This window comes from Primulina tabacum, chromosome 13 (assembly GCF_025594145.1).
Source record: "Primulina tabacum isolate GXHZ01 chromosome 13, ASM2559414v2, whole genome shotgun sequence".
NCBI lineage: Eukaryota > Viridiplantae > Streptophyta > Magnoliopsida > Lamiales > Gesneriaceae > Primulina > Primulina tabacum.
In genome coordinates, this window is record NC_134562.1 from 31,562,258 (window position 1) to 31,634,346 (window position 72,089).

Here is a 72,089-nt window from a genome sequence, read left to right on the forward strand (position 1 = left end):
TAAAAAACAAATCAATAAATATTCGAAATAACATAAATAATAATTATCTAGCTATTTTAGAGGAAAAAATATATATCAAATTTGTGTAATCCAGGCTTCAGATTATTTCTTTGTCAATTGACAACATAGCTAGCTCATTCAGTCTTTCGTGACATTATTGATCGAAGATAAGTGTTTATTAACTTCAACTTCAATAAGCTTCTTTCTACTTATGCAACTGTTACTAGAATATTTAACAAAATCTTATACATAATATAAGTATTTAAGAATAAATCATTCACTGTAGCATATTTAAAAAATGGTTGAAGTTCTATACAATATTTCGTCAAGATAGTTAAAGACTAATTTGTTAACTTCTCCAAAATCAACAAATACCCCAAAGTCTATTGATATTATTTAAATTGTTCAAACCGAATTTGAAGAAAAATTTAAGTTTGATCAATTACAAACAAAAAATAATCAGATTACTCTTCTTTTTATTTAATATTGGGCAAAAAAAAATTATTTTTCAACATGTCATCAAATTAAAATATATATGTTGGATTCTCTCAAGGACCGGACCTTGAGACGGTGGCCTTCTTGATCGATCTCATAAAAGTACGGCCCTGTGTGGTGGCAGCAGGTATGGTGGTGGTGTGGGCTGTGGGCAGCAGACTGTCGGTTGCAGAGTTGATGATCCAGCTCAGTGAAAGCCACTTCGGGCATCACGGTAATACGAGAAATGAGAATTGGTTTGAATAGAATGCTTATAGTTAGGCCAATGCATGCTGGGCTATATATTTGGGCTAGATCTAAAGCGTAGGCCCAATTAATTTGACCTCAAGCCCAATAATATAGATGGCCGAGAACAGATGCCCATTAATCATTCAAAATATTGAATTGGTTCGGATTCAACGAGCGGGTTTAGTTGATGGTAGTAGGAAGTGTTTGAGAAACTTCCCAAGCTTTGAACAAAAAGAGAGAGAGAAAGAACTCACAGGAAAACAACTCATCGCTCAACTTTCAAATACTTTTCAAAAGTTCAATAGTTTTAGTTCAAACGTTTTCTATCTTTTTAGTCCAGTTTCAAGCAACTTTCATTGTATTTTTTTAAATTTTTTTTTTCCATTTCTTTGTAAACATAATAATAATAGGAGTTTATTCTTCAATTTTCAGACTTATTTTCACCATTTTTTCGATTTTAACTATAAATTATATATAGTAGAATTTGGTTCCTACGCCGTTTGAATTCTTAAACATCAGATATTGCTTTTTCACTAAATTCAATGCATTTGCACCTGATACACACACTATCAAACTTCCAAGAAAAAAATAGGTTTAAGTTGGAGGTGTGTGTAGAGTGTAGTAGTGTGTCTACTTATATACATTTGTATTTAATTTATTTCGATGTTTTTCGACACATATTTTTTTCGATTGCACGGTTATACTTATTTGGACTTAAAAAAATTGTTTTAGATTTATATTTTCTTCCCACATATTGAATTATTATCTTCCTTTCTGACTTTAAATTTAAATTAGTAAATTTTAGTACCTTGGTTAGGCCCATGGAGAGGGGGGACAGTTGATCTAGTTTGAGAAATGACGTCAAAACTGCATAAACATCTTAAAAATTTCCGAGTTGTGACATATAAAATATCATACATGATATGTAAATATCATAAAAGACTGGTTATACGGCAACAAGCCCGATAAAATAAGGGCATAGAAACGAAGTTACACACAAACAACATTGCAATATATATAATCCATACATTTATTTATTCTTAGAATTTCAAGGAAATCCACATGATGCGAAGTGCTTGGAGGATCTATATATCTATATATATGGAGATCCTAGGCAAAGAAATGACCAAGTTGAGATATTGTAGATTGAGATTCATCGTCATTGTCATGTGATGGAGAATGTATGTGTCTTCCTTCATATGTAGTTATCACCATTCTTGGGTCGTCTGCTAATCGCTCCACACGCTTTTTTACACGGCAGTTATCTTGCGTACATCTATAGTAACTCCTGCATATAATTGAGGAAATTTGGCTATTCATGTATCTTTTTCTTCAAAAGTACAAAATATTAATGCACAATCAAAATAAGATAATAAACAACTTATTTTGAGAAAAAACAACAATTTTGGTGTTATATGTTTTTGTTTTGTAGTAATTTTAATCCTCTATATTATCTGATTTAAGTTTTAATCATGTATCTTTTAATTTTTTACAATTGTAGTCTTTTTTCATCTAAAATACTGAAGTTACACTTACACATCAATGTCATGTTGGTGTCACATAGGCGATACATAAGTGCCGTATCAACATTACATGGAAAAAGACTAAAATTGCAAAAATAACAAAGATAACGCAGACTAAGACTGAAGTTTGATAATATAAATGACCAAAATCGCAGATAATCATAAAAAATATGTAAGACTGATACTGAAGTTTTCTCATTTTTTTAAAGCTGCTTTAGCTAATTGATTTATATAAATTGAGACTCAAGAGGTACATTAAATCGATTATCTTCTAACATGGTAGGCCATTGTGGACAAATTATGTCTTCACTTGGCAAGGAAAGAAACATGAAATGAAATGAAATGACAATATAGGAGGATGGTGCAGTTGCAAACTGGCAATGGCTGGCTGGAATCATGACATATTTTTTTTAAAAAAAAAGAAGTAGCTTTTTTTTTTTCTAGGAGAGTGGGATCTCTTAATGAAAGAAATTAAGTTTAATAACTCTCACGCCATTTAGGGAAATAATTCTCTCAAAATTTCTTCGATCCTCAAGATTTTATATTCTACTATATATGGCCCTTCAATTTAAATAAATTATATGAATTAAATCAATCAATAAGTGCAAGGACATGTTCGTACATTGAAACAATATTTGGAACATGGATTTGAGAATTAAGGAGGGAATTTATAATTAATAATTTAACAATAAAAGTTCAATATACTTTTCGTCCAAAACAAAATCATGAAAGGGTATCTCCGTAGATCTTCATCCAGAAATAATGAAGGGGAGAAATGATCATCATTTCGTCTTTATTCACCATGATTTTTAATTTTAAAAAATATATATGCAGAATTGTAGGAGTTAAATCAGGCATTATATATGCATTGGAGTTCAATGCTAGCTAGTATAATTATTACAATTGTTAGTTGCTACAAAATTTGAAAGAGCAATTATGGTTTACTTTTGCTTTTCCATATATATATATATATATATATATATATATATATATATATATATTAATTGTTAATAATAGTAAACAAAAATAATAATAACCATGTGATTGGTGATGAGAGGATAATAATTGTAATCTTTGTAAGATGCATTAAATCACTCTATTCACACCAAATAAGAAAATTACATAACATGATAAGAAGGGTAGGAAGACATAAAAATAAAAATATAAATAAAAAACAAGTTTTTATTTTCAAAAAATAAGAACAACGAAGAAGAAAACTCTCCAACTCGATCGAAACTAGCAAATTAAGGTTACGATAATATAACGATGACGATGGTAATGAGAAATACTTAAGTTATAGTAAATCTTCAGGTAACATTTTGAATTTTGTATGTTTGACACTCATTTCCTTTGACATGTTATAATTTTACATTTGATAAAGAATGTATTGTCAAATACATAAAATATAGGGAAGTGAAAACAACCCATAAATCTACACATACATACAATAAATCTATATTTTTTTTATGATCTTTACTTTTATTGTTTTTGCTTGCTTGATATGTGTTAAGGAACTAACAAATTCTGGGTTTCTTTTTTTTTTCCTCCTCCTGAAACTACAAAATCTGAATTTCAAAATATGAAGAAACCGAACAGGAATTTAAGGATGAAGAAACACAAAGTAGGTTTAGACATACCTAGGATGTTGGGTGTTCTTGACCACTTTCTGTCCATATTTTCTCCACTTATAACCATCATCCAACACATCTATATCACTCATTGTTTTGAAGCAAAATCTTGGCTCTCTTACCTTTCTCCTTCCTTTGTAAATCTTCTTCATCTTGATTGGTGATACCCCCACGATCTGATGCTCATGATCTCCTACTAATTTCATGCTCATGCAATCACTCACTTCTCCCCATGCCCTGCGATATAATTAATACATCATCTCAAAATCAATTACTTAATGAATAAAATGAGAGGTCTCAAGTACTTAAATTAACTCCATTAATATTTAAAAATTGTTGTTGTTGTAATAGCTAGCTAATTAACACGTACACGGGATCTTGATCGATGATATTTCATAATAAAACATAAGGGAATTAATTATCATTTCTGTCAAAAATCAAAGATACATGTTTTCTCTTTTGATTTTAAATACAATAATCACCTAGCTATATTCATCTAATGATAAAATCACACACACACATATATATGTTTCTTTGCTTACCAATAATTTGCTGGTGATCTTTGCAAAGAAAGAAACTGTGATCCTGCAAAATTAGTTGTGAATTCATCATCCTTTTGCTTTATTGGTAGAGGTTGATCTGCAGCTTCAAGTGAAGGAAGAGGTGTGCTGAGACTTGTTGCGAGGGTTTTGAAGGGTTGATGATGATTTAGGGGGAACTCTAATGTAGTTGAGGTAAAGTTTGAGTGGGGATTAATAGGGAAAAACCCTGAAAGTTGTGATGAGATTATTACATGATCTTGTTCTTCAAATACAGTACTTTGGTTCAGCATGCTTGCCTGAGATTTTGCTGTAAGAAATTCAGATCAGGATTTGTTATTTTTTGTCGTGAGTTTTCTTTGGATTTGGGTTTGAAGAAATTGTGTTAAAAGGACTCTAAATTGAAATATACGCTTCTCTCTTGTATATATACAGCCAGTGGACTTCATTAAAGTGTAAAGGTTAGGGTTTCTATCAAATTTTTTGAGTGAAGATGAGTTTGTATAATACAGTACATATTTTGTTTCATTTTGCCCCACACACACATATATAGAATGAAGTTACTCTGCACACTTCGGTGGGCATCAGCCCACGTCCGCCTTTTTCAGACGTTCGACAGGATGTTCCCGCGAACATCACGAAGACATTTAAAGTAGTAGATTTCTTGAGACCCAGACGAGTATACGAGAGACGATCGATGTGACGTTTTCGCAAGATGTTCCCATAAATATCTCTGTAATTTTTTTTTAAAAAAAAATTATAAAAAAAGCAGACGGCTAACACACACGGTAGTGTGCAGGGTAACAACATTCTATCTATATATAAAAATATAAACGTGACGCACACACATATATAACATGGATTTTAGTGGTCTTGGTAACCGTGTGTGATCTTGGAAAAATGAGGTAAAAAGGAATATATATTATTGATTAATTATAAAGAATATTTGTTGGGAAAGGGACTAAATACCAAGAATACACTGGACATGTCATTTTCATCTTCCACTATTGTCTGCACATTTTACTTTGATCTTGGAAGTTTTTATATTTGAAGCAAAATAATGATACAAAGTACACACGAAATTCAGTCCAGGAGCTAGTTTTGACAAGGGTACTCACATATTGGACGGACACACTTTAGCTCTCGCAGTTCTCTTTTTAAAAGTTAAAATAATATCACCATTTTTCAGTGCATTAAAGTCTGTTTTTTTTTTTTTTTTTTGCAATTTATGTAACCGTAGCTTCAATCAATAAAATTAATTTGGAAAATATATTTTGTGAATTTTTAACCAAATTAAAACATAACATATAATAATGCCCTAGAAAGAATTTTGGATCGTACACAGTTCCCCTCATAGACTCACTTAATTTTATCAAGTCAATGGTGCAAGTGTAATGTATGGATGTCCTTGTTTCATTTATGGTGCTTTTTGAAATAGAAAATATGTATGTTTGTGCTTTTTTTTTTTTAATATAGAAATATGTTGGGTTCTTAATTTTTTAGTAGCTTGCTGATTGCAATATCAAGTTTCAAAAATATTAAATCAGAATTTGTCGGTGCAATAATTGTCCTTGTTGGGTAGAACAATCGAAACGTGGTGTTTGCGCTGCCGTATGATTTAAAAGATTTGAGTTGAACAGTTACCACCAGCTATAACTTTTGGCAAAACGGCAAGAATTCGATTCTACAATCGATATAAGAGCCAATGTCACGTGTTCGATTCTCATTGATTACAAGAAGTACAATTATTAGGAGAGAGATTGTTGGTTGCAATAATTGTACATGCTAGGTAGAGCGATCAAAACTTGGTGTTTGAGTTGTTGTACGGTTTAAAAGATTTGAGTTACATCATTTTCACCGTCTATTACTATTGGAAAACAATAAAAAATTAATTATATAGACACACTAAACGAGATTATATTTTGTCCAATGATAACTAACCAAGTTGCCCATGTTTTAGCTCGTACCAGAGTACGCGATTACTACTTAGGAACAACATTGAGTTTAAGGATGTGTTTCCTTTGTGTTAGAACGAAATTGTAAATATGGACACGCTGCTTTTGTGTTAATAGAATATGCTTGTTTAGCTCCCAAAAAAAAATGCGAGTTTATGTTGGATTTGAAGAAATATCGTGAAATCAATGAAAATATGTTTTTGGGAAAAATAAAAAATAATTTGATAATGTGTGGTCTCATTTCCAGAGCTGGAAAATATTTCCATGCACGCCTAAGATTTCTATTTAAAAATGTACTATATTTTAATTAAGTGGTTAATTTTATTCATTGAAATGACTAAATTGGGTGGCGTCGAAGATAATTTGAACCTAATCTGGCGTGGAAAATTCTCTCCTCCAAAAGTCAAAAAACATAAAGAATGGTGTGTCATTGAAAAAACAAAAGGAATGTCGTGTGTAGGGACTAAATTGTTAAAAATATTATTTATATATATATTTATTTGTTTCTGCAAATGGAACGATAACCTTGCACTCATAACTCATTGATGATCATATGTCATGAATACAGGAAATTTTTTTTTATATATATACAAAGTGACGGAGCCAGGAATCCGATTCTACCCGGGCTAGAATTTTAAACTCTAAAATCCTTAATATTTTAAATTAATCTACTTGGGCTAATATCAAATTTATCCAAAATTATACAAAAATTTACATATAAATTTTTTAAAAAAATTTTGGACCACCTGAGCTAAAGCCAGGGTGAAAAGCACACTAGCTCCGCCCCTATATATACATATATATACACACACACACACACACACACACACATATATATATATATATATTAACGTAATTTGCATATTTTTTAATTTTTAATCATATTATCTGATAATTCATGAAGTCAGTTTATTAATTTTTATTTTGTTTTCTATTTTAGTTTTTTTTAATCGGAGTGTTACATGAAAAAATATAAATTTCCCGATAAAAGGCAAATCATATTCCTCCATTTGATATATAGATAATATCTACGTACAACGAAATGAATTCGTTCCACAAAGTAAAACTAAATCTATGCCGTATTATTGAATAAGTACATTAATTCTCCAAGATTATATTTTCCACAAAAAAGAGTTTCATAAATACCAAAATGAAAACCAAATATTTAATTAAATTGAAGCGTCCGTACGTACATACGCAATTTCATCGTATATATACGGTACCTTTTTTGTTTTCAAAAAGGGTAGGTGCATGTGAATGTACGACTTCTTTTGTATCAATTTCTAGGGTTTCTTTTCTTTTTGTCCTAAAAACAAAAATTTGATATCAAATGGTAATGATGATAAATCTTGGTTGCATATCCTCATATATAATTATATATCCTCTCTCCATATATATATATATATATATATATATATTATATATTGGCGTATTTGACTTTTGGCAGGGACAAAAGCTTGTTGCCTTTCTACTCCTTTATTTAATCCACTAGTACCTACCATTTCCCAAGTTCCAAACAACCCTAATAATATTGTTATGATCTCTTCAATTACACACATTAATCTAGGAGGTTAACTTTATTTTGCAAAATTATTGGTGGGGGCCATAATTTTGTGCATGTCATCATTCATTTGATTCCATGACACTAGCCATTGATGAAGCAATCCTAGCTGGCTCATTTTTCTCATTCATCAACTATTCATTCTATTTTTATTCAACATTCCACTGCTCATGGTTATCCATCTATCTTTTGCATGTTAAATCTCAATAGACAAAATTATGTGTGATAAACTCGCTCAAGAAAGTATTGATATGATGAATCGTACTCTTGACCATTATTCAAATGCTCACATGCTACACCAACTCATACACCCCTTCAGGGACAATAACCATATATATAGTTTTGATATGGTGCACGCTCATTATGCACATTTATTTGAACACCGATGATGTGACATTCACCTATTAGATATGATGAAACATAGAAAATTATACATCCATTATAATAGTTGACTCGATCTATATTTGAGTTGAATAGTGATACTTATGGTGTAAGGAGTAATAATTTTTCACTAGTCGGATAGGATAAAGAGATTCGTTTCACAAAATTGACCCGTGAGATGAGCTCAATAAGAGTTGTTGTGTTTATCATCTGAGAGTAGTATATGTCTGTATGATGTCTTCGTTGGGGAAAAAAGATCTTAAATTATGAATTGAGTATAATTGTAAGGTTTCAATAAATAAAGTAAAATGTGAGTGAAAGTAGAAAGAAGTTTTTTTTTTTTTTGAAACAGATAGTAGAAAGAAGTTTGGTTAACGTTTGCATGATGTAATATATATATAACTTTTGCATCATATCGATGTAGATATATAATGTATGTGTATGTATAGTTTAGTGAAAGATGTAACATACATGAACAGTACTGTTGAATTGGCAAACAAGCATCATTTCTTTTTGTCTCTGGTCACCAAGCTGGCCATCATGCTTATGCTAGTTGAAGGATCTAGATTTTGTTCAGTATCTTTTTAAAAATTTACAAAGTCATTATATATATATGTCATAGGGCCCCTGTAACTTTCAAATTTCCGTATACATTTATTAGATCTTTAAAGATCAAATTTATGCACCTTATTTTACTCTCTTTGTATTTTGCACTCGAATTTATTTGAATAGTGAGTATTGTCGTAACTTGTCGTAAGCTTGTTTCTGGACATATTGTTTACCTATATTTGAGTTTGGTAGGAGTTTAAGCTTAATAAGTTTGTTCACCGAACTAAAGTGAGTCTGTATAAAGAGATGCGATGATCAAAAATTAATAGTGGAATCCTTTATACAAATGAATAAGGGTAGACATCGAAGCTTATTTTTCAAACCTCCTAAACAAATTTTTGTTCTTGATTTTTCATTGCATCTATTTTCTTTCTATCAAACTCTAGATGCCTCTCATAATATATTTTGTTCACTAAGTTCAACACACTTTTTCTGCACTATTTTATAACTTATTTGTTTTTTGAACATAGCCGTATCAAGAAACCACCTTGAGCTGATTTATTCCAGCTTGAGATGATTTTTCTCGAAAGAAATCTAATTTATCTAAAATATTTATTGATCATATTACTCTAAACACATTTCCGATCCTAACAGAATATAACCAATAATATGACCTCACACCTTAGAGGATAACATATAATATACTGATATCAGTAATTCATGGAGAAATTATAAGAAATTTCAGTGATATATGATTATGTTTTTCTTAAATGTTCTGCATGAAACACTTGTTTTATTATGTCAGAAAATTTTGAAAATTATACATCTATATGATTTATAAATTATGTTTTAATTTCGTGTTTGATAAGCCCCATTTGTTGAATAATTTCTGTAACATTGGTTGGAATGTTTTAAGGCTTAATGAATAGAAATTAAGTAAAAAAAGATAAAATCTCAAAAAATTATTCCATGCACTAGGGGAAACTTTAAGGCGCTAGGAAGGGGCGCCTCAGCAACCCATGTGTGGCATGAAAGACTGCGAGGAAGGGGCCTAGGTGCCTAAGAGACACTCTGTACCCAGGAGTTTTTCCAAGGATGAGGAGGAAATGCCTAGGTGCTCGCCACGATTGACAAAATGTTGCTATTTTTCATGATATTTTGCATCCAAATGGTGTTCCTTGATAGTTTTTGTCTAAATTTTGGATGAAGGGACACCCCTTTAATGAAACAACATGTCCATGTTGGTTGATATCCTTAAATACATTATTATATACAAAAAATACTTTTGCATCAGAATTTTCTGAATATCATTGCACTCATATTATTCTTTATATTTTTTTTCCAAAGAAAGTCTACTTTAATTTCTGGTCATTATTCTTGCAAATTACTGTGATGTATTTCCAAATGAGTTATTGTATCTTGGAGAAGAATTTCCATTAACCGAAGTACAAAGACGGGGCAAAATTCTTTATATGGATAAAAGGTTCCACATTTACCTCAACTCTCAATTTCTGCAGATTCATATGTCATTTTCAAGATTTTAGGTACCACCTACACAAACAACACTTACACGTTATCTTCTCTCCCCATATAAGAATAACTACGAATTAGATGAAGAATATAATCAATTTTGGGGTTGATGATGATACACTTTCATTGTTGGTGTATTTTAAATTCTATTAGACTTGTGTTATTTTAAGTTGTATGTTTTGACACTCTTATGTTATTATTTTTCATCTCAAAGATAACACTTTTTTTTATTAAATAAACTGATTTGGTTGAATATTGTGCTAGAATATAAATATGTGAGACTGTCTCATACGAGACTTACTCAAAATAATTGGGAACATTATCAAGATCCAAGTTATTTTCATTTTTGGTATACTAAGACATAATTAGGATCTTAAAACATCTAAATGTATGTCATTGTAAGTTTTTGGGCGTTGTGTTTTCTTAAAGCAATAATTAGTACTCCGAAATATATTATGTAAGGTTTGATACTAAATCATGATTCTCCCATCTCAACTTTGAGCAATTATTTTAAGTAAATGAACATTCCCGGAAATTTTTTACGAATTGAGGCATTTGTATAACAATTATACCGTCACATCTTAATTCTGACTTATGAAGGGCAAATATATTTATGAAATATGGTTTCTCCTTCTTTATTTGAGATTGAAAATTTTATTTAAGGGTGCATGAAAATGAAATAATTTCTTTCAATCGAGACTATTATATGATATCCATCTCTAATAGTGTGGGCTTATTAGTCATCGCAGGTACGGATCTATATCCATGATATGAGTGGATCTGGTCTATTCCTGCAAAGAAAAATAATAATTTGATATAAATTAAAATGTAATACTTTTGCTCAAAGCAGCATATATTACACAATATTTATTCGTAAAATAACTGACAAAAAAATGATATTTTGTAATGAAAAATAATATTTCAAACATACGTCAAATATTTTTTTACTCAAATCAGCATATATTAAGTAATATTTTTTATAACACAACTAACAAAAAAATGATATTTTTGCAATGAAAATAATAATTTGGACTGAAAAAAAGTAATGCGTTAATGGGTAGGGAAGATCTGTATCACAAAATTGCTTTGTGAGATGATATCATAGAAGTTTTAGGAGTAAGTCTCATGTGAAACAGTCAAAGATATATATTGTGTTACGATCGGTGGAGGTGTTTAGATAGAGGGGTGAATAAACACCTCACAATTTTTTCTTCGACTTAGCAGTAGAAAATAAATGACATTGAGATTGTTTATGAAAGTTCGAAGGAAAAATTTCTTCTACGTTTCCTCTTCATCTGTTTTCAGAATGATTCCCCGAAAAGAGATTGATATCTACAATAATTTGACACTAGCCACTTCATTAAAACTTACAACTGTCTAACTGAAAATCTTAACAATAACTTTTTACAACTTAATATCAATCTGCAGAGAATGACTCTTTCTATCAGTTACAAGAACTTACATAAAATACAACTTGAATTTGATACACTATGAGCAAGATTTCAAAACATATGATCTCTGAAATAGATCTGATAAAACTTTATGCGTGTAGTTGTAAATATAAGTAGAGCTTGCAAATATCATATATATTAATTAACATATTGTAAAGAGAGTGTATAAGGAGTTTACTGAATCTTGAGATGACATTTTATAGAGAATTTGTAATGTTCAAATTTGAACGACTATAATCAAATTTTACCAAGAACATCACTGAAATAGTACTAGATGTCACGTGTCATTCGTCTTATTTCAAAAATAATATGCAACAACAAATGCTTGGAACACTGATATAAACAACGACCACAATGTTTTTGTCATTTATACTGAAAACATTATGTGATACTTGAATTCGGTGATAAATATGTTTTTCACCATTTAAGGAAATAAATAAGAGATAATTCGGCTAAAAAATGATTCAGTAGGCAGTAGAGATATTCTGATAATTCAGTAAAGACTGCCATTCCTTAATTCGGTAGACCCTCAGTAATATAGAAAAGATCTTCTGAAATATGCACGAGGGGTATGTTGAAATTGCTTGTTTTTGGAAATTAATACTTTCGTATTTTTAAGACTTGAGGCATATCACCAAAACTTATAAATATTCAATGTATATTTGTGAGACGGGGCGTCCTGATCTTTATTTGCGAAGATTATTAATATTTTTTATATAAAAAATATTAATTTTTCATGGGTCAGGTTAGAAATTTGCCTCACAAAATTGATTCATGAAACTGTCTCATAAAAGTTTTTTTTTTCTTTTATATGTGTTAAAATATTGTTTGATAATCCAAGAGTAAGTGAAATAGATTACAAGATATTTTTGGGGGTTTATAGCATATTTCATATTTTATTTACACAAATAATCGATTTTACATAACATAATAGATTAGTGTGTGGTGAATCCAATTAACAATATATTCTTAAAGTCAAAAACTTGTGTGAGACGGTCTCACGAGTCGTATTTTGTGAGGCATATCTCTTATTTGAGTCATCCATGAAAAAGTATTACTTTTTATTGTGAATATCGGTAGGGTTGACCCGTCTCACAGATAAAGATTCGTGAGATCGTCTCACAAGAGACCTGCTTATTATTAAAAGGAAATTTTATTGTTTGGTGCGATAAATATTTTACCCAATTATGAGACATAATCAAAGTTTGATCTACCTCGTTCTCGGATGAAGACAAAGTTTACCACACTCCTCGTCCTCGAACAATATTTAATAACGTCAAAATATCAATTTTAGTCGTGTGAGTAAGTATCAATATGATATTTTAGTCATGAATATTTTGTTAAATCAATTATAATCTTATAACCATGTTTTGACGATACTTTTAATCCATTCTTGTTAAAATATTCATGCAATTAATTGATTAATTTCATTGTTCTTTTTAAATATTACGTGGTTAAACACGAGTGGATGTTACGAGATATTTTTAAACCACGTAGTTATAAAAAATTAACACGGTATACATTTATTTAATTACACAATTTATATTAAGAGGAGTAAATTCGACCATTTGAATATATTATATGAATATAATTGATTCAATAAAAGATATATAACTAAAAATGTCAAACGACAATACATACATAACCAAAATGAACATTTTGCTTTTTAATATCCATTAGTTATCGAATTTAGCTTGTGTTTAAGAACATTTATTTCTGTCATACGACGTGTAAAAAATTAAAGACACGCGATATATCTGCATGCATGCATGTTGGTTGATAGTACAAAAGATCAGTGTTTTTAAAAAATTCTGATATGGGAAATGTTGTGTATTGAAGAAACCATTCCTCGACATCGAAGACTACCGAAATATTGATTCTCTGCATCATCTTTGTAAAAGAATTCAAGCATTCTTTCAAGCTAAACATCAAGATGCTCTTAGTACATGTTGATACTTTTTTATTCGACCATTAAGGATCAATTTATTTAATTTTAGTTTCACTCCATCTTTAACATCTACGAGTTGATAAGAAAGAGTGAACTCTTGTGAACTATCAAAGCTTCTTTCTGGACAAATAGTTTGTTTTAAGTGAGATACTAGGAGTTTTATTCGTTAAAGTTTCACTGGTTTATATATAACTCATTGTATTAAATAAAATTTTCTAATGAAATCTTTCATGTTCGTGAAGAAAGGGAGACATTGAAGGTTGGCTTTTTTCTTAAAATAATATAAAAAGAAAATATATATATACAAATATAACAATTTGGTATCTTTTATAAATATATAACAATCTGGTACAGTCTGACACGGATTCTTATATTATACTTATGAATCCTTGTCAGATTGTACCGGATTCAACAATTTTTAAATTAAAATTTAAATATAATTTTTTATTTTGAAAAATAAAAGGAATCTTTTGAATCTGGTGTGACATAAATCTGTAGTGGTCCGTCCCGAATTCATCTTTTGTGTGTGTTATATAAATTGCGAAAATTAATTTGAAATAATCCACGTTGCTCTTTTGAAGAAGCAGCTTTGGAAAGCTTAATTCGTTGGATTGAGGAAGCAACGTTGGTTTTTTGTTGCTCTAATTTACGTGCATGCAAGCAATTATATATTTTTCTTATTATTAGAATAATTTTATTTTAAAATATTTGTTTTGTTTTTTTAAATATTTTGACATGTAATCCAGAATTACGAAGAAAATTGCTTTAATATTTATTTAAACAACAAACATCTTCTAAATTCTCACGGTTTCAACAATTTTTTTCTTTCTTAGTTTGTTTTTCTAATATATGTGTAAGGTATTTGTTATATTTTTTAATATTGAAATTATTTTGTTTTTGTACTATTTCTTATAACAATTTTCATTTATTTCAGGTTTTAATATTGTTCATTGATTTTATCACAAATTTCATACCGATTTAGATAATTTCAGTAATTAATTTTTCGTAATTGTATTATTTGTAATTATGGTGTAATAATAGTAATTGTTATATAAATAATAGTTGCATGTGTTAATATAATTATAATGTTGTTGGGTTGCATTATACTAATAATTATAATTCTGTTAAAAATTATATATTTAATAATAATCATGATATAACAACAATAATAGTAATAATAATTAGAAAACTAATAATAAACAGAAGTTTGTGATTTTTAAATTTTTTTTCAATATTATTATTTAAAAACAATTATATTATTTAAATATACAAAATTGTGAATTATTTCAAATTATTTTCCGCAATTTATAACACGGACAAAAGATGAAATCAAGATGAACCGCCGTATATTCATATTGCTCTATATTAAAAAAATTCTTTTTATTTTTTAAAATAAAAAATCATATTTAAATTTTAATTAAAAAATTGTTGAATCGTACCATCTGACACCGATTCTTATGAATACAGTACAGATTGTATTGGATTGTTATAGATTTGTAAATGCCAACAAATTACTGTATTTATATATATATTTTTTTCTTTTTATATTATTTAAAGAAAAAAGCCATTGAAGGTTTGTCTACTGATTTCTATAATAAAACCTTGTCTATTTTTTTTTACTGCTCTCATTTATCTTTTAATTATCGTTTATTGTCGGAATCTTGTTGTTTGGTCAACCAGTTGTGTATTGTTATCCAATGAGTCTAGCAGACTCTACTAGTTATTTCTCGTACTCGGTTGGATCGAAAATCAATTTTAGTTGTTAATCCAGCTGAAGTCATTTATATTATAAATCTATAAAATATTTATTCACGTTCTCGGAATACATTTTCAATTTTAACAAATGTCATATTACACTTAATCTCGTTTAAAATCTATTTAATCTAGTAAAACTTAATATTTGATCTTGCATTTTAGAATCTTGACCGTAATTGAATGGTGTCATGCGAAATGTTGCACAAGATTGTAGCAAAAATAAATGACAAAAACTTGTGTCATACGGTCTAACGGGTCGTATTTTGTGATACATATATCTTATTTGGGTCATCCATGAAAAATTATTACTTTTTATGTTAAGAGTATTATTTTTTATTGTGAATATCGGTAGAATTGACCCGTCTCACAGATAAAGATTCGTGAGACCGTCTCACAAGAGATCTACTCAAAATAAATTATACTTGGGAATTTGTTTGTAGTTTGAGCCCCAATCAGAAACAATGGAAAGTTTTAGGCCTTATCTAGAATATCAAAATTATTTAAATTAAGAATAAATGAATAAAATAAATTCAATGCGTCACACTCTTGTTTTCCGATTTCAGTATTCCCTTAATTCCAATTTCAATCGCACATATGTTGAAGCTGCCAATCGAATCGCAGAATCGATAATTGTCAGTTTGCAGTGTGATTACCGATTGAATTGATCACTTCAATCGTCGTGGCTTCTCAGGTTCAACCCCTAACTTCTGCACATGTACTAGTTGATTGCACTGTTTTATGTCTCTGTCATTCATTTCATTTGTCCGCCATGGTTGATCGAGCTGAATAGGAAGTTGGAAAAATGGTACAAGTTTTCACCAGTCTGTTCTGGCCTCTGGGTTTATTTGTTTCCGTGTTTTTTTTTTTTGGAATTTGGTTACAGCGTGAAAGGAGTGAAATTAGTGCTGCAACGAAGGATTTTATTTCTTTATTTGGGATTGTGCTGGAGATATATGTGTATTTAAATTGGAATAATTGGTGTTAAGCAGTTAGTTTTCTGATTCTCCTGTCTCAAGGTATGAGCTCCTTCAGCAATTGATTAATGGATTTCATTCAACAATCCTAACGTCTTGGAAGTTTTCTACGAATAAATCTCTGAACTATTATCTATATTTTTTTTTAATCTTCATGGTTTTTTTTTTTTTTTTTTTTTGCTTTTTATTATTGAATTGAATACTTTGAGGCTTTTTCCTGCAGGGGTCTATGGACATCGACTGTCCTCAGGACGGTGATGGCCCTGCTATACTGCAGTTACGGAAATGGGATTTTGATGAATTTCCATATAATCCTTCAAGTTTTAGAGAAGGTTTTATTTCTCCTGCAAGGAAGTCGTTATTGTTGCATTCAAACAATTTTGAAGCATTGTTGATTCCCTTGGTTAGAGGTGACTTTCTAAACTTCATCCCTTTTTCGTTATTTCACGACACCAAATTATGTATTAATTTATTTATGTAATTTTTCACGCAGATCAATCTGTGAATGACAAGGATCCTGAAATCATTTCTGTTGAAACTTCTCATAGTCCACCTGAATTGAATGTGCCTAGCTGTTCTGGTTCAGATGATTGTTGTTCTTCAGGAGTTACCTTTTCAAGATCTACTGATCATTCACATATATGCGATGTTGATTCTGTGGCCTGGGGCCTTTGTGTGGGTACGTGTGATCAGCATGAAGAATCTTCCTTTCAAGAGCTACTTTTTGTATGTGGGAATCGTGGGGTGGTTGTGCATGCTTTTCCTCAATTTTATAAATCTAGTGAAGTAGTGAAACCTGCACAAGGAGGTGATGTTGAACGAGGGATGTGGGTGGGGTGGGGACCACCGACAACCTTGTCTCCCTGTTTGAAGGTTCCAGAAGAGTCCAAGCTGCATTTTGATCCTCCTGAGGCAAGAACAAATGGTGTTTATACAGAATACGAGAAGGATAGGCCATCAGCAAGTGTTGCTCAAAAGACTTGGCTACGGACTTTACTGACTAGAGTTGAAACACGAACATCTGGTAGTGATGTGTGTACCAAGTTCCCGAACAGAGCATTATTTCCAGATAATGTAGTTGTTTCCTTTAGGATATTTGATCAGGAATCAAAGATCTTAGATTTCCTTTCTCCCGATGGTCACATATCTCCAGAGCAACTGAATGGGAATATGATTGGTGCGAACACTGCCCTCGATAAGACAGATACAGATCCAAGTTCGTCCTTGCCAACACTTGAGGATGACTGTGCATCTAATTCGAGAGGTGGAGGTGTAAGCAATCTGTATAAATGTGTCAAAATATTCTCTAGCAGTTCAAATCATTTAGTTGGGTTTGTCCTATCCATGATCAATCCTCCATCCTTTAATACTGATTCTGTTGAAGAAAATTGTATTTATATTAGGATTGTCGTTGGGAGGCTAGTGTACTGGGGAATACAGTGGGTTTGCTCAGTAAGGCTGGATAAATATTCTGAGAGGCACCCATTGGGTGAGTGGGTGGACTTCATTTTTTCTCTTAGATATCTTATCTGCCTGAGTAAATCTGGCCTGCTCTCTTTTTATGGTGCCACAAATGGTGTCTTTGTAGCATCTGTTGATATTGTAACTATTTGCAGATTTGATTGCTGTCCAAGTTTCCAGGAGCCAAAAAATAATGGTTCTGTTCCTAATGAAGGGCATGATGACTCAGACCCCTGCGTTGATAGTCTTTCTGGTAAAAGGAAGTTTAGGAGGCTCTTGATGTTTCCACATTCCTCAATGCTGGGTGTAATTGATGAAAGCGGTGTCACCTTTATGTTATGCACCGATAACCTTGTCCAAGTGAACCATCATTTGCTCGAAAATGTCATCCCTCATCAGGACTATTTTAACCTTGAACTTTTATTTGGTTGGGAAGTATGCGCAGCTGAAATTGGCTACCAAAGAGCTTTTGATGATATTTCAGCACGTCAAGACAAAAATCTGCTTCCAGGTCAAAGTAGAAGTTCTTACTTTGGTAATTTACGGAGTAACATTCTTTTGAAAAGTTTAGAAAGTAATATCATGTATCGGGGGAGTCAGAATGATCCATATATCCCCAATCGGAAGAAGTTTCTGGATTTTAATTCAGCATCTTACCTCAAAAGGAAAGTTATTCTACCCCCAGTTGGACACAATGAAGATGGTGTTATTTGTTGTTCTCCTTTCGGAATTACTCATCTAATTAAGAGAGATAATTGTGGGAAAAAATGGGGTCAAGTTGTGCATTCTAATCTACATTCAGACTTCATCGTGAATGATGAAATAAACTATAACAAGCCAGGTTGGGAAGCCTCTTCTGATGAATCTGTGGGATGCAATTTTAATGGATTTTTATATCTAGTGACGAAAGAGGGCCTTTCAGTTGTTCTTCCTTCAATTTCAGTTCCCTCAAATTTCTTCCCCATCGAAGCGTTTGGTTATAGGCTATCCAAGTGTACTAGTAACTTAAATAGTGGAGCTGGTAATCTTTTTGGAATTACTAGAATTACAAAACTCTGGTCACGTCGGAAATTGGAGGTCTTGGATAGAGTTCTTTTATACGAAGGGCCCGAAGTTGCTGAACAGTTGTGCCTCGAAAATGGTAAGAACCTGTATGGAAGCAATAATTTGCCCCCTCTGTCTTCTAACAAATGCTACTGTTTTTTTTTCTCGTGGTTGATCTGTAAATGTGTTCCATCCCTAATAGCAATATATTTTTCTCTCAAATCTTTCATCCTTTTTATTATTTTTTAATTTTTAATCTAAAACATTTGAGTCACATAAAAGTCACTTTTAATCTCTCATTTGATATTTCACATACTGGAATACTCCTATATTTACTGCCAGTCAATATATTTCTGTATTGGTCAGTGTGAAATTGATTCTTGAATGTTTGATTCTAACCCTTAATGTCATCATCTTCCTAGTTCCTCCCATTTATTTGAATCTTTGTTTTCTCGCTTTAATTCTTGGATCTTCATAGCATCTTGAATGTCGAAACATGGTTCATTTTACTTTTTAATTACTTCAAAAGCTCATCTTGATTTTCACGATCAGGAGACTTTGTGGAAGTCAGAAGTACTTAAGCATAAATTACATGACTTTGTGTGGTGTTTGAAATGACAAATCTATCCAAATATTTTACTGATCTCTTTACTTTGTTGGGCTTACTATTAATTGACCTGTATTTACATTAGTTTGATGAAGGTAACTAACACTTGACAAGAAATGGTTTTGTGATATTACAATGATGAATATTTTAAGACACTTATGGTTTTGTCGTGTTTTTGCTCCTCACTCAATGAAAGATTACTGCCATTTTGGGAATTGCTCTGCCTGCGACAGGAAGTTGATTCGTTGATATTCGAAGTCTCGTTATTTTTTTATTCCTGTACTTGCTTCTGATATTATTCTTCTGTTGAAACTGCTAAAGTTGCATGGATTTGTTCAGAAAGAGAAAATACAAAAGAAGGTTAGGATAATTTAACCGATGGCATTATAAACGTTTACAGGATGGGATTTGGAAATTTCTCGGATCCGGCGCTTGCAGTTGGCTTTAGACTTACTGAAATTCGATGAAATTGAGAAGTAAGATTTCTAAATTTTGCCGTGGCTTTGCTTGATTTTATGCCATAAAAAATGAGCTGGTCGATATGAAAAGTACTGAAAATTTAACCTGAATGGGTTGTGTTTTGCATTTTGTTTGAGAACCTGTGAAAAGTTAGAATTCAATATCGAATTATCTAAATTTTATTCTTCTCAATGGCCATTCAGATCCTTAGAAATGCTTATGGACGTCAACCTGGCAGCAGAAGGTATCTTGAGGTTGCTCTTTGCTGCTGTTTATCTTATTTTATCTAAAGCAAGCATCGATAACGAGGTTTTTGCAGCATCAAGGTATGACTAATTTGATGTTTATCCATTGACATTATTTTTAGATAAACACTTAACATTTGGCTGCTTACAATTTATGACCCTTGTTGGAGGCTTGTGAAAAGTATAATACATTTTTCCTGCTAAGTTTCCATTTATGTTTTGGTGGCCTCAAAGATTGTCATTGGATTAGATTGGCTGGTGGCATTAACTTGACTTCTGCATGTGGATATTGAAAAGCTTTAACCTCTCGTTTTCTTAATTACTATTTCTTAAATGATATGTCTCAAGAGTTGTTCTTTTCCAAATTATTTTTAAAAAATATAGTTACCTCCAACCACAGTATTTTCTGCTATTCCAATCATCGTAAATTAATCACTCAAAATCATGGTTTATCACCTGTTACAACCACCTTAAAAAGCTATTCACAAATCATCGTAAATTAATCACTCAAAATCATGGTTTATCACCTGTTACAGCCATCTTGAAAGCTATTCACACACAATTGCTTAAATGTATAAATAAAGCTCCCAAATTTTGAGATAAAAATTTCTACGCATTGTAACCCCAGATACAAACTAAAAAGTGTCTGCAAGAATCTTCAATGAGGCTAACATGCTCTGTGTTGTATGTTTTTCATTTTAGATGTGCCGATTGAATCTTAGGACGTTGGCATATCGAGACCCCAAAATGAAACTATTAATTGTGTATATGTGATGAAAACATCCATTTGTTACTGGAGAAACTATTTTTTGGAAAAAAATATCTTACTTTGGCAAAAGACTGAAATTAAAGGTCTTTAGCTTAATAAAACACATAGAAAATCTATACATAAATGAAAACTGAATTGGGTGCAAAAAAAAATGATTGGCCAATTAAGTATCTCGGGGTTCCGTTGGGAGGTAAACCTACGACTTTCGAGTTTTGGAAACCGGTCCTATCCAAAATGGCGAAAAAACCTTCAAGTTGGAAAAAGACGTTCTTATCAAGAGGGGGTCGACTTACGTTGATAAAATCGGTGTTAAGCGTGTTGTCTTCTTACTATATGTCTTTGTTTAGAGTGCCAAGTCAGGTGGCCAAAAATATGGAAAAATTGATGAGGGATTTCTTGTGGGATGGAGCGGACGGGGATACGGAGATAAGCATTGTCATGTTGTTGGATGGAGCAGGTTTGTAAACCCAAGGACAGGGGAGGACTGTGATTGAGGAATATTTGTTTGAGAAATAGAGCATTACTAAGGAAATGGTGGTGGAGAGGTACAAGGGAAAGGGAGACGTTGTGGAAAAATGTTGTAAAGAGCATTTATGGTCTTCAAGATAATGGGTGGGACTTGGGATTGGCCAGGAATGCGACGTTTAGAAGCCCTTGGAAATTTATTTCTCGTTCTTATCCGGCATTTCATCTTTTGAGTAGGACGATTTTAAGAGGGGGTAATATTATTCGGTTCTAGGAGGATGTTTGGGGGGGAGGGGGTACTTCGTTCAAAGAACGATTTCCGTCTTTGTTTAGGATTTGTACCGGGACTAATAAACCTATCCGTAGCTTTTTAGAGGTTGTCAATGTAGGAGTCAGTCAAACTTATCGATGGGACGTGCGTTTTAGAAGACATCTTAATGATATTGAGCTGGGGGAGTTTGCTACTTTAGTGGGAGTCCTAGATACAGTCAGGTTAGAGTTGGGAACAGAGGATTTCAGGGGTTGGTTGGGTGATTCATCGGGTTTGTTCTACATCCGATCTTTCTACGATTCTTTCTTCCTCATTAATAACTTCCCCGTTTTCTCATGTTATGATCATATATGGAAAGTACATATCCCGCAAAAAGTTCAAATTTTCTCGTGGATTTTGGCTTTGGGGAAACTCCCTACCTCAGACTTGGTGCAAAGAAGATGGCCAACCTGTGTTTTAAGTTCGCAATGGTGCACTTTATGCCAGAACCACGAGGAGAATCAGGATAATTTACTGGTACATTGTTCTTTCTCGAGAGGAATATGGACAAAGGTGATGCAAGAGCTGCGATTTTATTGGATCTTTCCGAGAAGGGCATGAGACATGTTCATTATTGAGCCCGGAATTCCAGCAGGGATAAGAGTAAAGAAATTCTGGTATCTGGTCATTCATTTCACTTTTTGGTCCATCTGGCTCGAGAGAAATAACAGAATATTCAACGACTTGTCTGCCTCCGTCGATGAAGTATGGGAGATGATCAAATTCAGGGTTGCAACATGGACAACGAAGCTCACAGACTTCAATCATTTTTCTATTTCAGATGTGGTTAGAGATTGGAAGTTTGTATTGTCTTGACGATAGTGTCGTGTTTACTTTCAATCCGCGGATTACTCATCCGCTTTCTCTGTTACACAATCATTATTATAATATTGAAGTATTCCTATCAAAAAAAAAACTTGAAGAATGTAGTATAAGGCTTTGGTTCTTTTGTCTTATATAATCACTTAATCATATATCCGAATGTCTGTATACCAAAGTGGATGAAATGCTGTAACAACACATCACTAGTATTGGTCTCGATTGAGCTAGGTGGATATCCTTCTTCTCTACTGCTCGTTGAACAAAAGCCAATATTTAGAGACTGTAGTCATAAGAATGTATGCCGTAGTTATCACCCAATATATAATTACATTTTTTTGGACTATGGCAATCTCAAAGTTTTTATCATTGCACGTATATGGGTGTGAAGATAAATTTTACCAGAATATTGCATCTCATAAATTGAGTAGAATTTTTTTTATAGAAACATATAAAAAACACACAAACAGCAGGCTTGTAAGACACTTATTAATACAACCCATCATTTTCGAGGAGTAAGAACATCACACCCCTTTGTAAATGTGTATTTTCAGTGTCGAACCTTGTTTTGATTGGAAATTGTTGGATAGCAACAAGTGTTCCCATTCTTCTATGAACCATTACTACCAGGTATCGTTTTTAGTACAAATTACAATGATGAACATTCAGGAACATGTGTTTGATCTCTATGGTTTCAAGTTCAAACAATTATTTGGAAGAGTATTATTGGGTAGCAATAATTTCCGGATGTTCATGTGGTACAAGAATCAGAATTTTGCTTTTACACTGTCGGATTGTTTTAAAAGCTTGAGTTAGAACATTACTGTTGCATATAGCTTTTTATACGTCGCCATGTTCTTGCACACTTCCGTAGGTGCCTTGTTGGATTCACATGCCCATCAAAGTTTTCAACATTTGAATCAATTGTAATATTTTCTTGGCTAGAGCACCCTCAGATTTCAGGAGTATGGATCCAATAGTATAGTAGTGCCACTATCTTTAGCTTTTCTTAGTGCTATATGTGGAATTTGTTATGGTGTATGAATCATTAAGCTTGCATAAGTGGATACAGTATAATGAATAATTGTGTCTTAGTTTGAGTAATATCCTTGTGAAGCAATCCTAAAAGAGAAGTAGAGCTAGTTGTGGTTATAAACATAGGATGTTTCATAAAGTAGATCTTTTTAGTTAATAATGCAAAACATATAGTTGTTAAATGAATGCATTGTGGAGCTTTATTTGTTCAAAGAATCTATAGAAGTTTCCATTTTACTCTTTCTTTGATTTATACAAAACCTTAGATATCACGTTATCCTTTTTATTGTGCTTAGTTTGTGTTTCATTATTGGTAAAGTTTGTCTTTCAATTTCTTTACCGCAAGCTGATTATATGTTGGTTTTCTTCTTCAAGCCATTAGATTACTGTAGATGCTATTTGTCAAAATATTGATTGACTCACATGTGTGTAACTTTACTTTTGGTAGTTATTTTTTTTCAATGGCTTGATCATTTTGAAGTCAGTGGGTTCCAATTAATGTGATGCAGGCTTCTAGCATTGGCCACAAGCTTTGCAACAAGGGCCATTCGTAAATATGGCCTATTGCAGCATGAGAAAGACCCTGTAAATCCAGGGTACGTTAGAGGTGGTGAAAGTCTCTCTCTTTCATTAGTCTTAACTGATAGAGAACTAGATGAAGATATATATTCAAGGAGGCTCAAGGAAATGGCAAATTTTTTGGTGGTTATCCGTAATCTGCAGAGGCTACTAGATTCCAAATTCAAAAGGCCAGGTCAAGGATTGGTAGGTTTCCAGATAATTTTTTGTAATTTTACAAGAAACATTGTCATGATTGTTAATGTATATATTTTAATTATTCTAGATGGATGTTGTGGGGTTGCCGAGTTTGGTTAATACAGATTTGACCGAGGATGAGTTCAAGATTCCAGTTGTTGCAGCAGATTCATTGTTATTGGATAAATCGGCCCAATATGAAACTGCACTTTCTGCTTCAGAAACAGACTTGAGCAAAGCTGATAATCTTGTTCTAATGCCTGTGGGTAAAGTTGCTGCCAATACTGTTTCAGATTTTCAAAACACTGATGGCGCAGTCATAAATTTTGAAGGAAGCACTCTTCAGTTTGAAAATCCTAGGGATATGATTGCTCGTTGGGAGATTGATAATTTAGACCTTAAAACTGTCGTCAAAGATGCTTTACTTTCTGGCCGCCTGCCATTGGCTGTGCTCAGATTGCATCTTCATCATTTGAATGATTCTGTACCTGGCACAGAATCTCATGATAACTTTAATGATATCCGCGTTGTTGGAAGAGCAATTGCATATGATTTATTTTTACAGGTTTGTTAATTCTGGTTCTCTAATAAAAAGAATTACTTATTCTTTTTTCTGAGTTATTCATAACTTTCTATGGATAGGATGAGATAGGGCTTGCAATAACAACATTGCAAAAACTTGGGGAGGATGTTGAGATTACACTCAAACAGCTTGTTTTTGGCACTGTTAGAAGATCTCTTCGTGTTCGAGTTGCTGAAGAGATGAAAAGATATGGATACCTTGGATCACAAGAGTTGAAAATATTGGAGTTGGTATCACATATTGAGGTATGTGAGATGGTTACAAATCATTTAATTTTTGAAAATTGCTAGGTTTATATCGATTTGAAGTTACTTTTTAGCTAATACGACAGTTTTTTCGCAAAAGAGGGTATATCCTTGCAGTAGCTTCTTTGGGACACTGACTAGCCGATGGAAAGAGCTCAAGAAAGCAGCTAATGAAGTTGCACCAGGGGAGATAAGTCTGCACCTATTGCATCCGCTCTATAACAATCTTATCATTTCGTGTGGTGAGATTGATGGAGTTGTTTTGGGTTTATGGACTAGTGTTGATGATCGGTCCATCAATTCAGAAGTTGATGGCGAAAATAATTATGGTGCTTATTGGTCTGGCGCTGTAGCATGGTCAGATGCCTGGGATAAAAGAGTTACTGATCGAGTAAGTCAGATGTGGTCTGATTCATGTTGTTAATATCACTGTTCACATCTCCGTAAAGGTTTGGGATAAATAACAAATTGAAATGTCTCCTTGTATTAAAGAGTCTCTCTAGCTAATGTTCATCGTCTAAATAATCGGTATATACTTGTTTGTGTATGCTAATTTCTATCATGTTTTTATCAACTCTGTGACAGATGACAAGATGCTACATATATTCCACAATTTAAAAGAAACCTTCTGTTCATGGATAACTTCTGAAGATTACGTATTATATTAGAATAGTTTGTAGGGTCCTAAAAGGAGCTTGTTGAGGTGTGTGGAAATATTGGTAATAGTTTGAAGCCACAATTGAATAATTATGTAGATCCATTTCAGTGTAGAAACCATTATATGGATTAATTGCTCGAAGGTTTTTATATTCAGTGATGGGAGTCAACCTGAGAAATTACGGGACAGAAAGCATACATACTTGCATTTGTATAGTTAGTGACATCAATATCTCATATCTTATGTCCGGCTTTAAAGTTTGTCCATTGAATGGCCACGTTTTCTTTCATGATCTTTACTTTCCACTTTGTTCCTATTATGTCCCTTAAAAAAAACAAATTAACATAATTTTTTCCAGAAGGAACTGTTATTAAACTTGTGATTTTTCTACTGAAAAGAATGCCATCTGAAGACATGTGGCCTTAGTTACATGCTGCCACCTTTTACCTCTAGTGGCTGTTTTCCCCTATGTTTTTGAACTTGCAATTTATTTATCATTTTCAACAATGGAAGCTATAAATCATAAAAAATTATGTTATTTTTTTGTTGTGATGGCATGAATACTGTTAGAGCCATGAATCCTGCTATTAAGATTAAAAGATTTAATGATTATGAAAAGTTAATGTGGTATATATCAAAATCGTAGAAAATGAAACGATACAAACTCCAGTTGTTCTTAGTTGATATATATTCACTCAAACATACTAATATATTTTTAAGATCATACTTTTGAATTCACTAGAGAGGAAAGTGGAATGTTAAAGATAATTATACATTAATACTGTGAAATGGTAATTGACCATACTCATCAATTTTCTGCCTCTAGCCACTCCAAACAAATGAAAAGTGACCACCAAAACACCTCATTTGCCAAAAGGACAAATTAAACAATTAGGTATGTTTATGATAATCTTCCAGTTACTTGCCTTCATAACAATATTATTCGTCATTGTGTCAAAAACCTATGATATTCTGTTTCAGAGGACAAGTGAAACAATTAGGTATGTTTATGATAATCTTCTAGTTACTTGCCTTCTTAACAATATTATTCTTCATTGTGTCAAAAACCTATGATATTCTGTTTCAGAGTCTAGTTTTGATGTGACAGGAATAGCTTAGATATGAATAGGGCCATGGGCTACTCTTGATTCTTGAAGATCGTGAGATTCAACTTTCAAGTATAGCAGTCCTTGAGAAAATGACTCAATTTTCCATTTCCCTTAAGAAAAGTTTCGAACTAATTGAGACCATTTTAGGTAGTTTCGACCATAAAGCCAATATGCGGGCTGAATAATATGCAACTCACATGTATTTCCTTTTCTCTTATGAAAAGGGCCTCGGCCTTGTACCCCGTTCGAACTCCAAATGGAATTATAGATTTTATTATGGTATCTCTCATTTTCTAAGAAAGATGGATTCGAACATGATGTGGATTATTTTATTTATTTGTCGGTTGTTTGTAAACCATTCGTAAACTATTTCTTACAAACTAAGAACACAAATATATTTTACTACCCTGCCAAACTTGCTCCTTTTATAAAACTCTTGAGGCAAATTTTTCGAGGAAAACTTTAACTTAGTTTTTCTTTTTTCTTCTTGTGCAGGTATTGCTGGACCAACCTCTTCTAATGGGTGTGAATGTATTGTGGGAATCACAACTTGAATACCATGCATGCCACAATGACTGGTCCGAAGTTTCTAAGCTACTAGAAGTAATTCCATCATATGCACTCTGCAGTGGAAGACTCAGCATTAGGTTGGATGGTATACATTCAGCTTCAGGCACTGAGAGTGGAGGGAGTGTTCTTGGATATCATAATTTTACAGACGTGGTTGAAGAGCTAGATTTTGTGTGTATGGATGTTCCAAGCATCCAGGTTTTCAGGTTTTCTGAGAGTACCATGTGCTCAGAGAGTTTGAGAATGCTTATGGAACTGCAACTCGCAAAAAGTTATATCTTTTTAAATGATTATTGGCATGGTACTGAAGACATTGTGCCTTTGCTGGCACGTTCGGGTTTTATATTTAAGGTACATGACAAGTCATTGCTGGAAGCCCCCACTGACTGCTCATCGGATAATCTGATAGTTATTGGTGATGTATCAGTTAATCCAGCTACAGTTCTAGCGTTTCATAAAGTTGTTATACACTTCTGCGCACAGTATAACTTGCTGAATTTTCTGGACATTTACCTTGACCATCACAACCTCGCAGTAGATCATGAATCTCTTTCCCTTTTACAGGATGCAGCTGTAAGTCAACTTATGATATTTTTAAAAAATTATTTACATGTTTCACGATTCAATCTTTATTTATTCTGAGACTTTTGATTAGGGTAATATGATGCTTATAAAATGTCTCATACCACATGTTTCTTCAGGGTGCTAATGAGTGGGCAAAGTGGTTGCTTTTGCTGAGGGTTAAGGGGAAGGAATATGATGGGTCATTTTCTAATGCCCGTGCAGTTGCTTTGCGCAATTTAGTTCCTGGGAGTAAACTTGGCATTCATGGGGTTGATGACACCATACATGTGGTTGATGACATCGCAGAAGGAGCTGGGGAAATGGCAGCTATAGCCACATTGATGTTTGCCCCTATTCCTCTTCAAGAATGCCTTACTAGTAGCAGTATTAACCGGCATTATAGCTCAGCTCAATGCACCTTGGAAAACCTTAGACCAGCCTTGCAACGTTTCCCTACATTGTGGATCAAAATCGTGGCAGCCTGTTTTGGACAAGAACCCAGTTGCGGCAGTTTGCCTATTAGGACGCAAGGTGAGTTGTTATACCTGCTACCCCATCTGTTATCCATATGTACTATTGAATCTTGCTCATATCTTATTTCTCTCATCAAGTTTTTTTTTTTTGGAGTACGGTATCAGGGTATTCTGATTTGTTTGAGTACTTGAAATGGCGGGAAGGTGTTTTCTCCTCTTCTGTACGAGATACTTCATTTCTACAGATGATCCCATGTTGGTTTCCAAAGTCTGTTCGGAGATTGATTCAGTTATTTGTGCAGGTTACTTCGAATATTGGATTGATTATATGTATTTCATGTTAAGAATTGTTTTCAATGTTTCGAAATCTAATATTTTTATGGTGTTTTGTTATAGAATTTGTTAAAGTATTTGTTTGTTATGTTAGTGTTAATATAAAAAACATTCTAAATGCTAGAAGATGTTGGTGTTAATAAAAAAAACATTCTATGTGCATTTCTAATGATCTCTATCACCCAAATGTTCCTTCTGTCTCAACAGGGGCCAATTGGCTGGCACACATTAGCTGACTCCGAGAATGGAGAACTTTCTATGCTGAGAGACATCTACTATGTTGTAAATTCCAGTGGCCATGCTCAGATTAGTGCGATGTCTTGGGAAGCTGCTGTCCAAAAACATATTGAGGAGGAACTCTATGTATCGTCTTTGGAGGTTTTGATCTACTTCAGCTCTTAAAATCCTTACTTATGCATGTAAAGAGCATTCTTAGATGCTGAAATTCTCCAAGTTGATTCTCGGAAAAAAATTAGGATTGCCCCCTCTTTCCATAAGAAAGCAGCAATCAGGAAGCTATGAATCCTGTTTCAGAAACTCACCCAACTTTATGACTCCCCTCCCCTCATAGCTCCTCGTGTTATATGATATTCTATTTTCTGCATTGACTTCAGGGAACTGGAGTCGGTCTTGAACACCATTTACATCGTGGGCATGCAATGGCCGCTTTGAATCACGTTCTCTCTGCAAGGGTCTACAAGTTGAAATCTGACAGTAAGGAGGAAGGAAAATATGGGCAGCTTAATGTCCAATCTGATGTGCAAATCCTGCTTGCACCTTTAACAAAGAGCGAGGAGTCTCTGCTCTCATCTGTAAGAACACAGTCTTTGAATCATAAAGATAGAAAATGGTTATAGATAAATGGCATCTAGAAAATCAAAATGCGTGCTTCCAGTAGTTCTTGCTTTGGTAGTGTGGTAGAGTGTGATACCTTGATTGGGTTCTGCAGCAGTGCATGAAAGCAATCTGCCTCAGAAAAGTCGCGTTCTTCTTTGATTGCAGATCATCTCTATGTTTCTTTATTCCTTTGCTGTGTCTGTATATGTTGCTGTGCATAGCTACCTCTGATTATGTGACAACCATTTTGTACCTCTGTATTTGCATGAAGCTAGGAACTGGGTTAGGATGATGTATTTTCAAAGTGGAATAAAACTCACATGTCATCAAGATTCAAGAACTGTACCCTTTTTGGGTTCAAATCTAGGTGTAAGACATTGAATTGTCACCGATATTGTTGTAAATTAGATACACTGATTATTATCAAAGGGTCTTTTACAAGAGCTCACCCTGAAATTCCCGTGCATATGGTACTGACAGTAGATATCAAAGTAAATTAATCATTCACTTCATGAGGGGGTCACCAAGGAGGTAGTATTGTCACCCGGGAATTACCGCACATTTTAATTGAGATGTTGGAATGCCATATATGGACCAGAATATTGAAACCTGTGGAAACCGTTGTTTGCAATGTGGTGTGAATGAATCGAGTATAGCTTAAACAGTTAAACTTCAATATACACAAAAACCTTGGAAAATCTAGAGGAAGAACCATATAAAGGTGAATTAATGAGAATTAGAAGCCAAATGTTGATATTGGACAGTTGAAGTGTAAAAGATGCAAACAAAGGACTAAAAATTATTTTGTCTGATAAATTAGACCTTGAGCACGAAATTTTTTTTTTGGATATGAAACTATACTTTATTAAAATAATAAACCGGATTACTAAGGATAGTAATCCTCGTTGCCTTGTTACAAAATGTAAATGTCCATTTCTAAAATAAGATTAGCAGCATACAAACTTCCAATCCCTAAGCAAATCAGAAATAAATAAATGACTGAACTTCGGCAATATTGTGGTCCAATTCGCAACCCTGAATTTGATTTTTTCTCATACGTCGTCCAAAGAGTCGGCGCAGTATGTGAATATTCTATTGTTTCTCTCCAACCATAGCGACCAAAAAATGCCGTGGACCACTAGAAACCAAAAACTCTTATTCCTTCTTCCGGTGTGGAACACTATCTCCATAATAAATAAGTCCCTGGCCTTTTTTGGAAAGGTCCATTTGAAACCCAACTCTTGTATAACTTTTGCCCAAATTCCCCTCGAAAATGAGCAGTGTAACAAAATATGGTCTTGACTCTCCTCCTGTTGCAGGCATAAACTGCACCATTGCGGGCTTAAAGCACAAGTAGACCACCAGTTTTTGCAATGAATATGGAGTTGGGAGTTTCCCCAACGCCACTATCCACGAGAAGACTTGAACCTTGTACGGGACCGCTATCTTCCAAATATTATAGTAGTACGAGAATGAAATAGATGCTGAAACGGGGTAGAGAAAAGCATAGAAAGATCGAACAGAAAAAACCCTGACGAATCCCCCAACCAAACCCTAAATCATCTGTCCCTCTCTCCAACCTAACCGTATCCAATACCCCTAAATGACCACTAAATTCATTTAGTTCTACCTCATTTAAAGCTCTTCTGAAACGCACATCCCAATGATAAATAGTATTAACTCCAGTATCTGTGTGATCTAAGAAAGAGCTAATTGGTTTATTAATGGAGTTGGAGATGTGAAACATAGATGGAAAACGCTCTTTGAATGACAAGACCCCTCCCGCCCAAATAACTTCCCAAAAACGAATTTTATTCCCCCATTTTAGCACTGCCCTAATCAACAGATGAAAAGTTGAGTAAGACCGAGAGATAAATTTCCATGGGCTTTTAAATGTTGTGTTCGTTGCCAACCTCAAGTCCCACCCGTTGTCCTGTAAACCATAAATACTCCTGATTACTCTTTTCCACAATGGTTCCTTTTCCACTGAGCATCTCCACTACCACTTCCCTAGAAGTGCCTTATTCGTCAAACAAATATTTCCCAACCCCGGTCCTCCCATCTCCTTTGGTCTGCATACTTGATTCCACCCAACTACATGGCAATGGGTCTCCACATCTGCTCCATCCCACAAGAAATCCCTCATCAATTTTTCCATCTTTTTTGCCACACTAACCGGCACTCTGAAAAGAGACATGTAGTAGGTCGGCATTGCACTTAACACAGTTTTAATCAACATAAGTCTACCTCCCTTCGAGAGAAAAGATTTCTTCCAACTTGCTAGTTTCTTGGACGTTTTGGATATTAGTGGTTCCCAAAAATCGAGAGACTTAGGATCACCTCCCAACGGAACCCCGAGATACTTAATCGGCCAATTCTCTCTTTTACATCCAATTGCTAGTGCCAAACCATCAACTTCCTCTTGTAAAACATTTAAACCCAAAACCACACTTTTTTCCAAATTGATTTTCAATCCTGATTCGAGGCTGAAGTTGTTGAGGATTTCCACTAGGGCCAGTACATGCGTATAGGACTGGACAAAAAACAAAGTGTCATCCGCGAACTGGATATGTGAAATTTCAATTTTGTCTCTCCCTACTTCCAATCCTCTTATTTCATTCACTATCTTGGCCCTATCGACCAATCGCCCCAATCCATTGATCACTAAATTAAAGAGGAAAGGAGATAGTGGATCTCCTTGTCGAATGCCTCTCTCCCCCTTGAATTTTCCCCGTGGTCTACCATTAATAAAAATCGAGAATGAGACATTCGAGACACATCCTTTCTTTTTTTTCTTTTGGTATTCCTCTACTATTTCATTCGCAATCAGGCAACAATCCATGATTTGTCTTCCTTTAATAAATGCACATTGATTCTCTGCAATTGTATCTCCGAACACTTTCTTCAATCTGTTTGCCAAAACTTTAACCACAATCTTATACAGACTCGTTGTCAAATTGATTGGTCGAAAATCCTTGACCTTAACTGCATCATCTTTCTTCGGGATTAGGCAAATGTAGGTTTCATTTGTAGTAGCATTAACAATGCTACCGTCAAAAAATTCAGCGAACACCTTCATTAAATCTTTTTTGATCGTATCCCAGCATTTTTGATAGAATGCCATTGTAAACCCATCCGGCCCTGGCACTTTGTTTCCATCACAGTCGAAAACAGCCTTTTTAATCTCATCCTCAGAAAATGGTTCCTCCAGCTCCTCAGCTTCTATCGTAGGTAAGGGACTCCACTCCAACCCTTCGAAACCCCCACCCTCCCCATCTGATTTCCTATAAAGATTTCTGTAGAAGCTTAAAATGTTCTCCTCAATCTGTTTCTATTCCGTAACCACAGACCCATATTCCATCTCCACCTTATCTATCATTAATTTGTTCCTACGATTATTGAGTAAAGCATGGAAAAATTTTGAATTCTGATCTCCTTCCCTCAACCATTTCACTTTTGCTTTTTGATTTGCCATCTGGAAACTTCTTTAGTGTTGTGATTGTTGATTTGATAGATTCAATTTGGATAATATTGGTTGATTTTAATAGAATCAATTAGGATAATATTTGATTTGATTAAGTTTAGTTAGACAAGATATTCTCCCATGTTTATTGGGATTTTATTTTGATATGATTTTGTGGTGTTTACGTAAGTATGCTCTACACTAGCCTTGTATATGCAGGAATAAACTGAATAAAGTTTTCTTTTATTTCTCTTGTCGTGCATTTATTTCTACATGGTATCAAAGACCGAGGATCGGTCATGAACTTCAAAGCAGCCATGGTTGGCACCGGATCAGCTTCTTCCGCTACAAGTGACGTTGATAAAACATTGGAGGGCGGATCTCAACCTCCTTCAAACATCTCCCTCTCCGATACCTCTCTTCAAATAGCGATTAACAGATTGAATGAGAGGTATTATCTTGAATGGGCACGATCTGTCCGTCTTGTAATCGATGACAAAGGCAAATTAGGTTACTTGAACCGAGGTGTGAAGCCTCCGCCCTCGACTGATGCAAAATATAAACAATGGTGATTTGAAAATTCCTTGGTCACAACATGGTTGATCGATGGTACCTGCCATCGGAAAACCGTTTATATTTCTTACGATAGCTAGAGAAGTGTGGGAGGCTATTCAAGAGACGGACTCTGATATGAGAGTATTGTGTTTCTTGCTAGCCTGGGTAAAGAACTGGACAAGGTTCGCGGCCGCGTACTTGGCCGCAACCTTCTTCCGAACATTCGGGAAGCATGGGGAAGAGGCTCGACTCCACGTGATGCTACCAAGGTCCAATGATTGCGATAGTTACAGAATGCTCTGCCATATTTAGCAAGAACAATAACCACTATGAGGACCGAAAGGGTGGGAAATCAAAACCTTTTTGCGAGAAGTGCAACAAACCATGACACACCATTGATACATATGGCAAATACACAGGAAACAAGCCCATCTAAAAAAAAGGTCATACAACAAAACCAACACCAATTCCAACGAGTATGGTAACAATAGTCACGCCTTTCAAACAAGCAATATTGACTGTGGACAACAAACATCTTCCTCAGAAAAGAACGTCTTCCTTTCACAAAGGATCAACTGGACCGCCTGTACTAATTGTTTCAAACTCGTTCGAATCCTTCCAATCCTTCCAGTTCACTAGCCCAAACATGTATCTCTTCTGTGGCAAACATAACTTCGATTCGAAATAGCTCGTAGATTCCGGATTCAGGTGCTAGGGATCATATGACGGGTTCGTCACAATTTTTTTCCTCCTATATTTTTTGCGCCGGGAATCAAAATGTAAAAATTGCTGATGGATCTTTTTCTCTTGTTGCCATGAAAGGAACTATTACCGTCTCTTCTTCTTTGGCACTTAAAAATGTGTTGCATGTTCTTTTCCAATCGTATAAGTCTTCATTTTTCTCCAAGTAGCAATCAACGTTGTTCACAATCTATTTTTCATGAAAGGATCAACCACATTGAAATCGACACACTTTATATAAGAGAAACTTGAAGGGCTTATTAGCGCGCCACTCGTTCCAAGTACACTGCAACTTGCAGTACATCCTAAATAAGGGACTATCAAGACAACTCTTTGAAGATCCAGTGAGAAAGTTGGCAATGATGAACATCTTTGCACCAACTTGAGGGGGGAGTGTTGATTTGATAGAATCAAGTAGGATAATATTTGATTTGATTACATTTAGTAAGACAAGATATTCTCCCAGATTTATTGGGATTTTATTTTGATATGATTTTGTGGTGTTTGTCCATTTAAGTGTATTCTATGCTAGCCCTGTATATGTATAAATAAACTGAATAAAGTTTTCTCTTATTCCTCGTCGTGCATTTATTTGTACAGTGATTTTTGAGCATGTCTCTTTAATTTTACATTCCGAACTTTTTTTTTGCTAAAAATTACTCTCTTATTATAAGTTCTGGGATCTAAATGAAGCTTCACTAATTTGGAGACTGTTCTGAAGTTATTAACAGGTTATGATTTCATCCCATCCTCAGTATCTTTCCTTTCTGATGTTAGGTGATACCTCTTGCCATTGCGCATTTTGATGACACTGTATTGGTGGCATCCTGCGGTTTTCTTTTGGAGCTCTGTGGTTTATCTGCTGATATTATGCGAATAGACGTTGCTGCTTTGAGAAGAATATCTTCTTTCTACAAGTCTGCTGAAAACAATCAATATAAACAATTATCACCGAAGGTTTCTGTTTTTTATCCGTCGTCTCTTGAGACTGATTTAACAGAAACTCTTGCGCGTGCGTTAGCTGATGATTATCTACGTGAGTGTTCTAGTAACATGACCCAGAAAGGTGACACAAACTATAGCACTTGCAATCAACCATCACGAGCACTCCTGCTTGTTCTGCAGCATTTGGAAAGAGCTAGTCTTCTGTTGGCAACCATCGGTATGACCTGTGGGTCTTGGTTGTCCAGTGGAAATGGAGATGGAGCTGATCTAAGGTCTCAGCAGAAGGCTTCAAGCCAACTCTGGAAATTGGTTAATGTGTTTTGTCGGATGCATAATATTCCATTGAGCACCAAATACCTTGCTGTATTAGCAAGAGATAATGATTGGGTACACTTTTTTCTTTTTGTTCTCTTTTTTTAATGCATGAGTACAGATTTTTGAAGTCTAAGAGGAATTTGTGTTTGTCCCCGGTTGCCAAATTAGGTTGGGTTTTTGTCAGAAGCTCAAGTTGGAAAATATCCCTTTGAAGCAGTAATCCAAGTGGTAAGCTTCAACCTCTTTCAAAATGAGTCATAAATTTTTTACCTGACGGTGGAGTACTTATTTCTTTGTTTTTAATTGATAACACTGAATTCCATTTCATATTTATGTTGTCTGCCTCGCCTCAGGCGTCGAAGGAGTTCAGTGACCCCCGATTAAAGATTCACCTATTAACAGTATTGAAGAGCATGCAGTCTAGGAAAAAACTTGCTTCTTTATCAAAACTGGATTCCGCAGGAAGGAGTGATACTTTCTTGCCAGATGAAAACCTTTACATACCTGTTGAATTATTTGGAATTATTGCAGAATGTGAAAAACAGGAAAAACCTGGGGATGCCCTTCTCCTGAAAGCAAAGAACTTGAGCTGGTCAATTTTGGCTATGATTGCATCTTGCTTTCCTGATGTTTCTCCATTGTCATGCCTAATAGTCTGGCTGGAAATAACTGCAGCAAGGTTCTGATTACCTCCTCAATCATCAACGTATTAATGAGAACTACTTATTCTTTTCAAGCTTTTTGCAAAAACTAGCCGTCGTATGTCAAGCAAATTTTTTTGTGATTTTCCTCTAAAACTACAGTTCTATGCCATTCATTTCGTTTCTTTCTTTTCCATTTTTTTTGGAATTAAAGGAAGAGTAAAATGGCAGTTTCCATCTTAGCAGGGAGACTTCAGCTATCAAAGTGAATGATATTGCCTCCCAAATCGCAAAAAATGTTGGAGCTGCGGTGGAGGCTACAAATTCCCTTCCGGCTAATTCTAGAACTATAACCTTTCATTATAATCGAAGAAACTCAAAACGCAGGCGTCTTGTGGAACCCATTCCAGTGAGTTCTTTGACTTTGGAGGCATCTACAGTTGCTGAAGATTTTGGTATGATCAACGATCAAAGTATTGTTGGTGAAGCAGAAACAGATAAACTGACAGATGGAGATACCAATTTTTCAAAGGACTCTGATGGTGTGGCAATATCCTTGTCCAGAATGGTCGCTGTGCTCTGCGAACAGCATCTGTTCCTTCCCTTGCTTCAAGCTTTTGAAATCTTTCTTCCGTCATGTTCTCTTTTACCTTTTATCCGTGCCCTTCAGGTTGTTTACTACTCTTTACGGTGTGTTGCAATTAATGAACAATTTGGATGATAGAATTATGCCTGTTGAGAAAAACAGTGTTGCTCATATTTGTTGTAACAATTTCTTGCTTGCTAATAATTGCCATGTTTGCTTTTTAAAAGGTAAGTTTGAATTTGCTTTAACTACCTGATCATTATCTGCTATTCCATATGAAAATTTCTTAATTGTAACCGGTATTAGTTTCACCCTTTCCATTATGAGAGTCAATGGTTGATGCATTGTCTTGCCTAGCCTATGATGTTATCAAACACTGAACCCTACTTGAAATTGAGTTATACGAGGCATATCATTTCTTTCCATAACCAGGTTTTAGAATAAGTTATTTGAAACAATTTTCTTTTATTCTTGTTTTTTTTGGGTCTTCAGTTATTCATTATTTTCAAGTGTTCGTCTGTACTGTTGAAGGTTAAATATTAATATGTCATGTGAATTGAGGAGAGGATGATAGGCTTAATTTCGGCTACCAGGCTGAGAAAGATATCGAAGATAAAAATTCGAAAACCCTTGTGTGTGTTTTTTTTCTGAAAAAGTTATTTTCTTTGGGCGATTTTAATTTTTCCAATTTATTTTTTCCTCATTTTTTTGATGGAGCAAAGTTTGTTAGTCCCTTGTATCATTTTAACTTGTTGACATCACTAATAGATTCTTTTCTCGATTAACTAGATTCCTTTCTCTTTCCAGGCCTTCTCGCAATTGCGTGTTGCGGAAGCTTCAGCACATCTTGGATCCTTTTCTACGAGAATTAAGGAAGAATCTCCTCATATACAACAATATCGTGAAAAAGAAGGGACAAGTGGAATTTCATGGATAAGTTCTACTGCTGTCAAAGCTGCTGATGCAATACTTTCGAGATGTTCATCTCCATATGAAAAGAGATGCTTGCTACAGCTCCTTTCTGCTACAGACTTTAGTGATGGAGGATCTGCTGCAACACGTTATGGAAGACTATACTGGAAAATTAATATGGCTGAACCTTCTCTGCGAAGTGATGATTTTCCATTATTAGGAAATGAAACACTAGACGATGCTTCACTTTTAGCAGCTTTAGAAAAGAATGGGTATTGGGAACAGGCACGCAGTTGGGCCAAACAGTTGGAGGCAAGTGGTGAATCACGTTGGAAATCTGCTGTCAATCATGTTACTGAGATGCAGGTAAATTATCTCCGATCTTCTATCTTCCGTAATTATTTGCCAAAATATCTTTAAATGTTTGTCATCCCTTTCATATTTAGAGGTGTTGTCTTTTTATTTATGCCACCATGAATTTTTATTTATGCCACCATGAAAGTATGTGGTGCTTTTGGAACCTGCACCATCAGTTTTTATTTACTTCATATATTCATTACATTAGGATTTTTATTTCCGAATGCTTGTTAAATCTTTTATAGTGCTCTCCTGTTATGTTTCAACTGAAGATATTATCATTTGTTTTGTTGAAAGATGGTCTAATCATGTGTAGATGCTTCTTTTTTAGATTATAATGCAACAACCTTCAAAAGAATTGATGATGAATAGATAGTTTCCCTACCCTCGTACACAGGAACATAATATGCATTAGTGTGGAAAAGATTTTCGATATATCACCCAGAGAGATGATGTTTGCACTTTGCACAAGCTTCATATGATTTTTGTTAACTGCAGATATGCAGCATGTTCATGATGTTAGAGAACTGAGAGTAAGGCAGCATCCGGGCATGACTATGGCCCTTAAAGATTGATTAAGAACCATTTATAATTTACGTCTAAAAAAATGGCAACACTGAGAGTTTTCACAAGAATATACCAAACAAATAGAAGATACCAAAACTCTTCTGCCAATTTTTCATGAAACAACCAATTACAGTAAGAGCATTACTTCTCCTAAATTATGTACCTATGAGGGAAAAAGAACAACCATGGCTCAAAAGTGAGAATTAGGTGCAATTAGGAAAATCATGCTTAAGTTGATAAATTGTTTTAGATGAGCTGTCGTACATATATTTCATCAGGAGTCAAATCAAACATTGTGTTAAGGAATAACTTAATGGTCATTTAAATGCATGTATCAATATCCGCAAGGATCTTTGCAGTCGTGTTTCTTTCTTATAAAGAGTTATATGTAGATAGAAATAGCAAAAAGTATAAGAAACAGTAGTATAGTGTGTTTTTAAGAGAATAATTTCTATAACAGGCAACTTTGAAAAATCGTAAACCATCATTGATTGTCACTCATCAAAATTTTAAAAAATCATCTTGTTTGGCTTAATTTTCAAATAAAAAGCAGTTGCTTACATGCTATTTCTTGTTGGATGTGGAATTTTAGGAATGAATACTGCTTCATTTGAAGTCTAGTCACTTAAGACATATTTCTGTTTATTTATGTGCATAGTTTACTTCTCACATATCCTAGCTTTGTAAGATATATATGCTACGTACCTGTTATCATCAGAGATCCAAAGTATCCTATACGACGAACAACACGATTGATTGTTACTTCTATAATGTGTTGAAGTTCTTTGTTGAAATTTTAAATTTAGATCTCAAGTATCAAATAGGATTGATTATCGAGAAATTAAGCACTGGCTGAACTATCCATTGCTTTGATTGTTTATACTTTATAGTCAAGGGTGGTTAAACTCATTTATTTTTATTCAAATTATTATTTAGCTAATTCATGCAGTATGGGCTTGTTGCTGCTCACGTTGCTATCTGGGGGTACTTTTGAGTCTGGACCTTGGATTATCTTCCACTCCAGTGACATGGTCGAGTTCGTGGGGTCATTCATTCACCTTCTTTTTCCTTAATCATCTAAATCTTTATTATAGCTTGATGACGTATGAGGGGGGATTTCATATTTTAGTCCTACTTGGAATCTTTGTTCTATTACTGAAGGACCTGGATTTTGTTACATTCACTCAATGTAGAAACTTGAGTAATGCTAAATGCTTATCAGTTATCATCTCAACTGTTTTTTGCATCCCTCGAACCTTTTGCATTTAGTCTTCCCCAAAAGGAGGAATAATGTGTACTTTACCATCACTAAAGTGCTCAGCATAATCAATTCTGCTTAATACAATGTTTTTTGTCGAAGATTGTTTAATTTTGAACCAAATTGTGTTGCATAGACAATGTAACTTGCAGCCTTGAGGTTATGTCGCGATTTCTGTGAAATAATCTGTGCTTCCCTTCTTGAGTCTGATTTGTGTTGTAATGTGTGCTTCTGTTCATGTCCAGGCTGAAGCCATGGTTTCAGAGTGGAAGGAATATCTTTGGGATGTCCCAGAGGAGAGGGTTGCTTTGTGGAGCCACTGCCAGACTCTTTTTATCAGATATTCCTTTCCAGCAATGCAGGTAAAACTATTCACTAAGAAAAAGATTAGGTAACAGCAGGCATCATAAAAGTGTTTTCTTGTATCTTTCATTCTGTGTTATATGCTTTTACAGGCTTTATCACTTTCAGCTTTTTTTTTCTTCTTATTTTCTTCACATGTTTTGTTTTTTTTTTTGGATAGAAGTTGTAGTGGGGTGGTGATGAGGCAGAGTAATGGACTGACAGTGCATCTATTTCCCCAATCTGTGGTGGTAACAACTATGACATTAGCTGAGTTGCTTTATGTTTTTCAGGCTGGGCTGTTCTTCCTTAAACATGCTGAGTCAGCAGAAAAAGATATTCCGGCAAAAGAACTTCTTGAATTACTGCTGCTAACTCTACAGTGGCTGAGTGGAATGATAACTTTATCGCATCCGTAAGATTTTTTTTTACAAGATTGTTGTTACACAAACTTGAATTCCAGTTTATGATCAAGGACTCAGATTGAATAATGTTCATTAGGTTTTATCCAATGCATCTTCTGCGTGAAATTGAGACTCGAGTGTGGCTCTTGGCTGTGGAATCAGAAGCTCAGGTGAAGAATGAGGGTGACTCCGCAGTAACCTACCCCACCTGTGAGGCTAGAACAGGCAAGGGTTCTAACTTGATAGATCGTACTGCAAGCATTATTACAAAAATGGACAATCATATAACTGCGCTGAGAAACAGAACTTCGGAGAAGAATGATCGTGAAAATAGTCAGCTACATATTAGAATTCCTCAAACTATGGACTCTAGCTTTTCAAGCATGACTGAAGGCAACACAAAAACAAAAAGAAGACCAAAAGGCTCTGGCTTATCAAGAAAGCCCTTATTTGATGCAGTGGACAGAAAGTTTGACTCTGAATCTACTCCACTGAACCTCAGATGTGACTCACAGTTGGATGACGAAAACTTTAAGATAGATGCATCAATATCAAGATGGGAGGAAAGAGTTGGACCTGCTGAGCTAGAAAGGGCAGTTCTTTCATTGCTAGATTTTGGGCAAACAAATGCTGCCAGACAACTGCAAAATAAACTGTCCCCAGACAAGGCACCAGCTGAGTTCTCACTTGTACATGCTGCTTTGAAGCTTGCCGCTCTTTCAACCCCTGGAAACAAAGTATCCATATCCACATTGGATGATCAAACTCGTGATATCATACAGTCATACAATCTGCAGAATGGTCATCGTGTGTTTGAGCCACTGAAGGTGCCACTTTTTTCTGTAATTATATGCACTGATGGATTTTTATGCTTATATTCAACATCATGTGAGCTATTAAGTTGTCTGTTCATGTATATCCAATGTTTATTTGACAATCTATTTCCACTAGAACTTTAATAAAATTACTTCCATAATTCTCCCATTCGATTGGTTCCTTTTTGGTCGATTCTGTCTGCTGTATTTTATTGCACGAATGTATGAGCTTGTACACAGTATTGGCTGATTGCCTGTGTCTGCTTTTGATAATTACCTTTTTTAGAAAGAATCACAATTCTACTCATGCATGTAGACTTCCAGATTGATAATTCAACTGTTGATTACTTTGTTGTTTGTTGTAGGTCTTGGAGAACTTAGCTGCAATTTTAATGGAAGGTAGTGGACAGGGTTTATGTAAGAGAATAATATCTGTTGTGAAGACTGCAAATGTGCTGGGGCTCTTATTTTCTGAGGCATTTGATAAACAACCAATTGAACTGCTTACAATTGCTTTCTCTCAAGGCACAGGATTCTTTTGACGAAGCCAATCTTTTAGTGAGGAGTCACTCCATCCCAGCTGCTAGTATAGCTCAAATTCTTGCAGAATCCTTTCTAAAGGTGACTACAAGTCTGATGCTTGAGTGTGTGTGTGTCTGACCTCTCAGTTGTGCAGCAAACAATTTTGGTTGAGTCGCACTTTCCTTCTTGGTCCATATCGAGCAGTTTATCATAAACATAGTTTGATTTCGAAAGTTTTTGAGATCTTTATGAGTTTTTACTTTTGTTCAATAATTTTCAGGGTCTATTGGCAGCACATCGTGGTGGGTATATGGAGTCTCAGAAGGAGGAAGGTCCTGCTCCACTTCTATGGAGGTTTTCAGACTTCTTGAAATGGGTTGAGCTTTGCCCTAGTGATTCAGAAATTGGTCATGCGTTAATGAGATTAGTTATCACCGGGCAAGAGATACCACATGCATGTGAGGTAATGTGGGTAATGTGGTTCTACTTGATGTGGATGGGTGCAGCCATAGGATCTTGCTTAAATTTTAATCAATGTGAATTATTAAATTATTTCGTGGTATTTTAATCTCATGTCGTTGGTTAACGTTCTTGTTTCTTTCATCTAAGACATCTTGATTCTCAAAAGGCCCCAGTTTCAACTTATATATGCTATTTGACTAGGTTTTTATTCACCTCTCTCACTTGGTTAACATATTACAGCCAATCTGACATTTTAACTAACTTCCCTGGGTGGCCATCTCGTTGCCTTTTAAGCGGCTAAATTACTTATTTGCCAAATTTTGATTCATAGGTTGAGCTTCTCATTCTCTCCCACCACTTTTACAAGTTGTCAGCATGCCTTGATGGAGTAGATGTTCTTGTGGCTCTAGCAGCAACCAGGGTGGAAGCTTATGTATGGGAGGGTGATTTCTCATGCCTAGCTCGCTTGATCACAGGAGTTGGAAATTTCCATGCACTCGATTTTATACTCGGAATTCTGATTGAAAATGGTCAACTGGATCTCCTCCTTCAAAAGTACTCAGCGGCTGCAGATGCAAATAGTGCCACTGCTGAAGCAGTTAGAGGATTTCGAATGGCTGTTCTGATATCCCTTAAGCAAATCAACCCGAGTGATCTTGATGCATTTGCCATGGTTTGAATTTGAACACATGCAATTTCCCACCCCCAATCCCCCTTGGCTCCCCAGCTGAAAATATTAATTGTTTAATCTCCCTGGAGAAGTGATAATCCAATTCCAGACCTTAAGTTTTAAAATTCTGAGAAAGATCGATTCTTTTTATGTTCTCTCATTAATTGAATCCCGTTCTCCTGTGCAGGTCTATAATCACTTTGACATGAAGCATGACACTGCAAGTCTTCTGGAGTTACGAGCTAAGCAATCTTCTCAGCAATGGTTTCTCCGTAATGACAAGGACCAAAATGAGGACCTCCTTGAATCCATGTGTTATTTCATCAAGGCTGCTGAAGTTCACTCCTCTATTGATGCCGGAAACAAAACCCTCAAAGCTTGTGCTCAGGCATCTCTTGTATCCCTACAGATTAGAATGCCAGATACAAAATGGCTCGATCTTTCTGAAACTAATGCAAGGCGAATATTAGTTGAGCAGTTCAGATTTCAGGAGGCCCTAATTGTTGCTGAAGCCTATGGTCTTAACCAGCCAAGTGAATGGGCTCTGGTGCTGTGGGAACAAATGCTTAACCCTGAGCTTACCGAGCAGTTTGTGGCTGAATTTGTAGCCGTGCTACCTCTCCAACCATCAATGCTTATCGAACTTGCAAGGTTTTATCGATCTGAGATGCAAGCCAGGGGAGACCAATCCCAATTCTCAGTTTGGTTGACTGGAGGAGGCTTGCCAGCAGATTGGAAGTATCTAGCGAAATCATTTAGATGTTTGCTTAGAAGGACCAGAGATATCAGGTTAAAATTGCATTTGGCCACTACAGCCACAGGTTTTGGTGATGTAATCGAGGCATGCAACAGGGAATTGGATAAAGTACCTGATAATGCTGGACCCCTTATTCTAAGAAAGGGACACGGGGGAGCGTACCTTCCTTTGATGTAATGAACCTAGCACCAAGATAAGTCAATGTACGTGTGCATTTCGAACAGGATCCTCGTCGGACAGTCACCGATGCCAACATACATCATGTCAATATTAGGTAAAGCTATTCTAGTTTCGAGTATTTTTAAAGCACAGAGCTGTGAAAAAAATACATGGGAGTGAATACTTGTTTTGAGAATTGAGGTCGGATTTTAGGGATAGTTTTATTCTTTTATTAAAATCTTCCAAACTGATGCCAGTTTGGATTGTACGATTGAAATTTTGTCCTGTATTAGGAAAACATGGTTTTGTAAAACATGTACACGCTGTACAAATAAATGTGCGGAATATAATGTTGGTGCCGGTTTTTGGGTTTCCTCCTGTTGTATGCATACGGAGCTCACGTGATTCAGTGTTACCGTGGGAGAAGTTTGTTTTAGTGGAAAAATATTGAATTGAGTTGTATGAAGAAAATTTTGAAGTTCAATTTATTCAATAGTTCTATTTGAAACTCGAAATTTTAATATTTTTCGCTCGAGTTCGATTTGAAATATTTGTACATGATGGTGAGCTTTTAAAAAATAAACACTCAAAATAAATTTATTTAAAATACAAATATATTAAAGCTCGTAAATTGTACAAAATAATTTAAACTCAAATTGAGTCGAAATTTTTTTTGAACATATTTGAGTTTTATTCGAATTTGATAATTTTATATTGCAATCACATATTTTCCGAGATTCCTCATTAATTACAGCCCTTGTATATTCCTTGTCTTAATCCTTCCTCTTGAAGTTGCAAAAGGAATGAAATTCGAGTTTGACCATCTATTTCTTATAGGTTTATATTTGAGTTGAACCCTAATTTTATGGAGCTAATTTGCGGACTGGCTAGGTTTGGTTTGAGTCAAATTAAATTAGAGTTTGTGAATGATGCAAACTTGCGAGCTCATAACAGTGAATTTTTAGTTCTAAACTCAAAAATGACAAAATAAAGTTGAAAAGAAGGAATGACTGCAGTCATTATCCCAGGTCTAAAGTTACATATGTTTCCAATTTAACCCAATATCTTATAATTCTGCTTTGAATTTCGAATTTTGCTGATTCTTGGGATGCCTCTCCGCAAGCAATCGCTTCGTGCTCTCGAGAACACCAAAGAATATAGAACCTCCTATGCCTATCCACAGTACTCTCGGCCCGATTCCCTGGGATGAAACAAATTTTTACACAATTTTCTTTGCATAAACAAGGTCTTCATAATAGAGTGCCTGAATTTAAAACCAATGGGGGATTGAATGTATACCTTGAGTAGAGCGGGTGCGCCTTCTTCTCTTACAATTGTTTGGACACAGTCAACTATGCCTTTATACTGGTTTGTCGATCCCTGTATGGAAACATGACATTAAAGTTCACAGGCCAAAATGCTGAAATATACGTTTGATGTATGTATATATTATCACCCTTCACTGCAGATACCATATGCAAAAACATTTGTGTGTGTGGGAGAAAAGGGTTCGATTATACCTGAACCATCAACCTAGTCTTAATCACATCAAGAGGAGTTGTTATGGCTCCAGTCAGAGCACCTGAGATACAAATGAAATTAAATGTTGATTTAAATGAAGTTAGCGAACTCCACTTCACGTGGAGAACGTAAGCGTGAGAGATCATTGGATGCATTAGAAAGTCATATTACCTGCAAAAGCCCCAATTATAGCATTTTCAGGATCATTCAGATCTCTCCTTGCCTAATAAGACAAAATAATGATGATGATGATGCCTATTATCATCCAAATCAGCTTAGCATCAATTAGTTAAGCATGAATACTAATACGGAGTAATGCTGGAATTTGGGAAGAAAGATAAACCATGGACTGGTAATATTTTCCCATATAATGGGAACAGAATGATCCAGTTCTAAAACATCATCTATTCTATACAACACATTTATTCACCATTGGCATTCATCAGGTCAATTAAACAATGACCGTCATGCAACGTTTACAAAAGGGAACTTACTGCCAATTTATAACCAATTCGAAGTTGTTCGTAGATGCAGAATTGAAGCGCATCAAATGGCAGATCTCTCAGCAAAAATGATCGATATCCCTAAAACAAAAAATAAAAATAAAAAAATAATCAAATGTTATTAAATATTGTTTTATGGTGCTGAGTTGCAGCCATTGAAAAGATGAACATTGTTATCAACAAATTTTTACGGTTGACGACAACAAATCATTAATTTCCTTCCACAGAAAGCATTCAAAAATCATAAGGTCAACAGTAACACAGTTGAGAGGGACTGGTGGAAAGAAGGTAACAATTCTTTAAGTAAATTCTCTGGCAAAAACAGCACAGATCAGCAAAAACAGCGCAGATCAGTTTTTAACAAATGATAATAAAGGAAGGTAGTATACCACAAAAAGACCTTTAAATCCTTCTTTGGAGACAATGAGCCTCACAGCTTCTGGGGCAGAACCAAATTGCCCAGTTTGCATCCGCTGCTTAACTACCTAATATGTCAAGAATAATGAATTGTACAGAAAAGATACAAGCATTCACACCAAATGTAAACGTTGAGATGGAAAACATTAACAAGTAAAACAAACAGGCCGATTCCCAACAAGGGAACGACTAAAAGCAAAGAGGGCGAAAGATATTTACCTCCGTAGGAACACGAACAAAGGAAGCAGCTATGCCTCCAAGGGCACCTGCAGTCTACTTATTACAAATCAGATATCCATATGAAGGAACAAGAAAACAAAGCTTGAGAATGTTTCTGCAAGATGATTCAACTCTGTTGTAAATATTTGATGCCAACACTGTTTACATTTTCCAGAAGATGTCTAAGATTTATGACATGAGAAAAACAACTTCAAAGAATAGCATGCTGCCCAATCACTACTGCTAATATTCCAAATGATTTTTCGTTTTGGGGATGCGCTTTTTCACCAAGAAAAGCATGTGATTCAGATTAACATAATTCAACGCTGCTAAGAGTGGACAATATTTTAATCGGGGTTAAATCAAACCCAAGAGTAGGAAGAACCTTAACGAACCACAAAAATGGCACATCATTTGGTAAGGCATATGAAGGTTCGATCATTCAAAATCTCTAGCTCCATGTCTATTCTGTAATGCATTTGCTTCTGTTGTCCACATCGAGGAGAATTGGCAATGATTTTAAGGCTTTCAATAAATAAAATACCATCCAAAACCTAATCAGATTATAAATTTATAAGTCAATAATAGGGTGAGTAGAAATCATCTAACCAGGTGAGCTACGGCACTAAGATTTTCTGGAAGGCTTCTTAGAAGTTTTTGCTTGGCAGGTTCATAGACACCAAGAAAAATAGCAGATGCCCTGTCATTAAAAAAAATTATCAATCAACTTGCTCATTTTTTCTAGACCGAATAATTACAATTTAAACGCCTGCTGTACAAACACTCTTCTTTCACACAGAGACAGATTAACAATTCGAAGTTCAGGAAATGTGCAACAGATGGATTTTTAAACATGCACTCACGGTAAGACCCCAGCAAGATTTCCAGCCAGTCCAGAATATAATCCTTTAAGAACTATCTTTCCCCCACCATGTGCTGCCTACAAAATAAATTAAATGTTAAGAAAATCATAAGATGTCAGAAAAATTATTCAGCGGATAATGCTTCGATAATTAACAAAAGACATTAATTTTTACTTATTTTATGAGGAAGCGGAGAACCGAAGGGTGATTCTAAAATTTGATGAACATTTATCCGTTTAAAAGCAATTACATGCATAGAGAGCAATGTTAATACAAGAAATTAAACTTGAACTTCCATGCAAGTGCACCATCAACCTCACTAACTTTCTCTTTCCCTCTCTTTTCCTTCTCGAGTGAAACACCAAACACACATCTCAGCAGTTTTGGAACAAGTGACAGACTGAACAATAGTGTCCATTAAAATAGCAGGTTATAACATAAGAATCATGACTAGCTAAGAACACTGAAAACAAACAAATATTTAGCATTCAAACAGTTTGGACCTTATACCATGAAAGAATAACAAATGAAACTGACCTGCAGTCGTGTCTTTATTGTATCAATAGGATATAAAGCTGTTTCAACTACAACACCAGCTGTGCCACCAGCTATAATACCATCTACAAGAGTCATTTCATAAATATTAATTCAACTAATTATTGTACAATGTCGATGGAGATTCACATGGGAATCCAAGCATGATGATACAAGATCATCTTATACATTATATCTATGAATTTAGGAATTCCCCGTGCAATATGCATCAAATACCTCTAAATCCAGATTCCTTAGTCCTTACATCAAAAATCTCGAGGACAGATTAAAAGTTAAAACTGGAAAAGCATACACAAAATATCAAAAGGTATTACAATAGAAAATGCTATTAGTTGTCACCAATATATTTGTGGTTCACAAGCAAACTTGGCATACAGCTTCAGGTAAAAGATATAATAGAAATGGAAGAATTATTTGACAAATACCAAATAATGTCCGCAAAAAATCGAATGGCTTTTCTTCTCTAACACTGACAGAGGCAAAAAAACTTTCCGATTGCAACTGAAGATTTTTCATTTTCTTATTGGATGCATCTGCAAAACAGGATCACATTGTCAACAAAATCCCATAAAATCCCAAATAAAAAAGACAATAAATAATAACATGTGAATCAATTTTTTTAGGCGGAATTTTGGTCTACCTTTCAGTAACACTTTGTTCGGATTACAAATATAATTAGAAACACTAAGAAACGATTTTCCCTTTTATGGTTATTAAGGGGACACAAAAGCAAATTCATTAAGAATCATTATATCGTCTATCATTGAAAATGATGCTTCTATTCGCATTTTTTTCATTACAATCATCCACATGTAGAACATTTTCAAAGTACAGATTAATTTTTCTCTACACGAAAATGTGAACTTTTCCTCTTTACCATCCGCCATATGAATTCAAACATACGTGGGAAATGCAATGAAAGATATATCTCCTTGTAAAATTCAATAAAAATGAAAAATAAAAATTATTTCCTTGTGTAAAATTCACGGAATTTCACATTTGCTTAATTACTCTAAAAATCATGAGTGGATTTCTGCGCCGGGATAAATGAAGTATCGCAAGTCGCGACAGATTCCTGTAACTTATGGCCAAATTAAAACAAGTTATGAGCATCTTATGCAACCGAAAAAGTTTCAAAATTTCAAGATATAATTTCCCATTCAAGCAGGTTAAATTGTTCAAGTTACCAGACGAAAATCCAGAAGAGCTCTTCGCATCAACAGCTAATGTAAACGGGCCCATCAACACCTAGCTATTAACATTGTCACGATTAAAAAGGAAGAACGAAATTCATGAATTCAAACACACCAGAAGCACAACTCTCACAAATATACGCTGCACACGCGCATATATACACAATTATGAACAGAAAATAGAGTACCTAGCGAGGAGAGAGAGCGCAGAGCCGTAGGAAAGGTATAGAAAATGTAGATTCCAGTTATCCAAATGTACAGGTATGGCTTTCCGTATGGTTTTCTGCATTTAAAGGCCACTGCGTTAGGTTTTGAAAAAATAATATAAATAAACGAATTATACATACTACTTGTTTATTGAATACTACATTTTATGTTTTTTTAACATGAGAATCCATACTTTTATAGTTTATAAATCAATTAAATTAAATCGTATTGAACAAATTTTGTGAGACGATGTTGGGTTAAGCATGTATGAGTAAGACTAATACTGAAATAGGCGACCTCTTGAAAAATTTTTCGTGCGTCAGGTTGTTGACGTTGCGTCACTTGATTTGGTTTACTATGTGGTTCGTAAAAGAGTAAAGTCTCTGCTGGGAAACAAGGTTGATGGTAGAGAAATAATATGACTGATCTATAAGGGATATGAGAAAGCACCACACACCTCATCAGACTCATAGGCTCAACAGCTTGACCCATTAGCACACAAGTAGGTGCGCTCTATGCTGCCACAAGTATAACAAAATAAAGTTGTGATTTGATTAACAGCTATAACATTTGGCATAGTGGTAAGCGTTTGATGCTAAGTGTAATTTGCGCTACCACAAGTATAAAAAAATAGGGTTCCGTCTTGATTAACAGCTATAAATTTTGTTCTAAGAGCAAGCACTTGATCTTAACAGACTAATTCGTCCAAAAGGTATTGATAAGAAAAAAACGAATTTCTGACCATTGGTTAAGAGCTCACATACTCAACCAACTCAGATATCCCCGAGAACGTACATTTTACGGTCTTACTCTTACATGCGAGCTAAGAACATTGTAGATTGAGTATTTTAACAAAAATTATAGCTAGTTTTAATAATAGTTTAAATATTTTAAGTTGTACAAGAGCCTAAGTTTCCCCGTAAATCTCTATCCCATTAATTGTAATTAGGAATGACAACAGGAATGGGATCGGAGTGGGTTTGGCCAAACCCGAGACCCGACTCTCCAACCATTGGAACAGCCCCGCCCTCCTTGACATGTGAACCCGAGGGTCCAATCCGGGTTGTACCCGTAGATCATCAAATTTATTTATTTGTGTAATTTTTTTCCAAATACAAAATAAAAAATTTAAAAATTAATTAATCATTAAATTTATTTTCAAATTTTATATAATAATATTTAGGAGTAAAAATATTATCACAAGTTAAAATCTATCAATTTTTATTCAATTATTAATTAATAAAAAATGTTTAATTATATATTTTCCTATTAAATATATAACACACATGTATACACACACACATTATGTATGTACGGGTCGGTTCTGGCTAAACCTGTTGCCTGCTTAGGACCCATTTAGACAGGCTAAATCAACCATACCGGGGAGAGTTTAATACACGGTCGAGTTTCGACTCGATCCATTATCATCTCTAATTATAATATTTTTAATTAATAGAAATCAAATTCATGACATTCACCATGATACCGATTATAGAATCGATTATATTTAGATTTATCAAAAATTATAACCAGTGAAAAAAATGTATAACACCTAAGTGTCACGGTTCGGTTGTCCTCTAACCAATTATTGCACCTATGAATTATGATCATAATTTTGATTTCTATTGTTTAGGTCTAGAATTTTTTTGAATTTTTAAATTACGGAATGCCGAAAATAAATTATACCATCAGTCAATAAATTTAAAATATTTTTAGACTCAACATAACTCATAATAAAAAATTAATGAAAAGGATGATCATTCGTTTTACATGGCTAACTTCTTCCAAGAATTAGGTATTTGGCACTAAATTTAAGGGGTGGAGGGGTAACATGCATTAGTATAATCCTTGAAATTTACTCAAAAAATTTCTATAAAATTTACATAAATATCATAAATAAACTAAAAAATATGCATATATTAAATGTTATTTGAGTTACATAAGAAGATTTTGAGTGAAATATTATATAACTAAAATAATTTGACTGAAAAATATATTTTATATTTCTTATTTTTTTACTTATTTTTTCGTGCACTTGGTAAAAATATTATATATTATGATATGTTGGATTATTATTCATCTTGATATATTTAATTTTTAAGAATGAATTTTTTCAAACAAAAGTTTATGATTTATATATATTTCAGCTCACCAAAATTATAAAATCATGGTTAAACCTTGGTCGTAATTATTTTTTTCGAGTGCATTATTCAGGACCCATTTAATTTAATTATTTAAATTACTGTATGATATATTTTAAATCCATTTCAATCGCACACGTGGGTTGTTGGCTGCAATAATTGTCCCTTTTGGTAGAGCGATCGAATCGTAGTGCTTGAGCTGCTGTGCGATTTACAAGATTTGAGTTACACCATTAACACTAGCTATAACTTTTGGTAAAGTGGTAAGCACTCGGTACTACAATTGGTATCAGAGCCAAGGTCACGGGTTCGATTCTTATTGATTGCAAGGAGTGCAATTATTGGGAGGGAGATTGTTGGATGCAATAATTGTCCCTGCTTGGTAGAGACTAGAGCGACCGAATCGTGGTGTTTGAGCTGCTGTGCGGTTTAAAAGATTTGAGTTGCAACATTACCACTAGCTATAACTTTTGGTAAAGCGAGAAGCATTCGGTCCTACATGGGTCACAATTAACTCCTTGAATTATTATTTATATTATTTTTTGAGCGAATTATTTATATTATTTTCATTCTCAAATCTTAATCTTAATCTCAATCTCAAAATAATAAATGTATCGCTTTTTCAGTAATTTATTAAAATCAATATGAATAATAACTTTTTCGGTAAAATATTATAATTGTTATAATATGATAATTAAATTTATATTTATAAATGTGTATCATTATTTAAAATATAAACTAAACATAATTTGTAAAAAATTAAAACAAAGCCCTTATTCCAATTTTTTAAATGCATTTTGCAATAATTTATTTATTGAAAACATAATACTTTTAATATGCAGTAGTAATACCTATATCACTTTGACAAGTATTTTAAGAATGTTTTTAGGTACCGTTTGGTTCAAGTACTGGTAAGTACTAATATAAATAGTCCTATCATATCACTTGTTTTGTACACGTATTATTTATCCCAATCAATCAAATTATTAATTATTTATCTCACATCAATCAAATTTGTAATTATTTATCTCACATCAATTAAATCAATAATATAAAAGTACGATATTACCCTTAATAAATAATATTATTAATATTTGTAACAAGGACAAAATGGTAATATCATATTATCTCAAATTTAATCAATTAAATCAATCAAATCAAACACTATATTAACTATCATTTTCTATTTATTTTATTATTACAAAATATTACTTATCTTCGTATTATATATCCTATATTTTGAACAAAACGGTACGAGTTTTATGAGTGAAAAAGTCAAGGTATGTGTTTAGACAAAAAATTTGTAAAATGCTTTTAAAAAAATTTAAAAACAATTTTTCAATTTATTATTTTTAAATAAAAATTTAAAGGTCTTTTTTTAATGTTTTTTAAAAATAAATTTATCATAATTCCTTATAGCCAATATTTTTTGTTCAAACTTCCTATAAATGTTGAAAATGATAAAAATACCTTGATATTTATTGATTTTAATTGGCTGATTTACCTTATTAGAGTCGAAGTAAAATTATTTAAAACGTATAAAGTTATTATTATTGTGTAATTAAATGTGTGAGGAGGAGAATTTTCTCAAATAATATGGATCAGAATACATTTCAAGATTAATTATTTGTAGCACTTTGGAATAATTCAAACAAGAAAATCTAACCAATGTTTAGATATCCGGAAATCCAAAGGTAAATTTATGATTCAATCTAATAAGTTCCTAAAAATGATACGGGAGTCCTCTAATCTCTCTGGAGATCTTAGAAAAATCTAACCGACGGTACAAAATTATGGCAGTATGTTGTATTATGTGCCACAAAAAGATCGAAAAAATAATTGAAAGACTATAAGAAATTCTTATAACACTAAAGGATATTTAAACAAAAATCTCAACTCTAGAACAACAAGCAAGTTTTAGTAAAAGGACTTCGATATGCAAGTTATCATCATCTTTTGGTACTAAACCTTTATTACACCAAAAATAGACTGCCAATGTGATGTCAAAACCTATATCCGACGAAAGAAAAATGATAAATCTAATTAAAAATGTCTCAGAGAAGAAATTAATCTGATGACAACTTTAGAAAAGATTGGTCTCGATGATCTCCAAGACCTTGCAGAATTTTTTGTAAATATCAGGGTCTTAAATCTAAAGATGAACGCAAATGGGGGTGAATCACTTGCAATAACATGATCATCTTCTCATGAACCACCAAGGAAAATTGTGGGATCTCATAATACAAATATGAGATTACCCCAAATAGATTTTCATGTTGGTGAAGAAGCACACCCAACGGGAACCAAATCAAGTAGAAGTCAAAATCTCTTGCATCAAACACCCTATGAAAAATCTATTTTCGAACCTATACATACTTATGGGGTTATGCACAATCTTGATGTACTTGATTTCAAAAAGTAGATAAGATCTCATAGATGATTTTACATCAACAATGAGAATCGCAGCAGAAACATTTGATCTCAACAGAGAGAGATTCATTAAACATTTAGAACTGAGTCTTATGATATCAGTAACATTGCATAGGACATGACTTCGGTAAAAACCAAAGAATCAGTCATAGCTGGATAATCTCTTAGTGAGATAGTCGGAAGAATGACTACCTTGTTTAAAGCACAATTTACAAGAGTAGGCTATTTTAATAGTCAAGACAAAGAGAAGAAAAAGAAATATACTCAAGCTCTGTATAATCTTGAATTATATGAAATCTATTTAATGGATGGATATATTATGTATTTTATCATCGGTTTGAGGATATTGTCTCAAATGAAAGTATATATGAAGAAAAAGAAGTCTCAAGTCAGGAAGAATCTGATATAACAAAATCAGAATCTGACTGAAGACGAAGTGTTTTACATGAAACACATGAAGGTTTGTTTGGTTTTTTTAGCCAGAAAACAATATCTTATAACATGGTCCAAAAGATCATGAGAATCCTAGCTAACAGAGATATCAAAGATTCATTGCAAGATAAGTAGAAAAGTTCAAAGGAATTCTTGGCCTAAGAAACATAAATCATATTCTAATCTATAAAGTTTCTATTATGGAAATGACAACTTCAATGGAATTTTCGGGAACCTGATGGAGATGCAAGTTAATTCTTTTTGAAGAAATTAAGAAGGAATTTAAAAAACTCAAGATAGAAGTATCACGAACCATGTTCATGGATTTATATTGAAGCAATCCATATTATGATAAAAACAACTTTTAAAGAAGGAATAGATTTACCCATTGATATTGCTATATGCAATAAAAGAATGGGTAACCTTCAATATTCAATGCTGGCAACTATCTCAGAGAATCTCTGTGCGGGAAAAATTGTATGAGTAATTTATCCAAGAATTGTCTACAACTTAGCAGATCGAGATTTTTGTCGAGCCATGACGTTGCATTAAAACTTTAAAAAAAAGACTGATGAAAGAGGATAATATACCATATTATATTATCTATCAAATTTCATATGCTCCATCTAATACATATAATTGAGAATTGTTTATCATAAATGAGTTTATTGAAATACCAGAAATATTTGAAAAAAGTAGCTCATGCAATTTATCCAAAAAGAAATACAAGAAACAAATATCTAGATTCAAGACAAACCAATTCTACAAAAGAATCAAAATCTTAAACTAGAACAAAGAGATTATCTTTTCAAGAAGATTTAATGACAAGTCAGAGATGAGGGAAAACACATGTCCAAGAAGTCCTAAGTGGACTACATAAATTTATACTACATCACCCAACTTCCCAAAAAATTTAAGACTACCTAAGTGGATTCAAGAACCTGTTAATGAAACATAGGCCAACAATGACTATTTTGTCTAGAGGATACATTCTTGAGCTATATTTTTTCAGTAGAACAACAGAACCACCAGGAAAAGGCTCACACAAAGCTTTTCATTTTATCAAACTAAGGATGTCAGATACAAGTATTCAAAAATTTATCAAAGATCCTCTAATAGAAGAAACACCCATATTGCTTCATTAACTGAAGATGACATCTCTACCAAAAGAGCATATGGTCTATGAGTCGGTCTAACATAGATGGACAAAGTCAAGTTTCTATTTAAGTTATCAGAATTCAAGTTTCTATTTTTAGTTCTCAGAATTTTGTAAATTAATATTTTTTGTTAAACATTGTGATAGGAAAAACAACAAGTTTTGCAGAAGAACTATTTGAAAAGAAAATAAATTTTCTGTGGAATAGCAACCTGTCGGGAGCAAAAATACTCACCTGAGATTCTGTGATATGACTCATGTGGGATAATGGTCAGAAAGAATCTGCCCAAAATGATCGAACCAAAAGGAGCCAGAATTTGGTAAAAGCTTTCGAGCTAGAACGAACCTAAAGCATCTTGCAGAAACATGACCAAGTAGTGAAGGACCACATAAACAACAATTTTCTCGGGGACCATAAAAAGCAGAAGACTCATCGACAAAGATAAAGAAAACATGTGATCCAACTACTCCATTAATGGAAGATTGACCACCACTAAAAGACAATCCACCATTAACTAATGGAAGATAGATCACTCAACCACCCATAAAGATAAGCCACTAACTAGTTGCTGAAAGGATCACCCACAAGATGTTGTCGGCCATAACTGGCAGAATAATTCATAAGATTTAAAGTCTGAAATTCAAATCCACCAAGACTTCTAAAAATACCAAGGCGAAAGGAAGATGAAGACATCGATCAACTCCTTCTTTTTTATTTCGAAATAAACTTGTGATAGTTTTCTTTATTGTATGTGTGTTGTAATTATGGCTATTATAGATAGTTAAACACGTTCTTCATCCTCTACAGAAGGTTACTATGCGTTAATAAATTGTATGTTTGGATAAAAAGATGAAAGCTTATTGTAATGACAAGATTTAATTATATACTACTTGTCAATAATTAAGATTAATTGTTTTAAATTTCGAAATTTAAAATAATTAAGCCAGATAATTAAATCATGTGTTTAAAATAATTATTAGAAAACATAATTTCATAGATGATATTATATGCATATTTAAATTTTATAGCACACGAGAGTTTGAATAAAATAGACCGGGTCAAATTTTATCATCATTTGTTTCTCTCTCCTGCAACCTGTAGATCCATACCCCAAACCATTCAACCATTTTCGAAACTTTGACTGCCGATTGTGGCCGCATTGTTTGCCGAAATATTTAAGTAAATATATAGTTGAAAAGGTCTCGACGTAAGCTTTCCATTGATACCAATTTTTTTAGGTAAAATTGCGAGTCCCGGAAAATCCGTCAGAAACCGCTGCCTCTTTCACTTCCAAAATCGCTGACCTCCGCTGCTCAAAACTCAAAATTGATTGAGAGGTCTTGTTCCTTATGTCGTAAGGTTTGTTTTGATACCAAAATTTTTCAAAAAGCTCGTGGCTCAGTTTTCTGTGCGATTCCGGTGGTCTTATTCGGCGAGTTCGCTGTCTGTTCCCGACGAGCCTATTGATTTCCAGCCTTGGTTTGGCAAGTTCGAAGGCTGTCTGAGGGTATAAATTTAATATTTCAATTTAATTCAATTTTGGTCCAATCACATTAATATTGATTAATTATTGGGTTATTGTTGTAAGTTTCAGAATTGTGCGAATTGAAGGTATAATCTGATGAACCTAAAATTTATCTTTAAACTAGAGATAATTTTATAAAATTATGATAGTTTTATAATTATTAGAATTTATCGAAATAATTCGAGTTAATAAAATAATGAAATTCAAAATTGTGAATTTTTCAAATAGAATTCAAAGTTTGAGAAATTAGGAAAGTTAGTCGTTTGAATATTAGTTTAAAATCATTTAAATTTAAAAATAATATTTTGCTACAAAGTAAAATATAAATGATTGATTTTAGGTATTTTAATCAAATATTGAGATTTTAGGAATTTAAAATGCCTAAATAGTTGAATTTAGAATTTTAGTTGAATTTAAATGGTTATGAATTGGTATATGATAATAATACATTTTAAATTAATATTCAGGTGATTTATTTGAGTTGGAATTTCCATGATTTTCTTAAGGATTTAAATCACTGGTAAATTGGTTGAGGTACGTAAAGATCAGTTATTTTTCATGATGTCTGACAGAGGCATTTGATGATCCTTGATATAATTTATTTGCTATTTGTTGATTTATGTGATATTATATGCTGATTCGCATATTATCAATTGATAATTGATGTGCAAAATAAAATAAAATAAAATATTTCTTTCGTCCACATACATTTTTATTTTAATTAAACACATAAATACCATTGAATATATCATATTAAACATGTCTGTTATTGAGATACAATTATATTTTGGTTGAGATCCGTTATGTATATGATATGATATTGTGTCATTGAGATGTTTGGCTACCTTGATTCGGTCCAACTTAGGTAGTTGATGACTTCGAGGCTGGGCCATATACCAGGCATGGTCTACTGTCATGGAACAATACAACATATTATGCATAATTGTTGATACCGATAATTTGACTCATGATATTCTGATATCTTGCACATATTCGTGCATAGCATCATTGCATTTCTATGTCATATATCGTGGTTTTTTGATTTCTCGTAGTTCGGTTTTTGACCCCGAGAGGGGACTGTCGTGTTTTTTGTGTGTAAATATGACAGATGGTACATGTGGTTTGACCACAGGTGCTCGAGAGAAAGCATCAAGAAGTACTAGAGCTCCTTGAGAGTGGGCTCAATTGTATTTATGTATTGCGTAGTATTGTCGTCTTCCAAATACTATATGTGTATATTTGGAGGATTGTATTATGTTATTATTGAGCCTTGTCGGCACTATGATATTTTGGTTTGTATACGTCATGATTGTGTTGGATGACACATGTTTATGTTTTTGAGTTTATTAAGTGCATATGTTATTTATTTTGAGTATTTGATTTATGTTATATCCTATTTATTTGAAGGTCGTCTAGAAATTTCTATAGGCCCAAACAAAAATTTTTAACTCATTTTTCTGCTATTTACTGATTAATCATGATTGAATATTAATAAATAATGATTAGGATAATGAGCCCTCACAATTACTGCCCCTCTCATGTATTATTTTCAAATTAAACTACTTTACTACACACCCTAAGGTTGTAAACGAAACATGATTGTGTTAGGTGTTGTTGAAAGAATCTATGTCATGAACCATATGTTGCGATTGTGTGGCTGGAATGTAAGGAGCAATCTATAAAACCAAGAGGATACAACCCGACAACACTCGGGTTAAAGAGGTAAAATGTTCAGTTTATATCAGTGTTCTAAAAATCTCCGCCTAGGACCGCCTAGGCGCTGGGCGGTCCAAAACCGCCCCGATTTTAGGCTAGTCGAAACTTCTAGGCGCCACCATATTAATCGGCCGCCTGACGCGAAAGCCGCCTAGGCGATTTTACAATTAAAAATCCGCATAGGCGGTTTTGTAGTGTCCAAATTCAGTACACGTATAACCCATGCATTTATTTAATTATTAAAGCATTTATTTAATTTTAAAACGAGTCCTAGTAGTGCATGAATTATTTATACGCATTATTTTAAATTAATTATGTTTATGCGATGCACGTTAAAATATTTTTCGAGTTTAATGTTTCAGGTGATTATTCGAGGCGGGATCGAGGAAAAGACCGGGGACGATTCTTGGCAATTTGAAATGCGGTATTTTATTTTAAAAGCTAGGAAGGGGCATTTTAAATAATTTATTTAGTTTAGCATTTTAAAGCCTTATTTATGTGTTTAGTTATTTAAGAGTTTAAAACTTTTAAAATTAGCATTTTTGTGTGCATTATTTTAATTGAGGGATTTTAGTAAAGTTTAAAGAGTGTTAGTATTTTAAATAGTTTTATTTATTATTTAATTAAGCAATTTTTCTCTAAATTAGTAATCGCACACACACACTTTTACACACACCTAGAACCGATCAAAACACACACACACACACTTATTTCATTCAGTTTTTATTACTTTTGAGAGGAGAATTACTCGGGTTCTTACTCCTAGAAGCAGCCGCCCCATCCCTCTATATTTCCTAGCGAGTTTTCGTTGGTTTTCTTCAAGAATTTTAGCGCCACGTTCGTCCCGGATTGACCCTCAGGCTCACTCCGTCTCCGCTTCGGTATCGTCGTTACGGTATTTTAAATATCAAAAGGCACGTATATTCTGTTATTTCTGCATCGATCTCGTCATATTATGCGTTGCGTTGTTATTTATGTGTAAAAATTCATGGGTGACGTTCGTTGTTTGAGCGGAAAATGATTTGGATCAGTTTTGAAAAAAAATTAGATCTCAAATCTCGTTTTCGCTGTTCTTTTGAAAACTGCGATTTTTCGGTCGGGATTCTGAGAAAACTTTCAACATGAAAATTGTAGAACTTTTTGATACATTCGATTTGATATAAAATTCAAAATATTTGAATAAAAATTGAGTGAGTTATGACATTTTTCGTGGGACTGCTCAAACTTCATTTTTCAGAAAATTATGTGTTGATGCGTTTTTGAGATTTTATTGTTGCAGGCTTCGTTGGGAATCGACGGGTGATCATTGCTGCATCTAGGTATGATTAGTATGATGTTGGGTTGTTATTTGACATGTCATTCAGTGTTGTTAGGCACTCGAATACACTAGAAGTCGTAGGAAAACGTTTCAATGTCAATTGCCACGTTTTTGAATGATATGCGTCGTAGGGTGAACATCGTTGCTTTGGGAGTTTGTACGAATTTGGTTGGGTGTTAAGGCATGCTAGGATGGGTCTCGGGGTGTCGGTTCATGGTCCGTACAATCGAGTCTAGAATGACAAACATTGCGTGTTCAGAATTTTCGAGAGTTTCCAATTACCGTAGGTACACGGACCCTTTCACGGACCCTTATACGGGGTCCGCGCCTTTGCTCTCTTCGAAGTGTCAAATTTCCGAGCCTACACGGACCCTTAGACGGACCCTAGTACGGGGTCTGTGTCCCTTTTCCTTCCCGAGTTCTTCTTTTGCGCACACAAACGGACCCCCACACGGACCTAGACACGGGGTCCGTGCCTTCCTTTTTCTGCACGACACATTTTAGCGCACGGACCCGGACCCCTACCGGGACCTAAGCACGGGGTCCGTGTCCTTCATATTTTGGGAAAAATTTTATATAGCATGTTCGGGGTTTGATGTCATGGTTTAGTACGATGATTTACAAGGTCGGGTCATGGGAATTTTAGAACGTCCTAAGGAATTGAATGAACTCGTAAGTAAGCATGATTACCTACGTCTAAGTTATGAAAGTTAAGCATGTAAATTTATGATTAGTATGTGCAGCAACGGCCCCAATCGAAGTCCAACGAATCCCTCAACGCCAAGTAAGTATGTTGACGTGCAAAAGAAAATATTTCAAGTCTTTTTGAGGTATGCTAAATGTCTTGTGACCAAATTATGAATGGGTTTGGAAGTCGGTGAACGTGGCCAAGGACCTCTCCACCCCGTTAAATTATGAACGGGTTTAGATCGTGATTGGAAAGCGTTAAATTATGAACGTGGACCAATCAGCCCGTTAAATTATGAACGGGGATCTCATGTATGTGGCAGTGGATACGTCCCTATCATCTCAGTACTGTGGTTTAGTCTGATCAGGCGAATTATGTTATGGGTCACTTGCTTTGAAACATCCTCTACGCAAAATGATGAAGTTATGTATGTTCAAGTATGTTCATATATGCAAGCACGTTTAAGAAAAGTTTATGTTGATGGCACGTTTAAGTATGTATATACGTATGTTCAGTTTTATTATGCAAGTTCAAGTTTTCAGTATGTATGTCCTATTTTAAAGTTGCATGTGATTTTATATGTACTACTCGTTACTTCCAGTTTATACGTGTTGAGTCTTTAGACTCACTAGACTTGATCGATGCAGGTGAGGATGTTTATGAGGAGACCGAAGGTGGGGACCGAGGAGCAGGCTTGGACTGAGTCGGGAGGCTAAACCCGAGGACCGCCATGTTTTAAGCTTTATGAAAATATTGAACAATTTTTTCAAACTTTAACTTTCAAATATCTTGTTGCGACAACTTGTGAGGCGTACAATTTATTTATTTTAGCAAATTTTGAATGTTCACGTTTATTTAAGAAAAATTTTAATTCTTCCGCAAATTTTGAGTAGTAAAAGTACGGTACGTTACAGGTTTACACTTACAAAAAAATAAATTATGATCCATACTTAAAAAAAACAAAAAATGGCAAAAAGAATTCTTTCTTTGACTACAAGTTCTTCCGGTTGTGAGAGAAATTGGAGTACTTTTGAGGGAGCAAGTACTTAATTGATTATTTTATACTTATTATTATATATTTTTATATATGTATTCAATATTAATATTTTTTTAATGTAGATCCATACTAAGAAAAGAAATAGACTAGATACCGGAAGGTTGAACAATTTAGTTTATGTTCAATTCAATGCCAAGATCATCAACAAGAAGAGAAGGCAAGAAGAAAAAAAAATGGATGTTCTACTTGCTAGTGAAGCAACTATGGCACAAGGATGGATTGTTGATGGTGGAGATGAAGATGTTGAGACAAATGTTGAAGATGTAAGGGAACTTCACGAAGAAGAATTTGTATCGGATGAAGAAGAGGAAGAACCCATGGATTTTGAGTTTGAATCCGATACAGAAGAAGTATTGGAAAAATATGGAGATGAACTAGAAGAGTTAAATGTTTAGGTTTAATATCAATATATTATGTTGGAAAAAATGTTGAACAAATTTAATTTTCATTGTACAATGGTTGTAGTAAAGTAGTAAACTGATGTGGATGATTCATATATAAAAATTTATTAATATATATTTATTATTACAATTTTAAATTTTATAATAATATATATTTCATATACAAACATAATACTCATGAACCACTTAGTGAATTTAAGCTTTAAAAAAAACCACCTAGACAACTGCCTAGGCAACCGCCTAGGCCCCGTCTAGGCCTAGGCGCTAGGTGGTAGGTAACCGCCCGCCTACCGCCTATCGCTTTTTAGAACACTGGTTTATATAAGGAAGCGTGATGGGCCGTAAAAAAAAATCAATCATATAAAACATGATATATAGGTTGGAAACCTTGTGTAGCTATATGTCTTTGGGCTATATGACTTTAAGAACCCACTCGATATGTACAACAATGTCACATACCATAATTATGAAGATTGATGTAATTTTTGAACAATTTAAAAGATTAGGAACTCAAACCGACATTTGGAGGAATAGAAAATGAGGAGAGAGTCATGTTCCAGTGCGTTATAGATTAGTTTGCCATAAAAAAGGTGTTAAATCAGGTCATGCTGTAAATGGATCATTGCTCTCCAAAATCTCTTTTCCGATAACCTTATCTTTTTCTCTCTCTCATTTTCATCCCAACCTGCCACCGCCGTTGCCCAAACGTACACCTAATGTTTGGGAGAATGATGGATTTGGTAGATTGAACTATCATCTCTTGGCTTTCTTTTCACGCAGTACTCATGCTTGGCTTAAGTACGTGAGGGATCCCGATAACTCTGTCAAATGTACATTTTTTTTCTGCACAAATTTTTGTTTTGGGTGCTTATTTTTAATACATGATATGATTCTTTTTATATATCTGTTACAGCTTCCAAAGCTAGGGGATCTGATCTTAAAGTTCATTTCAGCTATGCGACAAATGCGATCACGGATTTCACGTCTTCTGTCTCAAATCATTTTTTGTCGTGGTGCCTAAAGGAACCTGGTTTAGCCGTCATTGTGCTAATAGTAAAGAAGTTAGAGGTGACTTTCTCGTGAGTTTGATTTGTTTATCTTGTGCTTATTTTTGGGATCTTTGCTTCAAGAGGTTTGGTTTTTGCATTCGATATATAATAGTGTATATACCTATATATTTGGATTGTCATTTGTGGTTTTGTTCATTGTAAAGATTCTACATTATTTCCCTTTTAAAAAAAATTACAGTATATTTAAGAATTAGCCAAGATCATTTCTTTTGATAGAGGATTTGGTCTTTTAATTCATGTTACTTTCCATCACCTATCAATATGTATTTTTGTGCTACTTTGATTATTTAAATAACAGTGTAGCTGTGACACCCATGGTCGAAGAGGGAGGGAGTGATCGCTGGTGCCATAAGGTTGCACGGATAATGAACAGGTCTTGACAGGTTTTTAGGCGAAAGTAACATGAATTAACCGACCGCAACCCGGAATTAGAGAGATTCCAACTACTGATATAGGTTTTATCTCAACTCGTTGATTCTTGGAACAAATCATCAACTTCACTCAGAAGGTTGCAAGAAGATAAAAGACCAACTACAGATATAGGTTTTATCAATGTCTTCATCGAAGAATCGGGTGAACCTAGTGTTCAAGCAAGCAACGCAAAGACAAGTTTGAAGTCCCAACTTTATGGAAGGCGTGCACTCACACACATATGAAATAATCATCACTGCTAGCAGTTGGCAAGGACCTTTTTGGTTCATTGCCTCAGTCCCGAGAAGTGTTTCTATGAAGAGGCAACCATATTATTTTAAGGTGCCCTTTGCTTATTTTTCTTTTTATTCTTTCTAGATGAACAAGGTCGTTCTCCGTTTGAGTTTCAAGGGATAGATATAGATGCATTATGTCTCCTATAGTATTTTTGCAACATTCAGTAGGCATTCCACTAAAACAAAAACGTTTTTTTCGCTGCGCGTAAATCGGCTTTTTCCCACTGCACGCATTACTCATCGCATAATTAGAAGCTGTTGAAAGCTGGAGGCTATCGACAGCACGCTGTTGCATGTCGCGAAAAATAACATCCACAGTAGTATGCTCATCGTGCTTTCTATATGGTGCAACAATATTAACAACAAACACATGAGCGCAAGCCGTCGAAAGTAGTTTCCGCAGTGGATTTTTAATATACGCCTGTGATTGCAGCCTATATATATATATCGAAAAAGGAAAATGGGGAAACATACAATATTGATAATTTGTATTAAACAAACCATGAAAAGAATGACGAGTAAATATCGGAATTAGCTAGGAATGTAACTCATCCAATATTGCTGATGTATAATCTCAACATGCACATCCTCCTCCTCTTTGCTCCGTTCCAGAAATTGATTCTGGGATTCGCTGCAGATCACTACAAATACATGTATATAAAAAAGGATTTTTTTTTAGTATACGAATTAATTTCTATTCCAAAATATCATCTTATTTAATGTGAAAATACAGAATTTTATATGAAATATTATCCTAACATAATTACACGTGAGACAAAATTCTATCTTGTATATATTTAAATTTAGGTAATACGGTTTTTTTTTTCTGTCCACTTACTCGGTTCAATTTTGTATTTGGTCTACTAAATTTTCAAAATTTAGTTTTGATACACTAACTTTCAGTTTTCGGCAATTTTTGTCAAATTGCTAATGTTATACTGGAAAATATTGACATGACAACGAAAATTGCAGACGTGACTTCGAAAATTATTGATTAGTCAGATGTCATATCAACAACTAGACCAAATTAAAATAACTGAAAATTAAAAGTTTGTGTAACAATATTTATAATTTTTTAAGTGAAATTAGAAACTATTATTCAATTGCTTATGTATATACTCACCAATGGGATGGGATTTCTTCATCAGGCTCCCATCTGAAAAAAAAAAAAAAAAAAAAATCAGAGCAAAGAGAATCGATGATAAGATCAAACAAGCTGCTAATAGGGATCGATGCATATATTTTATTTAAAAAAAAAAAAAAAACTAATTTCCATGAATTTTTGTTGACTTACATATTCAACGATGGATCATTAGCAAGTGCAGCATTGGCTACACAAGTGAAAGCAGCATCTACATTGTAATCTTCCTTGGCCGACGTCTCGAAATATGGTACGTTCCCTTTGGAAATGCACCATTCTCTAGCTGTTTTCTCAGAGACCTGTGGAATTTATATTTATACACAAGGGAACACGAAGAGTAGAAGTTTTTGAATAAGAAATCCACACTTACAACACGGCTGTTTCCGCCGTCTACGTCGACTTTGTTACCGATTAGCACGAAGGGGAATGTCTCAGGGGATGCAGGACCAATCTGAATGCATATTTCATGTTAAAAAATCTTAATTAAATAGATATATAAAAGAATAAAACTGTATGAATCAATGGATATTATACAAAAAACCATAAAAATCAGATTCAAGACGTTAGTGATCACCTGCTTGAGAAATTCTTTGTACCAATTTTGAAGTGTCTCAAATGTTTTGACCACATTAACGTCATACACGAGTATACAGCAATCTGCTCCTCTGTAGAACGAAACACCCAGGCTTCGGAAACGCTCTTGTCCCGCCGTGTCCCATATCTGTTCGGATCCCAAGCTTCAAACATAATTTTTTGGACGTACTAAACTCTCCCTTTCAGATATACTATAAATAAAATTTCAAAACTTTTCATTTTAATTTGATAAATGGTCACTTGCTGGATCGATCGTCTTTATTTCAAGATACATATGCGTAAAGCGAGTTCGAGGTTTGTTTACATACTTGCAACGTCACAAACTTTTCGTCGATCGCCAGCTCTTTGGTGACAAAATCAGCACCAATTGTTGCTTTGTGGAGTTGATTGAATTTTTTCGATACATATCTGGTGCACAGTATTTGTTAAAAGACTACCAAAATATAAAAATCAAAAGCTGATAATTTCTAGATATATATTCTTCAGAAATTTACTTCACAAAAAAATTAAAAATAACATATGAAGGATACTGATTCATCAGAGATGTCTTTCCCACCCTGAAAATCGATCATGAAAATAAATAAATATATTATTCTTTAAAAAAAGAAAACATATGGAAAATAAAACGATGATTAAAAACCTTACCCACTGTCACCAAGGAGAATGATCTTGAGCAACCTTCTTTTTGGCATGGCCATAGTTTCTTCCCGCAGAAAATATGAACAAGAATACCAAACGGAAAGAAAAGCTAGTTTTAGTATATTTGTATTCTTTCACTAATTTCTATTTGATTATCGTTACGTATGATATTCTTTGTGTTAACAAATTATTATTATTATTATTTTTTATGAAAAGACTAAATTCCTATTTCTTCATTTGTTGAGGAATCGTGCATCCCATTTCCCAGTTGATTAGTCTTTCTTTATATATATACCGCTGTCACCTAATTAATTAAGAGGTATTTTCTTTTCTTTAAAAAAAAAACAGAAGGGCAGGTTTTCAAGTTAGCTTTATTGAATGGATCAGTTTGTGAGTAAGACAAAAACTTGTGTGAGACGGTCTCACGGGTCGTATTTTGTGAGACAGATATCTTATTTGGATCATATATACATGAAAATGTATTACTTTTTATGCTAAGAATATTATTTTTTATTGTGAATATCGGTGGGGTTGACCCGTCTCACAGATAAAGATTTGTCAAACCGTCTCACAAGAGACCTACTCAGTGAGTAAATGGACTTCACCCTGATTAGAAGCAACGAGTTGGCTAATTACGAACCTATCAGACCCTAACTAATTAAAGACGAGTTCAATCAAGTTTATAATTCTTTTCGAGCTGGAGACAAATTTGGAGCAAAGCTCATGATCTGATAATCCCTAAATAAAAATTTGACGACTTGGGATTTCGAAGCGATGCAAACTTCCAGGGCAGCTCAAGGATACGTACGAACCCCAGCTCAAGAACCCGGAAATTTAGCACAAAGAAGCTCAAAACATGCTGCTCTAAAAGACTTTAATGCAGCCACTATTACGAGTCCAAAGCTTCATCGTACACTCACCGTTCACACTTATGTGAGCACAGTTGAGATGTCACTCACTTATTAAATGTGATGAAACATATCAAAATTATACATCCAATAGGTGAATCTCATCTCAGCGGTGCTCACATAAATGTGTACGTTAGATATACAACATATCGAAATTTTATATTATACATATAATATATATTATGAATTCAACTTCAGGTCATGAAATTATTAACACCGTTCCATATAATTTTATCCTCGCGAAAGATCACAACCAAAATTGTTACCATGAAATTAAGTTTAGCCAAAGTACCACAGAACTTTCCCAATATAATGGACCATTTGGCATTGGCCTCTCCCTCAATTTAGTAGCTAGTTTAATTTGATCGTGATTATCGATTATATATCGTAATAATAATTTTTATTGATTACAGAGGTATCAAATTATTTGTTATTTTATATTTTTGAATTGTTAAAAATAATAATTTATATAATAATATTGACGATTCCCAAAATGACACTTGTTCTAACGAATATATTACCAATTAATATTTCCATTCGGGACTCGATGAATCTATGTGTGTTTTTTCCTCTTACATTGAATGAGATAAAGATTATGATTATACCTTTATCGTGACAAGCAGTTCTCGAGGGATTGTCGAAAAGGCTGGAAAGTAAAAGATTCAAGGTAAGACTCGTGCCAAGAATCAATAACCCGACATGTATACAGTCAAGATTTAGAAAATTCTAGCTAAGTTTGTACCTATAAAAAGTTTTTGAGTGGGAGTGAAGTATCAAAATTATAATAATACCCATCATAATTATAAAAGGGATAATTGAAAATTTTCGTGATACGTCCTTGTCTATCTTTACGATTTTGGTTGTATGTATTATCAAATTTCAGTTTTAGTCTACTATGTTTGTAATTTTGGTTATATTTTTAGTAATTTTCTCGACATTGCCAGGTACGACACCGACATAAAAGCTAATACAGTGATCATGTGTATGATGTCATATCAACAATTCTGATTAAAAAAATACTAACATTGCTAAAATTTAAAAAATACGGAATTAAAACTGAATTTTGATAATATTATAGATCAAAATTGTAAAAAAATAAATAAACATGAAAAATCAGAAACTCCCCATAAAATACTCGGGACGCCTGAAAAATCCATGCCAATCAAGAAAACTGAATAATATATATGATATTTGGCTACAGCAGTTGGGAAGCCCAAAGTCAAGTTATATTTTTATTTGATATTTTTCTATGAGGTCGGAATCCACTGTCGTTATTTTTTAGTGTACACTTAGTAAATCATCGGATTAACACAATAGTCTATAAATTATTCTAGCCAAGTAAACTGAATTGAGCAAGTTTTGTGCGACAAGCTTGTCTAAGAAAATGTTGGTGTGAGAAATTGAACTCTTAAATATTGATCAAATATTCACGTACTCTATCAACTCAGACGAATATGAAGTCTTATTATTTGATTTTTCAAACATAAAAAGCCATAATGATTTATAATAATAATAATAAACGTGTAGAGCACAGTATCACACCGTCTATTTATTAATATTCATCATTGCTCTTCGTCGATGGTCATCATTATTATAGTATTAAATTATGATACTTTATGAATTAATTTAATTTTGTACAACCAAATATGACATTACATAAATTTGATTCGAGCAAATTAAATTCATCAAACCATACCAATTTGGGTAATTTTTTTCTTTGAGAATTCTGGCTGCACTACTGAAAGTGGTTATGAAAATAATTATTTTAGTGAAAGAAAATTAATTAATTAATGATGTACACAGGTTTACATTCATGTATCGAAGTCATCTTTTAGGTGAGTTGTAATAAATTTGTGTCTTAAAGGGAAAAACGTGTATTTTCACGCAACACTCTTTTGCGTACCCATAGTTATTTTTTATAAAAAAAATTTATGAGACCGTCTCACAAATCAATTTTGAAATACACATTTAAGATCTGACACAATTCATTAAAATTTTTATTTTTTTTGTCAAAAGTATTACTTTCAATGTAATTATGGATCGAATCAACTTGTCTCACGGATATAGAGTCGTGAGATCCTCATTTTTTTAGTTTGTTAGTTAATAGATTTTCGTTAGCCAAATTCTTATTTCCAGGGATCATCAATCGCCACACATATATGAGTACTATATAATTTTTAATTCTCAAAGACACCGTATTGGAATTACTATTTTATGTACTTTTACTGCTTCCTTTTTAAATTTTACTGGTACTATCAACCTTCTGTAAGAACCGGATTTTTCTCAAACCTTGTAATTAAATATTTGCAAGGAAATGTTAAGAGCATATGATTTTGATTCATGTCTTATAATGATATATGCATATTGGAAAATATTTTTATTTGGGAAATCCTTATTGTCAAGTTAATAATATATGAACTTGTACACGTATATTTTCGGAATTTGAGTAGGAAATATTGCGAGATTGAGAGATATCATTCAAGGTTTAGAGGAATTAATACATGGACATTGCTAATTTCGAAATTTACTAGATTTTTTTTTGCCTAAATATGGTGGTGCCTAAATATTAGATTATATCCAAGCTTGAATTAAAAGAATGGAAGCAAATCCTCCCCTCCGTTGCACCATATTTTCGAGCCAATCTAAGGTAAAAGATTAGGAAATAAAGAGCTCAAATTGGTAGCAAAATCATCTGCCAAGGAAGGCAATAGTTGGAGTCAAAATTGGGAGATTTTGACACAATTTTGGGCATGAGTTGAGTATCTAATTTAGCATCATCTCCTCACCTATAAATAGATCATCATCCTCACTCCTCAACACACACTAAAATTCGAAATCCCTAGCTGCAGAATTCGAAAATTCCAGCAGCATTCCCTAGCGAAATATTGCTTGAAAAGCATCCAAAGTTAGGCTAGAAAGTGAGCCGAAGTGCCGCCCGAGTAAGGAGAAAGAAGTGATTCAAGCCAAACATATGATGTTTAGATTTATTTACTTTTGGGTTTAAACGCAGGTTCCAAAATATTCTGGATTTTAAGCGGAGATAACCCTTCTTGTATCTCTCTACGAGTGATCAACTGAAATAAACTCCTTATTCAATTCTCCAAATTTGGTCCACTATTGAAGACAATGTTCATTTTCTAATTTGCAAAAGAAAACTAGAAAGATTTGACGTTGAGACGAGTGGCCGGAAAGCACGGCTATCCGACGGAACCATGGCGGTGATGAGTGGTGGAGGAAGAGTCACGGCCATGACTTGTTCTTCTCAAGAAGTGGCCAAAACTTAATGATTACTAATCATGACTTATTATACTTAATTATTCTTAATTGATAATTAAGCAAATCATAATTGATTTTTAAATCAAAACTTCGGGCAAGAGTTGTTTGTGGCCCAAACATTCTTTGGGGGAGAGAGAAAAATTGCTTGTGTTGTCAAATTTTTTGTGGACAAAATTATGAACAAAAGATTTGTGTTTTATCAACTTTTGATAAAATGTATTTAATAAACATGAAATTTCTATCCAACCAGGATTCTCCTTGAATCAGGATTCTATATTTTCATTATTTAAAAAACTCTTATATGATATTTTTCACCCGTGAAAATACTCGTGAAAATACTATACATAATCGACTCTTAATAATGCATAATATATTTTCATATATATGTGTGTGTATATATACATATATAATGACAATTATTTAATTACTTAATTCATTATTGATCAATTTATTAATTAATTATAAAATATATATTATATGAGAATCTTATACTTAGTAAGAGTGTCTAGTAGCATTGTCTGACTGCAATCATCGTATCATAGTAAGAGCGTCTAGTAGCATTATCTCATGATCTCCTAGGTATCACTAATAGTGCCTGCAAGAACTTTAAGTGATCGTTATTGTACAGTACGGTCCTTGCAACTCATATGTTTCGACCGAATCTGTAACTATTGGTATATTGAGAGTTGTATATGAATTCAATAACGACATGATATATATTTGTGATTAATAGTGACATGATATGTGCAGCTGAGAAAACATATTCCAAAATGTACATATCTTACTCTGGTAAGAGATTTCTTTCCCTATAAAGTCATCAGATCACATAAGATATCTTCATCCGTAGGTTAGCGGTGAATCCACGACTACAATGCATTGATTCCTACGTATTTCAAAACTACACCCAACATCACCACCTGATGATCCTCAGTGAAGTCGGTAAACAAGCCAAAGTACATGCCAGTACGCAAAGTTTCCATGTTGTCCCAGGTTTAAGTACTAATGATGTAAAACCATAACCGTGTATTATTCAACTCAGTAAGTGATAATCACTTGGAAATTCTGAGGGAATGTTGTTCAT

The 72,089-nt window shown here is 33.9% G+C and overlaps 4 protein-coding genes across 6 annotated transcripts; 1 reads left to right on the forward strand and 3 right to left on the reverse strand.

Annotated features, from left to right (window-relative positions):
• Positions 1–1,629: 1,629 nt before the first annotated feature.
• On the reverse strand, positions 1,630–4,919 carry LOC142522565 (uncharacterized). The gene is made up of 3 exons (XM_075626027.1): positions 4,417–4,919; positions 3,884–4,111; positions 1,630–2,011 (listed from the first exon to the last, which is right to left on the reverse strand). Exons 1-3 carry the CDS (start codon positions 4,704–4,706, stop codon positions 1,834–1,836), a joined length of 696 nt encoding a protein of 231 aa, XP_075482142.1. The 5' UTR covers positions 4,707–4,919; the 3' UTR covers positions 1,630–1,833.
• An 11,130-nt stretch (positions 4,920–16,049) lies between these two features.
• LOC142522406 (uncharacterized) lies at positions 16,050–44,704 on the forward strand. The gene is given in 27 exon segments (XM_075625779.1): positions 16,050–16,234; positions 16,741–16,927; positions 17,011–19,119; positions 20,030–20,105; positions 20,292–20,414; positions 24,241–24,496; positions 24,576–25,052; positions 25,130–25,315; positions 25,416–25,706; positions 27,578–28,225; positions 28,354–28,747; positions 28,855–28,991; positions 29,230–29,400; positions 29,637–29,834; positions 35,396–35,950; positions 36,047–36,106; positions 36,232–36,557; positions 36,766–37,189; positions 37,913–38,383; positions 40,445–40,561; positions 40,835–40,956; positions 41,043–41,772; positions 42,126–42,263; positions 42,265–42,381; positions 42,563–42,745; positions 43,076–43,417; positions 43,602–44,704. Coding segments are annotated over 26 exon segments (9,579 nt in total). The 5' UTR covers positions 16,050–16,234; positions 16,741–16,746; the 3' UTR covers positions 44,349–44,704.
• Positions 44,705–45,272: 568 nt separating this feature from the next.
• Positions 45,273–49,925, reverse strand: LOC142522942 (S-adenosylmethionine carrier 1, chloroplastic/mitochondrial). 2 transcript variants are annotated; one of them, XM_075626544.1, is made up of 13 exons: positions 49,790–49,925; positions 49,596–49,660; positions 48,834–48,941; positions 48,391–48,473; positions 47,854–47,930; positions 47,600–47,690; positions 46,991–47,044; positions 46,744–46,839; positions 46,346–46,435; positions 46,023–46,074; positions 45,851–45,912; positions 45,630–45,710; positions 45,273–45,531 (listed from the first exon to the last, which is right to left on the reverse strand). In XM_075626544.1, the coding sequence occupies exons 2-13, from the start codon at positions 49,648–49,650 to the stop codon at positions 45,397–45,399; spliced, it is 984 nt and encodes a 327-aa protein (XP_075482659.1). In that variant the 5' UTR covers positions 49,651–49,660; positions 49,790–49,925; the 3' UTR covers positions 45,273–45,396. The 2 variants fall into 2 exon arrangements, with proteins under 2 accessions (XP_075482659.1, XP_075482660.1); XM_075626545.1 differs by having other exon boundaries at positions 49,596–49,656; positions 49,790–49,919.
• Positions 49,926–64,390: 14,465 nt separating this feature from the next.
• LOC142523396 (ras-related protein Rab7-like) lies at positions 64,391–67,069 on the reverse strand. 2 transcript variants are annotated; one of them, XM_075627179.1, is made up of 10 exons: positions 66,831–67,069; positions 66,716–66,742; positions 66,494–66,593; positions 66,166–66,312; positions 65,962–66,042; positions 65,745–65,890; positions 65,574–65,606; positions 64,925–65,091; positions 64,688–64,884; positions 64,391–64,506 (listed from the first exon to the last, which is right to left on the reverse strand). In XM_075627179.1, exons 1-8 carry the CDS (start codon positions 66,881–66,883, stop codon positions 65,025–65,027), a joined length of 654 nt encoding a protein of 217 aa, XP_075483294.1. In that variant the 5' UTR covers positions 66,884–67,069; the 3' UTR covers positions 64,391–64,506; positions 64,688–64,884; positions 64,925–65,024. The 2 variants fall into 2 exon arrangements, with proteins under 2 accessions (XP_075483294.1, XP_075483293.1); XM_075627178.1 differs by having other exon boundaries at positions 64,688–65,091.
• Between the last annotated feature and the right edge of the window lie 5,020 nt (positions 67,070–72,089).

Coding starts and splice junctions, on each gene's coding strand:
- LOC142522565 (XM_075626027.1), bottom strand. CDS start 4,706: ATGCTGAACCAAAGTACTGTATTTGAAGAACAAGATCATGTAATAATC. Junction 4,112..4,416: donor AGATCACCAGCAAATTATTG/GTAAGCAAAGAA, acceptor ATTATATCGCAG/GGCATGGGGAGAAGTGAGTG. Junction 2,012..3,883: donor AAGAACACCCAACATCCTAG/GTATGTCTAAAC, acceptor AATTATATGCAG/GAGTTACTATAGATGTACGC.
- LOC142522942 (XM_075626544.1), bottom strand. CDS start 49,650: ATGGGCCCGTTTACATTAGCTGTTGATGCGAAGAGCTCTTCTGGATTT. Junction 47,045..47,599: donor TTAGTGCCGTAGCTCACCTG/GTTAGATGATTT, acceptor TGTAATAAGTAG/ACTGCAGGTGCCCTTGGAGG. Junction 45,711..45,850: donor AGACTAGGTTGATGGTTCAG/GTATAATCGAAC, acceptor GTTTCCATACAG/GGATCGACAAACCAGTATAA.
- LOC142523396 (XM_075627179.1), bottom strand. CDS start 66,883: ATGGCCATGCCAAAAAGAAGGTTGCTCAAGATCATTCTCCTTGGTGAC. Junction 66,043..66,165: donor ACAAAGAATTTCTCAAGCAG/GTGATCACTAAC, acceptor ATATGCATTCAG/ATTGGTCCTGCATCCCCTGA. Junction 65,891..65,961: donor ACGGCGGAAACAGCCGTGTT/GTAAGTGTGGAT, acceptor TAAATTCCACAG/GTCTCTGAGAAAACAGCTAG.